At 41.7% G+C, this 72089-nt stretch overlaps 3 protein-coding genes across 3 annotated transcripts; 2 read left to right on the top strand and 1 right to left on the bottom strand.

Annotated features, from left to right (window-relative positions):
• The first annotated feature begins 31080 nt into the window (after window positions 1-31080).
• LOC122006556 (mannose-6-phosphate isomerase 2-like) lies at window positions 31081-36491 on the top strand. Its single transcript, XM_042562105.1, has 5 exons — window positions 31081-31474; window positions 31646-31813; window positions 34222-34434; window positions 35588-35854; window positions 35967-36491. The coding sequence occupies exons 1-5, from the start codon at window positions 31160-31162 to the stop codon at window positions 36285-36287; spliced, it is 1284 nt and encodes a 427-aa protein (XP_042418039.1). The 5' UTR covers window positions 31081-31159; the 3' UTR covers window positions 36288-36491.
• A 106-nt stretch (window positions 36492-36597) lies between these two features.
• LOC122006554 (zinc finger protein BRUTUS-like) lies at window positions 36598-58138 on the bottom strand. Its single transcript, XM_042562104.1, has 14 exons — window positions 57780-58138; window positions 56963-57172; window positions 56312-56506; window positions 55932-56236; window positions 54594-54819; window positions 54346-54514; window positions 52875-54125; window positions 52600-52771; window positions 52306-52527; window positions 39397-39534; window positions 37826-38060; window positions 37660-37719; window positions 37198-37269; window positions 36598-37103 (listed from the first exon to the last, which is right to left on the bottom strand). Exons 1-14 carry the CDS (start codon window positions 58095-58097, stop codon window positions 36966-36968), a joined length of 3711 nt encoding a protein of 1236 aa, XP_042418038.1. The 5' UTR covers window positions 58098-58138; the 3' UTR covers window positions 36598-36965.
• A 3180-nt stretch (window positions 58139-61318) lies between these two features.
• On the top strand, window positions 61319-63970 carry LOC122006553 (protein SAR DEFICIENT 1-like). The gene is made up of 8 exons (XM_042562103.1): window positions 61319-61803; window positions 61898-61973; window positions 62065-62117; window positions 62202-62704; window positions 62783-62943; window positions 63021-63215; window positions 63287-63380; window positions 63468-63970. Exons 1-8 carry the CDS (start codon window positions 61712-61714, stop codon window positions 63590-63592), a joined length of 1299 nt encoding a protein of 432 aa, XP_042418037.1. The 5' UTR covers window positions 61319-61711; the 3' UTR covers window positions 63593-63970.
• The last annotated feature ends 8119 nt before the right edge of the window (window positions 63971-72089 follow it).

Below are 72089 nucleotides of genomic sequence, written 5' to 3'. Positions count from 1 at the left end.
TGCAGGCTATTTACTCAACCAGAAAAGACCTAGTTGGAGGCTAGGTAGGAAAAACCTTAGTAGATCGTGGAACCCAGGTGGAAAGACCAAGTAGGTCGAGAGAACCCAACACTTGGCTGCGAGATCAAAAGCTTTGGAAGACCGAAGATCGAGAGAAAGTCCTAGCAAGCTGATCAAGGCTAAGTGAAAAGTCCAAACAGATCTGGAGGATCAATGTTTGGCAGGTAAGTTGAGGTAAACAACTAGAGGAGCGACAGTGAGGTTGGGTTCCTAAACGTAACAACCTAACGTCGCTGATCCAACTGAAGAAATCGAGAAGATTTCTAAGTTGAGATCAAGACAGTTAAACTGTCTATTTTTACTCATGCATTAGATGTATTATTACTATACTAACATCTGTTTTGCAGGATTATTGTCTAACATTGTTTTACAGGTTCAGCCTGATCAGTCGACCGAACCGGAGGATCGGTCGATCGAACAAGGCCAATTCAAAGAAGATACAAGTTCAGACTAAAACAGAGTCCGGTCAAAGATTGATCGATCGACCGAACCATATGATCGGTCGATAGAACCTTGATGACTCAGCATAGTTTAGATCGATCAGAAGCAGAAGGAAGCAATGCTGATCGGTCAACCGAATGGGTAGATTGGTCGACCAAACAAATCATCTCATCAATGCGACATTAAGTGCACATCTCAACAAATCTCAATGAACAAGGAAGGATACTATTCGGTCAACCGAAAAGAAGGATCGATCGACCGAACTCTTAATAATCAGTTAATGCCAAAGATTGAATCAACATCAGATCTCAGCGAAGATGTAAGGGAGCTAGTTCGGTCGACCGAACTCAGGGATCGGTCGACCGAACTCAGGGATCGGTCGACTGAACGTCGACGGTTCTTATAAGAGAGAGCTCGAGGTCCATGGCTGAGTGACGTTGTTTGGTTCTAAATTAATCACTATGCAAGCTTCTGTTGATCATGCTACTGCTCTACAACTCGCAAGCTGCTCCATCCAGAAGTGCCGACCAAACTTCGTCTTTTATTATTGTCGGTATATCTATTTTATCTTGCATTGTACTTAAACTCTTACAAGGTAGTAGAGTGTTACTATCTTGCATATTGTACGCACTACTTCTTTCTGAGGTTTTCTGTAACGCCCGAAAATTCTCCAATTTATTTTAGGAATATTCTATGATTTTCTGGAATTTTAAAATATTTTTATGGAATTTTTGGAATAGCAGAAGTAGCAAAATTAAGTAAAAATGTAAAATAGCCTAAGCGGGAATTGAACCCGAGACCTACCCGAACCCTACGACTTATAGATGACTTTAGTAACCAAGGGGTCCCAGCAGGGGTGTGCTAAAAGAAGAGAAGAATAATTATATTTAAGGTTTAGTAGGGTTGGATTGACCACTTAATATATATAGAGAATTAAGAGAGGAGTTATTATTTTTCTAAACGGCAACTCTCCTTTCCCTCAAACCCTCACCCGGCGCCTCCTTCTCTCCCGCACCCTCTCAGTACAACAAGCCCAAGGAAACCTAGGGTTCCATCCCTAGGGTCGTAGGAGCACCATCCGGCGACATCTCGGATATGAGGACGCTCCTCCCCGCGAGAAGAACGCACATACATGAGAGGATCACCGAAGAGATCATTTTTTCCGGAATCCAAGCGATCAGATTTGTAAGAAAAACTAGCGCAGAAAGTGAGTAACCCCTCACCTGCAGTATAAGTAGCTATTTGTATGCTTTTATGTTCTTAGTTCGCTTTTATATCCTTAGTACAACCATATGCAGAATTAGAGCACGCCAGGTGCTCGATAAAATGCCTAATACAGTTATATGCTACAGTGGGCGTTTTAATAGCTTAGTTAAATGTCATAGGTGCATTTTAAATAGCATACATAGCCTTGCTTCAGTATATGGGACTACGGTCCAATGGGTGGGCTCTCATAGTCGCCTCTAGGTTCAGATAACCTAGTAAGAGCAAAATAAGAAATATTAGCTATGAATCAGTATTTTACTTTATCAGTGGCACTGTACTGGACTTCAGTTGTCCATGGGTTGGACTCTCATAGTCGTCCCTAGGTTTAGATAACCTAGTAACTCTACTAGATTCGGGACTTGCTACCTCGGGCCTAGTTAGGGATGCGCGCACAGCAAGTACAGTTGTCGGGCCCATCAGCAGCATGTTTAGTATTTTTATCTATTATGAAAATAGTTTTCAAAACTTCACAAATCAGTTATGTGAATTCAGTACAGTTCAGAATTTACCTAATGTTAATCTTAGCCTGGCTTAGGTATCAGTTTAGTTCTTTTGTTGGTACAACAGATATTTATGTTTAGTAGTTGACTGCCATGACTTGTATGCCAACATGCCATGTTTTAGCATTTCTAGTTTGATTCTCAGCTTGCATATCAGCATAGCATCTTTTAAAAGCATGGTTTCTTCGAATGCATGTTTTGTGAGGTAGATGGTTTCTTATTAAGCTCTCAAGCTTATAGTTTCATTTTTCTTATACTGCAGATACAGGTAAAGGGAAGATGGATTAGCGGAGGCTGGAGGACAATGCAACGAGATGTGTGTGAGAAGGAACCTGGAATAAAGATTTTTGGGAGAGCTAGCAAACCTTAAAACTTAGCATTCCTTTATGTTGTTACTTTTCTACAGTTAGGATGTTAAGTGTCTTGAATCATGAAAGTTATACTTAGATTGCTTATTGTTTGGATGTTAGATAGCTAACCATAAGTAATGACATGCCTAGTAGTAGAGTGGTGAGTTTGTTGATTTCTGAAAGTTCTGTACGAGGTTGGGTCTGATTTCTACAGAAATCAGAAACCCAATCGATCAGCCGATCAATTGAGGAGTCCTCAATTGATCAGCTGATCGATTGGAAGGAGTCCCCGCGTACAGAAAGTCATTGAGTCGATCAACTGATCGATTGAGGAGCCCTCGATCGATCAGCCGATTGATCGAAACGCGTTCTCCCGCGAACAGAGAGCTTCTGAATCGATCTCTGGATCGATTGGCCAGGCTGGATCGATCAGCCGATCGATCCAGAATTGACCCCGTGCACAGTAGCCTGTTGAATCGATCAGTGGATCGATCAGACAACTCCAATCGATCAACCGATCGATTAGAATGTCTAATTTCAACTAGAAGTGTCTAATTTCAGTTTTCTGATCATGTAGGAAGGTTAGGTTCCTTTCTTTAGCGTATGTACAACTTCAGAAGTGTAATCGGAGTTAATTTCCAGATTTTATAGTAAATAGTAGAGAGTTTTAATTATATTAGCTTTTCCGCACCTGGACATTCAGTGATAGTCCCAAGAATAGTTAGCATAATGTACCCCGGCCTTACAACTTTGTTAGTAGAAGGCGGGTCGTTACTGAGTGGTATCAGAGTAAAGTTCCATACTTCCTCCACACACACATCAGCATTGATCCTGCAGCTTCCAAGTAAGAACATCTCTCACTTTATTTATGTTTTGCTTTCATGTTCATAGATAACTAAAGTTTGTTTATATATGATAACATCTAACATGATAATAATAGTTATGCACATATGATTATATTAGTTATGTATGTCCTCTATTCCTCTAGAAAATGGTACGAGGACGCCCAGCTAGAAAAGCACCAGCTACTGAGCCGCAGCATGAGGCAGGCAGCTCAGTGCCTCCCCCAGACCTTACAGAGGTAGTGGCTCAGTTACAGAAACAACTAGCTGAACAGCAACAGGAGATAGCCACCCTAAGGGCTAATCAGCAGAACACTCTCACTGTCACTCCAGAACCTAACTTAGCAACCCCAGTAGTAACAGAGGTTCCACCAATCCAGCCTACAGCACCAGCAGTCCCAGCAGCAGGGGCAAGAAGAGAAGCCTATCTGATCCAGTGGCAGAAGATTAAGCCAGAGAACTTCTCAGGCACCAGTGAACCATGGGATGCCCAAGCCTGGTTCAAAACACTGGAGAGTACGATGGAGCTTCTGGACTGGCCAGAGGTTGAAAAGGTGAAATGGCCTCATTCTGCCTGATAGGAGACACACGTATGTGGTGGGAGAGGATTAAAGCGAAGCGCCCAGTGAACCAGATGACATGGGCCGACTTCGAGAGAGAATTCTTTGAGGAGTTCTTTCACATGCGGGTCACAAACCGCCACTACGACAAGTTCACTGAATTTTGTCAGGGCAACCTTTCAGTTGAGGAAGCCGTGAAGAAATTCAACAGACTGGCTCGTCTATGCCCTGAACTAGTCAGCACTGAAAGAGAACGAGTCCGGTTAATGCTCAAGATGTTAAGGCCGGAAATAGCAATGAATGTGGCCAGCGGCGTCCATAGGCCGTAAACTACAAAAGAACTGGTAAGCAGTGCTCTGACCACCGAGCATTACCAGAACAGTATCAAGCAGCAGAAGCAAGCCTTCTCAAAGTCCAAAGGCCAAGGAGGCTCAAGTACCCAGAAACACCAGGGCCACAGCTCTAACTAGAAAGGGAACTCCAATCACAAACGTAAACCAGGGAGTTACCCAAAAGGAGGACCAGCTAGTAAATAGCCTAGCTATCCCAAGTGCTCTTGTGGGAAATTCCACCCCAGAGTTTGTCGCAAGGGCACACGAGGATGCTTCGAATGTGGCCAAGAAGGGCATATGGCTAAGCAATGCCCGAACAAGACCAGTTTCCCTCCACCACAGCCGATTCAGTACGGAGGTAACCCAGCACAGTTACATCAGATGCAGGCTGCTATAGATGGTCCACATGTCAGTCAGGGAAGACTAGAAGCCCCCTCAGCCACAACGAACGCGAGGATCTACTCACTCACCAGAGAGGACGTAGCGAATGCCTCGACAGTTGTTACAGGTCAGATTAGTATTTTACAACAAAGTGCAACTGTCTTATTCGATACTGGGGCAACTCATTCTTATATATCCAGGACATTCGTCGAAAAGCTAGCAATATCTCTAGAGGTACTCAGTGGTCAGTTTTTGACAACACTACCTTCAGGAGAAATTATGGCATCCACTCACTGGCTCCGAGCAATGCCAGTCATTATAGCAGACAAAGAGCTTTTTGGTGATCTGATAGTGCTAGAGATGACTGATTACAATGTCATCTTGGGAATGGACTTTCTTATTAAATACGGTGCTTCCATAGAGTGCCGTAAACAGAGAGTTGTATTCCAACCTGAAGCAGGAGTGCAGTTTGGGTACATCGGAGAACCAAAGAGAAAGGCCAAGAAGTTTCTCTCAGCTCTGAAAGCACAGAAACTACTTGATTCAGGATGTACGGGATTCTTATCACATGTAGTCAATACCAGTCAGGACAAGGACCAAAAGATAGAGGAGGTCCGAGTCGTATGTGACTACCCAGCAGTCTTCCCTGAGGAGTTACCAGGCCTAGCACCAGACAGGGAGATTGAATTTGAGATAGAACTTGTTCCCGGTACAAACCTCATCTCCAAAGCACCCTACCGCATGGCTCTAGCGGAACTGAAGGAACTTCAGGAGCAACTACAGGAGCTGCTCGACAAGGGCTTCATACGCTCTAGTCACTCACCATGGGGAGCACCTGTATTGTTCATGAAGAAGAAGGACGGGAGCATGCGCTTGTGTATAGACTACCGGGCACTAAACCAAGTCACGATTAAGAACAGGTATCCTCTTCCCAGGATCGATGACCTGTTCGATCAGCTAAAGGGAGCAGCAGTGTTCTCTAAAATAGATCTCAAATCGGGATATTACCAGGTTAGAGTTAAAGAAGGTGATATACCCAAGACAGCCTTCAGGACCAGATACGGACATTACGAGTTCGTAGCCATGCCCTTTGGTGTGATGAATGCTCCAGCTACTTTCATGGACCTCATGAACAGAGTATTCAGAGAATACTTAGATAAGTTTGTTATCGTGTTCATTGATGACATTCTTATCTATTCTAGAACTCAGGAAGAACACGCAGAGCACCTGAAGATAGTACTGCAGACCCTTCAGCAGAACCAGCTGTACGCCAAGTTCACGAAATGTGAATTCTGGCTCGATCAGGTGTCCTTTTTAGGTCACATCATCTCCAAGGATGGTATCATGGTAGACCCCAGTAAGATAGAGGCTGTGAGTAACTAGAAGAGACCTAAGAACGCCAGTGAAATCAGAAACTTTTTGGAACTAGCAGGCTATTACAGAAAATTTGTAGAGGATTTCTCCAGGATAGCCTCCCCACTGACAGCTCTCATCAGGAAGAACAGAAAATTTCAGTGGACAGAGGACTGTGAGAATAGTTTCATGGAGCTCAAAAGAAGATTAACAGTGCACCCATTCTGACTCTACTGAAAAATACAGATAGCTTTGATATTTACAGTGATGCCTCTAAATTGGGACTAGGAGCAGTACTGATGCAAAATGACAAGGTGATTGCCTATGCCTCCAGACAACTCAAGGATTATGAGAGGAACTACCATACTCATGACCTTGAGCTTGCAGCAATCGTCTTCGCTCTCAAAATTTGGAGACATTACCTGTATGGAGCTCAGTGCAGAGTGTATAAAGATCATCAGAGTCTGAAGTACTTCTTCACTCAGAAGGATCTGAATATGCAACAGCGCAAATGGCTCGAGCTGGTCAAGGACTATGACATAAACATTCTCTACCACCCAGGAAAAGCCAATAAGGTGACAGACGCACTTAGCAGAAAGTCCAGTGCCACCTTACTATCCCTAGCAGCTATGTCACCGCCCCTACAGAAGGAGATTATAGTTTTCGGTCTCAAACTAATAGTTGGGCAACTCTCTACTATGGCATTAGCATCTACCCTACTTGGTGACATCCAGACAGCTCAGGAGCAGGACCCTGAAATTCAGAAGATCAAGTAAGGGCTAGCAGAATCAGAAGGTGGAGAGTTCAGAGTATCTGATAGTGGGGTACTGTATTTTGGTGACAGACTATGCATTCCGGATCAGGAGGAACTATGGAGGAAGATCCTAGACGAGGCTCACAGGACTTCGTATGCGATGCATCCTGGTTTCACCAAAATGTATCAAGACCTAAAGAGACGTTTTTGGTGGCCTGGGATGAAAAGAGACATCGCTAGATATGTTAGTACCTGTCTGACCTGTCAGAGGGTTAAGGCAGAACACCAGAGACCAGGAGGAGTTATGCAGCCTATTCAGATCCCAGAATAGAAGTGGGAGGATATTTCTATGGATTTCATAGTGGGACTACCCATAACCACGAATGGTTTTGACGCCATCTGGGTAATAGTCGACAGATTGACTAAATCTGCCCACTTCTTAGCTATCAGGATATCCTACTCCATGGAGCAGCTAGCTCAGTTGTATCTCAAGGAGATTGTCAGACTGCATGGAGTTCCACGGACCATCATTTCAGACAGAGATAGTAGATTCACATCACACTTTTGGGAGTGTGTACAGTCAGCACTGGGTAAAGTTACAGCTTTCCATCCTCAGACGGATGGTCAGACGGAGCGAGTAAATCGGTACTCGAGGATATGCTCGAGCATGTACCCTAGACTTCTGAGGAAGTTGGTGCAAATATCGTGTTTAGAATTTGCATATAACAATAGCTATCAGGCCACTATCGGTATGACACCCTACCAGGCTCTGGACGGAGGTGTAGATCTCAATCTCTTGGTATGAAAGTGGTGAATATAAAGAACTAGAACTTGCAGATTTAGTAGCGATACCACAGCCTATATAGCGGATCCGAGGATAGAGACATCAGGCAAAAGCTATGGTGATACACGGCGCCGACCCTTAGAATTTTCAGTTGGGGATACAGTGTTCCTCCGAGTGGCTCCCATGAAGGGAGTAATGCATTTTGGGAAGAAGGGCAAATTAAGTCCCAGATATGTGGGACCATACCTTTATCACCAGAAGAGTTGGCAAGGTAGCATATGAGCTAGAGCTACCCCAGGAAATGTCAGCTATCCATAACGTATTTCATGTCTCTATGCTAAAGAAGCATATCCCAGATGCCACCCAGGTGATTATGCCCCAGTCGGTACAAGTCCGCGAAGACCTCAGCTACGACAGTCGGCCTATTCAGATAATTGACCGAGCAGTTAAGAAATTACGGAATAAGGAGGTACCATTAGTAAAAGTTATTTGGCAAAATCACACAACAGAAGAGGCAACGTGGGAGACAGAAGCTAATATGAGACGGAAGTACCCAGAGTTATTCTAAGTTCGAGGGCGAACTTTTTATAAGGTATGAGGGATTGTAACGCCCGAAAATTCTCCAATTTATTTTAGGAATATTCTATGATTTTCTGGAATTTTAGAATATTTTTATGAAAATTTTGGAATAGCAGAAGTAGCAAAATTAAGTACAAATGTAAAATAGCCTAAGCGGGAATTAAACCCGAGACCCACCGAACCCTACGACTTATAGATGACTTTAGTAACCAAGGGGCCCCAGCAGGGGGGTGCTAAAAGAAGAGGAGAATAATTATATTTAAGGTTTAGTAGTGTTGGATTGACCACTTAATATAAATAGAGAATTAAGAGAGGAGTTATTATTTTTCTAAACGGCAACTCTCCTTTCCCTCAAACCCTCACCCGGCGCCTCCTTCTCTCCCGCACCCTCTCGGCACAACAAGCCCAAGGAAACCTAGGGTTCTATCCCTAGGGTCGTAGGAGCACCATCCGGTGACATCTCGGATACGAGGACGCTCCTCCCCGCGAGAAGAACGCACAGACGTGAGAGGATCGCCGAAGAGATCATTTTCTCCGGAATCCTAGCGATCAGATTTGTAAGAAAACTAGCGCAGAAAGTGAGTAACCCCTCACCTGTAGTATAAGTAGCTATTTGTATGCTTTTATGTTCTTAGTTCGCTTTTATATCCTTAGTACAACCATATGCAGAATTAGAGCACGCCAGGTGCTCGATAAAATGCCTAATACAGTTATATGCTATAGTGAGCGTTTTAATAGCTTAGTTAAATGCCATAGGTGCATTTTAAATAGCATACATAGCCTTGCTTCAGTATATGGGACTACGGTCCAATGGGTGGGCTCCCATAGTCGCCTCTAAGTTCAGATAACCTATCTCTAGGTTCAGATAACCTAGTAAGAGCAAGATAAGAAATATTAGCTATGAATCAGTATTTTACTTTATCAGTGGCACTGTACTGGACTTCAGTTGTCCATGGGTTGGACTCCCATAGTCGTCCCTAGGTTTAGATAACCTAGTAACCCTACTAGATTCGGGACTTGCTACCTCGGGCCTAGTTAGGGATGCGCGCACATCAAGTACAGTTGCCGGGCCCATCAGCAGCATGTTTAGTATTTTTATCTATTATGAAAATAGTTTTCAAAACTTCACAAATCAGTTATGTGAATTCAGTACAGTTCAGAATTTACCTAATGTTAATCTTAGCCTGGCTTAGGTATCAGTTTAGTTCTTTTGTTGGTACAACAGATATTTATGTTTAGTAGTTGATTGCCATGACTTGTATGCCAACATGCCATGTTTTAGCATTTCTAGTTTGATTCTCATCTTGCATATCAGCATAGCATCTTTTAAAAGCATGGTTTCTTCGAATGCATGTTTTGTGAGGTAGATGGTTTCTTATTAAGCTCCCAAGCTTATAGTTTCATTTTCCTTATACTGTAGATACAGGTAAAGGGAAGATGGATTAGCGGAGGTTGGAGGACAATGCAACGAGATGTGTGTGAGAAGGAACCTGGAATAAAGATTTTTGGGAGAGCTAGCAAACCTTAAAACTTAGCATTCCTTTATGTTGTTACTTTTCTACAGTTAGGATGTTAAGTGTCTTGAATCATGAAAGTTATACTTAGATTGCTTATTGTTTGGATGTTAGATAGCTAACCATGAGTAATGACATGCCTAGTAGTAGAGTGGTGAGTTTGTTGATTTCTGAAAGTTTTGTACGAGGTTGGGTCTGATTTCTACAGAAATCAGAAACCCAATCGATCAGTCGATCGATTGAGGAGTCCCCAATCGATCAGCTGATCGATTGGAAAGAGTCCCCGTGTACAGAACGCCATTGAGTAGATCAACTGATCGATTGAGGAGCCCTCGATCGATCAGCCGATCGATCGAAACGCGTTCTCCCTCGAACAGAGAGCTTCTAAATCGATCTCTGGATTGATTAGCCAGGCTGGATCGATCAGCCGATCGATCCAGAATTGACCCCGTGCACAGTAGCCTATTGAATCGATCAGTGGATCGATCAAACAACTCCAATCGATCAACCGATCGATTAGAATGTCTAATTTCAGCTAGAAGTGTCTAATTTCAGTTTTCTGATCAGATAGGAAGGTTAGGTTCCTTTCTTTAGCGTATGTACAACTTCAGAAGTGTAATCGGAGTTAATTTCTAGATTTTATAGTAAATAGTAGAGAGTTTTAATTATATTAGCTTTTTCGCACCTGGACATTCAGTGATAGTCCCAAGAATAGTTAGCATAATGTAACCCCGGCCTTACAGCTTTGTTAGTAGAAGGCGGGTCGTTACATTTTCAGAAAGAAGGGTTTTAGTGGATTGCCATCGGTGCGGTCAAGGATCACGAGCCTTGGAGTAAGAGTCGACCTAGGCTTCGAACCAAGTAACCGAACTGAGTATTTTAATTTCCACTGCACATTCTGATTATTTTTAAAAGTACGAAAAGAAAAATTTTAAAAGAGCGATATTCACCCCCCCCCCTTCCATCGCACTCTTTCGATCCAACAATTAGTATCAGAGCCTCGTAGCTCTGAAAATACTTAACCTTTTTTCAAAGCACTTTAAAACTTTTTCTTTTTACTTATTTCTTTTCGTTTTAGAATTCTCTCTTTTATTCTTTTTTTCAGCACTACTAATCCCAAGACGAGAGTCTTGGAAATCTGTTTGTTATTTTCTTTGATTCAAGAATGTCAAATTCCTACCAAGAAGGATACAGCACGGTTCGACCTCCCCTTTTCAAAGGGGAAAACTTCAGCTATTAGAAAAATAGAATGAAGTGCTACCTTAAGTCCAATATCGAGTTTTGGTTCACAATATTGAAAGGCTACATACCTCCGATGAAAGATGTGTTGGTGCAATTTCCAGTAGGTCAAGGTTGACCTTGTTGACCAAGCGTAAACCTTGGTCATGGTTTCGATGTTTGACAATATAGAAAGACATGTTGACATGGACAATGCAGGTGCAGTTGTCCATGCAGAGAGATACTGATCAGGGTCTGATCAGGTTGGATGAAGAAGAGTCAAGTAGGTCAAGGTTGACCGGATACTTGACTGGGAAGTCCTAACTGGGACGTTAGGCAGTTCGGAAAGTCCTGGTGAGGGAAGCCAAACAGTTCGGAAAGTCCTGGTGAGTGAAGTCAGGCAGTCAGGAAATCCTGGTGAGTGAAGCCAGGTGAAAACCCTAGTGAGTGAAGCTAGGTGAAAGTGAAAGTCCTAGTGAGTGAAGCCAGGCAGTTGGAGAAAGACCTAGTGAGTGAAGCTAGGCAGTTTGGAAGTCCTGGTGAGTGAAGTCAGGCAAGGGAAATTCAGATGGGTCAAGGTTGACCAGACATCTGGTGAAAAGTCCAAGCAGGGAGCTTGACACGGGAGAAGTCCAAGTATGGAAGCTTGGCATGGGAAGTCAGAAAGGACTCGGTAGCTCGGTAGCTCGGTAGCTCGGTAGCTCGTTAGCTCGGTAGCTCGGTAGCTCGTAGCTCGGCAGCTCGCTCTCCGGACTAGGTCAGAGAGGGCTCGAGAGCTCCTGGATGGAGTCGAGAGGGCTCGGTGCTCGCTCTCCGGACGAGTGAGAGACCTCTGACAGCTCGGTGCTCGTTAGCTAGGTAGCCCGGTAGCTCGGTAGCTTGACTAGGTCCGAGAGGGCTCGGTGGCTCGTTCTCGGGACTGGATGGTCTGATCGGTCGTGGCAACCGATCAGGAGACGATTCGCGAGAAGGAAAAGGGTGGTGGATCGGTCCATGGACCGATCCATCCAACTCGATCGGCCGCCATGACCGATCGTATCATCCTCGAACCGATCAGCCGTTGTCGATCGGTCAAGGATCCGTGATCGCGACCGATCCTTAAGATCATTGCGCTTTCTCGATATTTTCGATTCGCACTTCTTTTGCCCATATCTTAACCTTCTGTGAGTCTTTTGAGATACAGTTGCGGTACCATATCGCTTAGTTTCAAATTAAGCCTCATCAAAGGAATGAGACAAAGGATCTTTCCATCGCTTTCTCTGCGTCAAATGCATTTGAAGCAGCAACGGCTACAGGTTACGATTGGCTATGTTTCTGGCAGTGATCAGGCGATGATTGGTTCGAGCTCAGAGGCACCATTGAAGACCGTGGTTCTATTGGCGACGCCGTAGCTTGCAGCAGGGATTCGGTGCAGGTTGGCAGCGATCCGATGCAGGCTGATCGAATGCAAAGACATAAGAAGCAGTGTATGCTGGAAAGAAGTAGAAAAACGAGAAGCAAGTAAAACGCTGTGTGTTTCGGTTGAGAGCTTGCTGTGTTCTTGGACTCTGTCTTCATCATCTTCGTGGCTATGAGCTTACTTCGATTTTCTTTGAGCCACTGTGATCTGTAAGTCTTGTGTGCTTCATTTTAAATATGTTCGAAGACTTTGTGGAGAGGTTTCTCCACCGAGAAGGAGAGCTTCATTAGCCGGAGTCATCCGGGGTGTGATCTACCGAAGATCAAGGGCTCGTCCACCTTACGGACACGCCGAGGAGTAGGGGCAAGTTATCCCCGAATCTCGTATATCCGTGTGTTAGTGTGCTTGTTTCCTCTTTGTTTTAGTTTCCTAATTCCACTGTGCTAACAAGTTTCTTTGTAGAAATTTGTGTTTAAATTTTTAAGAGGTTATTCCCCCCCCCCCCCCCCCCCCCTCCTCTAGCCATCTAAGATCCCAACAAGATGGAATGCCACTAGAACCAGAAGATTGGACTCCTCCAATGATCAAGAAGGCACAACTAAACTACAAGGCGATCGACACTATTTAGTGCGGGCTTACAATGGAGGAATTGAACCGAGTCGGCCCCTACGACAATGCTAAAGAACTATGGGGTTGCTTGGTTAAGATACATGAAGGGACTGATGAGTCCAAGGTAAGTAAAAGAGATCTTTTATTAAACAATTTATTTAGCATTAAAATTCTCCCCGGAGAGACAGTTTCACAACTACACGTTCGACTAAAAGACATCCTCAACAACCTCCATCTGATTGAACGCAACTTGGAGAACTGCGACATATAAGGTATGCACTAAATTCTTTCTCGCGGAATGCTTTGTGGGCAACAATAGTGGATGCTTACAAAGTTTCTAAGGATCTTTCAATTCTCAAACTAGATGAGTTATTTTGTGAATTAGAACTACACGAACAAGCTAACTTGAGTCAAGTCGAGAAAGGAGTTGCTTTGTATGCAGGTCCGAACAAAGAAACCAAATCAAGAACAAAGGTTGAATCAGAAAGTGAATCAGACTCTGACTCAGCAAATGAAGAAGAACTAATCAATATGGTCCGGAGATTACTGACAAAAAATAAACTCAAAAGAAGCACCAAGAAGATACCACTCAACTAGATGCAAAATAAATCAGAAATGATTTGTTACGGATGCAACAAGAAGGGGCATTTCAAAAAGGAATGTCCAAATCGAAAGGGAGAAAGGTCTAAGTCGACAAGAAGAAAGAAAGCCCTCCAAGCAACATGGGACGAGTCATCTTCCGAGGAATCCGATATGGAAGAAACGAAGCATTCCAGCCATCTTGCCTTTATGGCAAGAAACGAAGAATCCGATTCTGAGGAAGAGTATGAGCCCGAAAACCACACCGAATCCGAGGTTGACATCGAGTCCGAAAGAAGCCACGGATCCGCATCCGAAGGTCCAAATATGGTAACGATTTATTCAAAGTTAAATTTACTTAAAGGCGTTAAATGTTTATTTAAAAAATTATCAAAATTTGAAAAACAAAAAAACTTACTACTTAAGGAAATAGACCACCTTAAAAAACAAGTTAACTTGAGTGACTCAACTAAACAAGTTTAAGTTGGAACTTCAACTCAAGTTGCAAAACTTGAGGAGGAAAATTCCAACTTGAAAGGACAAGTCGAGCGACTCAAGAAAACGTTGGAAAAGTTCGAACTGGGGTCCAAGTGTCTAAATATTGTACTTGGATCGCAACGAGACGTGTACAACAAATCGGGACTTGGTTATAGACCAAATCAAACAAATAAACTATATTTGTCCTTAATTAGTCAAAATGTTAAAAGTCAAGTCCAAGCATGAGTTCCAATAAAATGTTTAATCAAACCAATCAAACCAAATTTATACTTGATTCCTAAGAGTCAAATCCATTACTTAGATAGATCATATCTAAGCTATGACTCAGTGACTCAGGGGGAGCAAGTAGAAAAATGGTTCAACCAACTTGATCAATCTACCTTCCATGATTAGGAGTAGGTTTAGTTTACTTAGCTTAGAATGGTTAGTTAAAAAGGTTTACCAAACTCTATAACTTAGCACCAGAATGGATTGGGATGATAGTACGTCAAAGAAGCTTTGTCGAAGGCATGTCTAGGCTGAATCTTGTGTATTCTACCTGGTGTACTAAACTTAGTGGATCTGACCGAAGCTACACCAGTCAAACATGGGCTAATTAGACCAAAACCTAGTATTAAGTTTTTTAGGTAGGACTATTTTGAAAAGTATTCACCAAGTGGTACACCATTGATATACAAGAAGGTCACATGTCTTGCCACTGAACTAAAACTTATCCTTAAGAAGCTTGTTTGATTAACCCAAAGTTAAGTTTGAATCTAACATGTGTTCAATAACCTTTTTTCAAATTCAAATTAAAAACTTAAATTAAAAATACAAATTTAAAATTTAAATAATAATAAAATTTAATATTAAAAATATTTAAAAAAAGGGGTAAATAAAAATTTAAAACTTAATTAAAATTATTTTAAAAAAAACGTAATTAAGATTACTTTAAAACTTAATTAAAAATTATTTTAAAAACAATAATTAAAATTTTATTTTAAACTTAATTAAAATTATTTTAAACTTAATTAAAAACTTAATTAGAATTATTTTAAACTTAATTAAAATTATCTTAAAAATTTAAAACTTAATTAAAATTATTAAAACTGAACTAAAACTTAATTAAAACTTAATTAAAATTATCTTAAAAATTTAAAACTTAATTAAAATTACCTTAAAAATTTAAAACTTAATTAAAATTATTTTTAAACTAAATTAAAATTATTTTAAACTTAATTAAAACTTAATTAAAATTATTTTTAAACTAAATTAACATTATTTTAAACTTAATAAAAATTATTTTTAAAACTTAATTAAAATTATTTTAAAACATAATTAAAATTATTTTAAATTATTTTAAAACATAATTTAAATTATTTTAAAACATAATTAAAATTATTTTAAAACATAATTTAAATTATTTTAAAACATAATTAAAATTATTTAAACTTAATTAAAATTATTTTAAAACTAAATTAACATTTAAACTTAATTAAAATTATTTTTAAAAAATAATTAAAATTATCTCAAAAAAAACTTAATTAAAATTACTTTAAAACTTATTTTAAAAACTTAATTATTTTAAAACTTAATTAAAACTTATTTTAAAAAAAACTTAACTATTTAAACTTAATTAAAATTAGTTAAAACTTAATTATTTTAAACTTAATTAAAACTATTTAAAAACTTAATTATTTTAAAATTATTTAAAAAACTTAATCATTTTAAAACTTAATTAAAACTTATTTAAAAAACTTAATTTTAAACTTATTTTTTTTAAAAAAGACTTAATTATTTTAACAACTTAATTAAAAATAAATAAAAATTTTTAATTTTTTTTATTTCGGTTGACTAATCAATAATATCTGGTAAATTGACCATGTTTATGTTTCGATCAATCGAACCCATTTATCGGTCGACCGAAACGATAAATTATCGCTGTAATTATTCGATCGACCGAACCTCCGTTCTGTCGACCAAAAACCTAATTTAAATCTCAATGAGAGTAAATTTATCGGTCGACCGAACCATAGATCGATTGACCGGACGCCGACTAACAAGTCGTAAAGGACGCTGAATTAAAGGTATCGGGCGACCAAACCCTTATTGGTCGACCGATCCAGCTCTATTTATACGTTGCCCGGGCAGAACCCAAGCCTCATCCCACTCTTCTCTTCTTTGCCTTCTTCTTGGTCTTCGACGCTTTCCTCGCCGGACCTAGCTTTCCTCGGTTCCTAATAATGCCTCGGTAAACACCTTTTGACCCTTTTCCTTTCCATATTTGTATACAAGTTATTTATTTTATTTCCTTAATACTAGTGAAAGAGTCGTACAACTGTACAAAGGGAGGCTAGTTCCTTAAATCCCAGCCAAGACCCTAGGTTTTCCTCTGAAGAATTACGACAATATTTTCCAAACAAAAAATTTAAGGTGATAGGTACTCGTTGTCTTGATCTTCAATTCTATCAAACATACTGTCCATAAGCCATAGATGTCGCTCAACATTTTCAACTCGATAACATTGTCTTTTGTCGGCATGCTTACAATCTCATTCTCTGTTCTGAATTGTATCACAACTTGTGTGAACTTGACCCCCATCACTATAGGACTAGAGTTGCAACCCGAGAAATGTTGTTTGAACTTGATATGTTTCTCAGGTTTTTACGAATCCGACCTTTAGTTAATCGTATCTTTTTTTAGTGCTTCCCTTCCCGACACATTACCTGCTCCTTTTGCCCATCTAACTCTAGATCTTATGTATGCCGATTTTTTTGAGAGGGCACGTCCTAAGAAGATGTCTACTGTACCACTGAGTCCAAATGGCAATGCCCTTTATAAGATGGTTGTATCATGTATTCATCCGTTATCATCTAGGGATCATGGGGTTCTGCATCCTGTTATTCTTTTTTTGATGTACGTACTATGGCACCATCTTGACTTTGACTTAGGGTACTAGGTCTTCCGATCTATTATCTACTATTCGGGGTACAACACCTCGAATAAAGTCCACATGATCCAGTGTCATGTCCTCACCTCATACATTGCTTCTTTAGGAGTAGGAGTTCACCGTGGTGAACTAATTGAGTTGTCTGACTTTGATTTTGTCAGGATTATGTAGTTGTCTTTGGCTGGGATTAGGACTAGTGTCAAGGGTCTTGTGTATAAACGGACCCATCCACATTACGTTCCACCGGCTGCCGAGGAAGTTGCTGCTGATGATGATCCGATTCCAGTGGAAGTACTCTTCCACTGATTATCGATCCAGGATATGCCTTAACGCCTTATTTTGATATGGCTCAGAGCAGTTCCCATGCACCTCCTCCATCGACTAGTGATTTCTTTAGTCGTCTTCGAGATGACATTTTTAGTCGGTTTGACTCCTTAGAAACTAAGATGAATGATCAGTACAACTCTCTCCAAGAACAAATTGCAGACTTTCGTCAGGAGATGACAGACCGTACTGATGCATTAAAGAGGGAGCAGCGGAGGATGTTTGATTATTTTAGAGCTGATGATGTGGATGAGGATGAGTGACCTCTGAAACTATTATTTGTGACTTGTACTTATGGGATACTTTGCATTATGACTATGTAGTCTTTTGGGTACTAATATTTCTTCAGCTATTTTTGATTATTCTTTACATGTCGTTTATAGAATAGGTTTCTTAACTGGATTTTGAATATATTACTTAGTAGTTTTCAAATTATTTTTGTAAAAATCCTTCTTTCAAATTTTGGTTTTCAAAATCTATTTCAAATCTTTTATCTTTCTGGAATAGCCTAGGTCTTTCTCATTGAATTACAAGATCCTATAGTTTTAGGAGCCAGCATCTCACAAGCACAGTAGGATCCCTTGCTTGTACAACCTAGAATAGGTGGGATGCTTAGGACTTAGCCTAAGATTTCAGATGCCTAAGTCAATGCATCGCTATAAACCTGGGCTTTAAATAATATACATTGATAAGTTTGAGTTTACTAGTTAGTAACAACTTAGTTAGTTCTAAATGCTCAAATTGATCAACCTGAGTCAATAGCTACTTGTTGGGGTTGCAAGGTTGTAAACATAGTCCCACATTAAAAATACATGGAAAAGATCATGGGTTTATAAGAGAAAGATATCTCCATTGGCATGAGGCCTTTTGGGTAGAGCCCAAGAGCAAAACCATGAGGGTTTAGGCCCAAAGTGGACAATATTATGTCATTGTGGAGATATCTAAATTCTTTTCGATCATATAATTGGTATCAGAGCTCGGACTGCCATAAGGTTTAACCGCCGACTGTGCATAAGAGCTATGGTATGATTGAACCATGTGGGTACAATATTGACCTCGAACAAAGAAAGTGGAGGCTCCTATATTCGGATCAAGAGGATCAGACACCAGGCAGGAAGTCCTAGTTGCGGCTAGGCAAGGAAGTCCTAGTTGCGGCTAGGCAAGGAAGTCCTAGTAGGGCGGGTGGACTGAGGGGCAGGAAGACCTGGTGGGTCGAGGATCGGACGTGGAAAGCCCGTGGTCCTTTGTTTGAGGGGGGATTGTTGGGGTTGCAAGATTGCAAACATAGTCCCACATTGAAAATACATGGAAAAGATCATGGGTTTATAAGAGAAAGATATCTCCATTGGCATGAGGCCTTTTGGGTAGAGCCCAAGAGCAAAACCATGAGGGTTTAGGCCCAAAGTGGACAATATCATGTCATTATGGAGATATCTAAATTCTTTTCGATCCTACACTATTATCTTGTGATAATTAGCATTGTACAAAGGTTAAACATTTCATCATAAGGACATTTTTTTTAGTTTTTAAACCATGCTTGAACTTTTAGGATGTTATCAATTTTTAGGGGAGCTTATACCTAAACTTTTTATCTTACAAATTTTTAACCTTTCATAAGATATTTTTGAAAATTTTTCAAACACCTTCTGATTATTCTTTTTTTTTGTAAATTTTCAAATTTTGTCCTTTCTTAAATTCTCTAAAATTCTATTTTTTGAAATTTTTTCAAAATATAACCTTTTTGAAAATTTTATTTTACAATCCTAACTTTGTTAAATTTTTTAATAATTACGACTTTACTCTCAGGTTTTGAAATTATTCCCTTTAAAAACTTTGCTATAATTTAAGTAACTTTCAAACTTTTACTTTTCCTCTTATTTTTCAAAATTTTAGCTTCTCTTTTCCAAATCATTACCTTAAAATTTTCAAATCTTGCAGAGTGTTCCAAATTCTTGTTTTTACTAATCTATAACTTTACAAATTTTTAAAGAGCCTTTCCCTTTTACATTTTAATAAAGCTTCTGCTTTAATTTTTTAAGCAATTTATTAGCTTCCCCTATTTTTGATGTGTGTCAAAGGGGGAGAGATAGTGAATTCAGGGGGAGTTGTTCAACTTAGGGGGAGAGTGTAAATTAAAAATGCTTGTTTATTTCTGTAGTTTTTAACTTAACTTTGAACCTTGGTTGTCAAACATCAAAAAGTGAGAGATTGTTGGTGCAAGTTCCACCAGAATCAAATCTAAGTTTTGATGTTGTCAAAGGTTTAAGTTAAATCTTGTTGTGATCTAACAAGTTAACCAAGTGTACAGACTATTTACTCAACCAGGAAAGACCTAGTTGGAGGCTAGGCAGGAAAAGCCTTAGCAGATCGTGGAACCCAGGTGGAAAGAGCAAATGGGTCGAGAGGACCCAACACTTGGCAGTGACATTGAGAGGTCTGGAGGACCGAAGATCGAAAGAAAGTCCTGGCGAGCCGATCAAGGCTAAGTGAAAAGTCCAAACAGATCTGGAGGATCAATGTTTAGCAGGTAAATTGAGGTAAACAACTAGAGGAGCGACCGTGAGGTCGGGTTTCTAAAGAGAATAACTTAAGGTCGCTGATCCAACTGAAGAAACCGGGAAGGTTTCTAAGTTGAGATTAAGACAGTCAAACTGTCTATTTTTACTCATGCATTAGATGTATTATTACTATACTAACATCTGTTTTGCAGGATTATTGGCTAACACTGTTTTGTAGGTTCGATATAATTAGTCGACCGAACCGGAGGATCGGTCGACCGAATCGGAGGATCGGTCGACCGAACAAGGCCAACTTAAAGCGGATACAAGTTCAGACTAAAACAAAGTCCGATCAAAGATTGATCAGTTGATCGAACCATATGATCGGTTGATCAAACCCTGATGACTCAGCACAGTTCAGATCGATCAAAAGCAGAAGGAAACAACGCTGATCGGTCGACCGGATGGGTAGATCGGTCGACCAAAAAAATCATCTCATCAATGCGGCATTAAGTGCACATCTCAGCAAATCTCGACGAACAAGGAAGGATACTATTCGGTCGACCGAAAAGAATGATCAGTTGACCAAACTCTTAATGATCAGTTAATGTCAAAGATCGAATCAACATCAGATCTCAGCGAAGAAGGAAGGGAGCTGGTTCGGTCGACCGAACCCAGGGATCGGTCAACCGAACATCGACGGTTCTTATAAGAGAGAGCTCGAGGTCCATGGCTGAGTAACATTGTTTGGTTCTAAATTAATCACTGTGCAAGCTTCTGCTGATCGTGCTACTGCTCTATAACTCGCAAGTTGCTCCATCCAGAAGTGCCGACCAAGCTTCATCTTTTATTATTATTGGTATATCTATTTTATCTTGCATTGTACTTAAACTCTTACAAGATAGTAGGGTGTTACTATCTTGCATATTGTACACACTACTTCTTTCCGAGGTTTTCGGAAAGAAGGATTTTAGTGGATTGCCCATTGGTGCGGTCAAGGATCGCGGGCATTGGAGTAGGAGTCGACCTAGGCTTCGAACCAAGTAATCGAACTGAGTATTTTAATTTACGCTGCATATTCTGATTATTTTTAAAAGTACGAAAAAAAAGTTTTAAAAGAGCGATGTCCCCCCCCCCCCTCCTACTATCGCACTCTTTCGATCTAACACAAAGAACTCATCATCGGACTCACGAATTTTGGAGAAAAGGTAACAAATCGAGATTCATTAAGATACGCTTTAAATACATTCCCTAGGACATCTGAGTGGACCTCTATAGTCGACTCATTTTATATTTCCAAAGACCTAGAAGTTAGTTCATTAGAAAATCTTTTTTCCACCTTTGAACTTCACGAATCTAGATGTATAGAAATGAAAAGGGAACCTAGTCATAACATTGCCCTGAATGCAAGAACGACAATCCAGATTCAGAAGCGTCAGTTGACGAAGATGAAGCGGCGCTTTTAGTAAGAAAATTTAATAAATTTATTAAAACTAATAAATTTAAATCGCATATGAGAAAGCATTATCGAAACAAAACGAACGTCGGATGCTATAACTACAATGAAGAAGGGCATGTAAAAGACAACTCCCCAAAATTGAGGAGCAAGGACAAGGAAAAGAACAAGAAGCCAGCTCAAACCGACAAGCATAAAAATTTCAAAGCAACGTGGGACGAAACGTCGTCCGAATCGGAGATAGAAGCCCTCATCGGACTTGCACTAGTGGCAAGTCACAAAGAAGATGAAGACGACGCAAGCTCGTCTGAAATGAGCATCGAGAGCATCAATGAAGGGGGAGCGATATCGGAAGAAAGCAGCACTTTAGGGGAAGCTTTAGATTGCAGGATCGACAAGATAAGTCAGGTACTGTCTGTTCCTCTTGACAAGTTTTTTCAGTTTGTTAAATTATTATCAAAAAATTACTGCATGTTGGAAAAAGAAACTAAAAAGTTAAAATCAAGTTTAGTTATTTCTTGTCGGCTAGAAGATTTCGATAAACTGAAATTAGAAAATGAAAAATTGAATAAGGAAATAGAAAATTTGAAACATCGTACATGCTCAAATAATCAACATATTAGAAAATACAATGGCTTAAATTGGTACTTTAAATACCATAAGGGACAAATTAGGAAAATTTTACAAAAATACATTCCAAGAATTTCTTGATTAATCTAGTAGGCAGGAACATGTTCTGGGTTCCTGGGTTCCAAAATCATATTTAGGTTAAATATATTTCTGGACTTATGGATTTCAGAAAGAACATTAAATGTTTAAATTCTTTAAGAGCCTTTGTCAAGAAGTGATTGATGCTCCAATAACCAAGAAGGCCTAGTCTCGCTACAGCCTGGAAGTCAATTTCTGAATTGAATATTTAATTGACTTATTGTGAAGCATTTAACTAATGCTTTAAATTTTTGTTAGAAAAAGTTACTTTTTCTAATTATTAAAATTTATTTAAGTTATTTTTTTACGTTAATCTAACCAGCCTTTTGAAAAAAAAATTTTGGTAGAAATTTTTTATGAACTAGTAATCAAAATGTATTTTTTTAAATTTTGCCAAAAATTCAACCTTTTGTGAATTTTTTTCTATTCAACCCTTGCTAAAGTTTTTATTATTAAAGGAATTTTTTATAAAATCAAAGTTTTTGAAACTTAACTTTTCTTATTTGTTTTGTTTTTCCCTTAGACTTTTTAGACTTTCCAAGTAATATGTTTAACGTACCCCACTTTTATTGTAATCAAAAGGTGGAATAGTAAAGATTAAGTCTAGGGGGAGGGTAGTACAATTTTAATTTATTTTATTTTTGTACTTATAATTTTGTTTTTTTGCAAAAATTATAACTGCTATTTGTTTATGGTTTACCCTAACTTAACTTAGATTTGATCACATCAAAAAGGAGGAGATTGTTAGTACCCCAAGGTAGTTTTGATGTGATCAACCAAGTCAGGTTAGGTCCTATTGGTTTTTAACCCTGTGTCTAAGTGTGCAAGAACTTAGGAGCACAGGAAGTCGAGCAAAAGAAGCAACTAGTGAGAAGCATGACGCAGGAGAGAGCCGACGGGCTCGGTGTATACAAGGGACAAGGTGCTGTGAAAGAGTACGCGGGTGGATGAGAAAGAGGCACGAGGCGTTTACGAGGGACGAGATCCGAGCGGAAGAATGCTCGAAGGCCGGAAGTTGGGTTCGAGTAAGTCCTATTCTGGACAGCCAAGATCACCCAAGCGAGCGGAGCTAGAGCAGAATATTCAGACCAATACGAGAGGGACTAGAGCAGAAGACCCAGACCAAAAAGGCACCCGGAACCCTTCCGTGCACCGGGAATCAAAATGTTATCGGATCGCGACGTGGCACGATCCGTTGCTACGGGAATAAAGTTTTATCCTACTCCAGTCACCTGGAACCCTTCTAGGTGCCCTGACCAGGGCTACAAATATAGTCCTAGTCTCAGAAGCTTAAAAACAACACTTGAGAACACTTGTTATCATTGGTTGTGCCTCTTCTTTTTAATTTCTTAATTTTTTATTTATGCAAGTGTTCCGTTTAATTAAGGTATAAAAGTACGAGGAAGGTTTGCTTTATTTTGCAAAGCTATTTACCCCTCTCTAGCCAGCTGCCAAGGGGTCCTACACTACCAACACAAGAACTAAACTGGATTGGCCAATACTATTGGTGTGGTTAGCACTAACGTTCTAACTCAAGTTTTGATGAATGACAAAGTAGGAAAAGATTTCTAGGAAAAGTTTTTGGAACTCCATGAAGGCACCTCAGAAGCAAAGTTAGCAAGACGAGATCTACTTAGAAATCAACTATGCAAGCTCTAGCTGGAAAATGGTGAAAAGGTTACGCAATTACATGTGAGTTGAAAGAAATCCTCACCAACCTCGGCAACCTCAGAGAAGCAATCACAAACCAAGGCACGCTTAGATCTGCACTCAATGCATTTCCAAGAACTCAAGAATGAGCTAGTATCGATAGTAAACTCCTATTATATTTTAAAAATTAAAATCTCGAGGTAAGTAGTTTAGAAAAAAATCTTTTCAACTATGGAATTGCACGAAGCTAGATGTGTAAGTATGAAAGAAACAGGAACAACAAACCACAGAATAGCTCTACAAGCCAAGAAGAGCAACTCTGATTCAGACACATCTTTGGATGGAGATGAAGAAGCTTACTTGGTAAGAAGAATGAAAAAAAAAATATTTAAATCTAACAATTTTGACAAGAGGCAAGTATCAAAACAGCTACGAGGAAAGAAGAAAAGAAGAGTAAGATACTTCAACTGTGGTGAAGAAGATCACATCAAGGACAACTGTCTCAAGCTCAAGAAAAAGAATAAAGAATATGGCAAGGAGAAAAAGACGACACAAGAGTACAAGAATCTAAAAACAACTTGGGATGGCTCTTTAGAAGATTCAGAGTTTGAACAAATAGTAGGACTTGCAATGATGGCGGTTGATTAGAAAGAAGATGACTACTCATTCGAAGAAAGCAACTCTGAAGGAGGGTCCTTGACCTACAAATCTAACACGGTAAGTGAGGTACGTAACCTTCCCTCTGATCAACTTTATAATGCAATTAAGATGTTCTCTAGTTCGTTATATAAACTAAGAAACAAGTATATTGAATTGAAAAATGTCAAAATTGACTTAGAAAATAAGCTAGAAAATTTATGCCCAAAAAGAAGAACTTGAAAATTTATCAAATGAGAATCTAAAGTTTAGGGCCAAGTAGATTCCTTGAAATTAAGACTAGAAAAATTCTCTATTAGTTCAAATATGAATTTATTACCAACAAGTTCTCTTCAACAAAGTTTCGAATATAGAAGATCACATTGGTATTTGAAAACTTATAAAGGTCAAATTAGAAAATATCAAGATTTTCAATCTCTACCAAATATATGATAAATTCAGTAGGTACAAGTTTATTTTGGATATCAAAATCAATTTTAAAATTTTAGAATTTTCAATTTAGAAATTTTTAAATACATTTTCTAAGCAAAATCACATTTAGAATAATAGAAAATTTTTGGAATTCATTTTTTCATAAAATTTATTTTTTTAAATATGTATCAAAAATTTCACATTCTAAAAAAAAATCAATTTTTTTTGGACAAACAGAAAATTATATATAATTTTTAAGTTAAAATTTATTGAAAATATAAAATTAGCTTAAATTAATTTTAAATGGAAATTAATTTATAAATTTGTGCTCTGCATCCAACAAAATTTTAGATTTTTTTTGCTATTTAAGTATTTCTTTACCAAATGTTTTTTAGTACCCTTAAGTTTTTTTATGAGTTGAAAGGGGGAGAAAATATTAAGTGAGAGTGAAAAATGAAATATTTTTTTATTATCTATTGCACTTGTATTTATTTTTTTCTCTAACTTAATCTGTGTTGATTCACATCGAAAAAGGAGAGATTGTAAGTATTCCAAGTGGTTAAGAGATAGTTCTAATGTGAGTTCAACATATTAAGTTAGACTTATAGATCTAATCTGTATGTCTAAGTGTGCAATGACTTAGGAGTGTTGGGACCTTAACATTCGCTAGAGGAGGAGAAGGGGCTGAATGACGTCTCACTTAAAACGTCGCTTCCTACAATTGTTAGTACACAGCGGAATACAAAACAAACTAACAAATAGAAAGACAAACACAATGACATGTTGATTTAATGTGGTTCGGAGATAGAGCTCCTACTCCATGACTGTCCGTAAGATGAACGATCTCTATCCGTCGGTGGATGACTCTCTGGAAAACCTCTGGCTAGCTCAAGTAGCTCATTATGGGTGGAAAAACTTCACCATAACTCTCACAAGCACGCTTGGGATGCTAGGGCACTTGGAAGACTACTAATAGGGGTTAACCATCCCTATTTTGTCAACTTTGCCCAAACACCCCGAGCTCTATTAAATAAAGCTCTGGAGGAAAACACTAAGCTATTTTTTCGCCACCAATCGACTGGTAAAAACACCAATCGAATGGTCCTAAGTGGAATTCGACCATTACATGCCAACGTCTCGATACCAGTCGATTGATGAAAGTATCAATCGACTACTCCACATGGGTTGAGCGAATATATGTATTCTGTTCGCTACAAGTCGATTGATAAAAATACCAGTTGACTGCTACAGTAACTGCTACAGTACTACTGCAGTAATTGCTACAGTGTTACTACAATAATTGCTACAGTGAAATCCTAAACCTAAGATTTTACCCTGAGTACAATCTCTCATGCACTCGTCCTTACCCGCATAATCTAGACCTAGCCTTCTAGCCTCCTCCATCAGCCTCGCGTCCCTCGGATGCCCCCTATCCTTCACGCCTTGCCTTCTGGAGCTTCCATCAACCTTGTCATTATTATTGGGTCTTCCTTTGCCAAGAGGTCGCACCTCCGGGACTTCATCCATTGTCAAGTCACACTTGGGCGTACGTTGCCAAGACTACATGCTTAGACTTACACCGCCAAGACTCACCCTTGGACTTTCTTTCTTTGCTAAGATCACACTTGGACTCTCCTTGTTATACCTGTATCCTGCACACTCACAATGAATATCAAATACAATGATAAACCTAACTTAAACCTTTTCCCAAACATCAAAACCTAGGACACCTAGATTGCTCCAACAAGGAGGACATATAAGGATCCAATGACTAAGGAGCATCGGAGACTGCAGAAGATACAAGTGAGCGAGAAGGATGGCACGGGAAGGAAATTGACCGACTCAGTGCATTCGAGGTACGAGGAGCTGTAGAATAGTACTCCGATGGAACAAGAAGGATGCAGTCTGAGGGACAAGAAGTTGGGAGGAAGTATGCTTGAGGAAGAATGTCGAAGTTGGGTCCAGGTGAACTCAACTTCGGATGGTCGAACCATCACCCAGTGAACAAGAGAATAAAATGGTCAACTTTGCAAGTTGATCATTCCAAGCGCCTGGATCATTTCTAGGCACTCGGACTCCAGACGCCTGGATCCATTCCAAGCGCCCGGATCGGGTGCTCATGTCAGAAGCCTGTTACCGAAATAGATTAAGTTGACATCCACGTCAATAGTATCTAGGCACCTGGATTGCTTTCAGGCGCCCAAGATGTCTAGAGCCGTTGCGCAAACCGTTGCCAAGTGGATTGACATCGATCCAATCCAGGTGCTTGGATTACTTCCAAGCACCCGAAAGATGTCACATTAATAAACAGTTAGATTGAAGATGAAGGCTATAAAAGGAGGACTAATGCTAGAAATTTAGAACAATACACTCATTTTAATCTCTGTATTCAATCTTTACTTTCGTCTAGTGCTCAACTTCTGTAAGGGTCTTCTCCGCCTCCGACTTGTGTTCGAAGAAGGTGATTTTTCGTAGTGTTCTTCATAATCTTGGACTAACAACCTGAGGGTTGTAACCAAGTAAATTCGTGTCTATTTTCTTTTATGTTAAGTTATTTTTTATATTAATGTGTGTGGCTTTGATAGTTCACTAGCAAGAGAAATAGAGTTTTCATAATTACAGTACGCTATTCACTCTTTCTCTTGAGCAATCAAACCACTTCCGTCACACCAACATATACATGCCGCCTTCTTCCATCTCTTTCTCTTTTATTTTTTTTCCTTTCCTTTTCTTTCCCATTTTCTTCTTCTTTAACGACAGTAAATTTGTAATTTTTTCCTCTCCTCTCCTCAAGCACAATAGCACTCTTTTTCTTCTTTCCCATTTTCAGCAAGCAAAAAATGCAACATTAGTCACTGCCCTCTTCTAGCAACAAGAGCAACGCTCAACCCTCACATTTTCTTCCTCTTCTCGTGTTTTTTAAGATTTTGTTGACACCGCGAGAATAGTCCTATTTTGCCTTATCTTACTCTTTTTGTGTCGAGCTCACTGAAGCTAGTTGAGGTTGCTAACGAAGAAGGTAAAGTTCTTCTCTTTTGTTTCTTCCTATCTTCTCTTCTTTATTTTTCTCAAAAGCAACGATTTTCTTTTTAATTTTTTCCAACGTGCATTTCTTCACAAGCAGTTTTCCCCCATTGTCCAACCACAACAATAACAACAAAAAAAAGTTATTTATTTCTTCTTTTATGTTTCATTAATTGAAATAAAATTATAAAATATAAATTTTATTTTATTATATTTTTAGTTAGGATGGATATTTAGATCGAGATGGAGGTCTATCTCATATATAAAAATACTAAATATTACAAGAAAATGAGATCATAAATAAATCTTAGACTTTGAGTCATAGATAAGTTCTAGGACTGATAGATCATTATTTCAACTAAAACAAAGGGTTAAATATTTTTGTTGCATTAATTTTTTTAATTTATTAAATTTACCCCCTTTGATCATAAATCCTAATTATATGACTGAAAGTATCATATTTATCTTCATTCTCATATCTACATAATCATTTATCTTCATTCTCATATCTACAAAATCAAATATTAATATTCTACCTAAATATCCTATTGCCATCTAAAATTGTATTTTTTTTTAACTGAACTCGATGGAGGATCCGATATTCAATTCGAATGAAAGAGGGTATAGAGGGACTATCGATAATTGATATCCGACCCAAATATCTGATTAAATAATATATATACATATATTAAAAATTTTTTTTTCCTAAATCCATTAACTCTTTTTGTTGATATTAGGAGGAGACTATATAGATGTTTAATCTATTTTTTAAATTATATATATATATATTTTAATAGGATGTTAATTTTAATATATTTTTATTGAACGATAATAATTGGATAGAAAGAAGAAAAATTATAAATATAGAAGATATCTAATCCTTTAATGAGTATGAGTGTGCCCATCGAATATCCAATATCTATGTGGACGGAGGATATAAAATCCGATTTTTTTTTTTTTTTAAGATTGGGATTTAGCTATATATATATATATAATATTTAATTTAATTAAGTTCAGTTGGGCATAAATAAAATTCTACTAGACCTGTCTTCCTACTCGAATTCTAAAACTTTGTATACCCAATTACTCCATTATTTAATCAGATTCAAAATAATTTCCTATACCATTCTCCGTTTGAGTTGGGTGTTAGGATCCACTATTGCATTAAGAGAAAATTGTCATGACAAAAGAAAGGTGCTATTTTTTTAGAAATATATTTGGTTTTAGGAAAAATAAATATTTTTCTCTACCGTAAAAACCTATCACGTATTTTGCATCCCAACAGATCTCACAGTTCTCCTCGCAACAATTTCCGCGAGGCGGAGAACGATTGACAAGGACTTCAACTTGTGGATGAGACTGGGCGTGCCATGCCGATGAGCATTCCCAGTGATCAAGGCATTGATTTTAGAGTGGTGGGGCAGGAAAGGACCACTGCTCGCTCTATTATATTCAAGAGTGGGGCTAGACAGCAAGCTCTGAGGCTTGTGATTAATAATTCATTGGAAAATCTTGATTATGTCGGGGAGTTTGGCAGCATTATCAAAATATTTTAAATTTTTTTTTTTTAACATTAGGTCATTTAGGCCAGCAAGGATTAAAGAGTTTTGAGGTGACAACCAATCATCTTGCATTAGTATTTCATCTAACGTGAAGCTTGTGCCTCGTATAAGTGTACTCACCCAAAGACAGAGAGTCAAACTGAAGCAATAATCCTAGAATCTCACCTTGAAGCGGATCTAATGGCAAGTGCCTCGTGGAAAGCAGTCGGATCGATCGACCTGGGGGGAAATCTCTTTTTTGAGCTGAGCATTCTGACAAACAGTTCGTCTGCATTACATCGATGGGTATGAGACTATGACCGTCTCGAGATTGGCATGGACTGTCGCCGGCCTTGATTCCTCACTGATGGTTCCAGGCCACTGGTTCTTGGATCTCTCCGATTTCAGTAAAATTTTGGCATCATCGAATCGACAAATTAATGACTCGGGCACCAGATGCAGCATCCCGTGTTCTAGCATAAGGCATGATCCTCCACGAACCGTTTTCCTTGGCAAGGCAAATTCGACAACTGGCGTGGCAAGTTATGCTTGTCGATGCATGGCCTAAAGCTTATCGCATCTAGTATTCATCTGCAGAAATCGATCTGAATGCCATATAGATAGATCTCTAAATTTCATTTTAGAAGCTGTGTTTTTTATGAACTCACTGCAGTCTTCAATTGGAAATGCTTGGGTCCAGGCCCAACCCAAGCAGTGTATTCCCTTTAACTTGCAGAACTTCATTCTTCACAGCCATAGATGATAGATACAGTGGCGGTCCTCTTTTGCATGCTTCTTCAGCATCACATGGTGTCGGTCTCTTTTAGCATGCAGAACTTATTCTTCACGACCATTTGGTGTTGATCCTCTCTTCAAGTCCTTTTGTTTAGTTATTATGCTTGGACACACAGCAAATGAAGGCCCACTGGCACCAACTAACTCGGCGCATCAGCATCATCATCTTCAAGCTTTCGATCGATGCATTAATAATGCATGATCCTCAACTTGATTTGTGGGCTGTAATTATATTTATTCTTGAGGAGAAATTTCAATAAATGTACTTAAGAATTCCTAGTGTGATAAGAATGGTGTTAAAAGCAAAACATAATGGAGTTTGTAATTATGGAAATAAAAAAAAGACTTGCATGGCAATTTGTTACGAGCTTTTCTTTTCTTTACAAAATTAGTACACTTCGAATTTCATACGGACAAGCATGCAACGGCAATGACGTGCATTCGGACTCAATTGTCTCCGGAGTATTTAAACTTATGTAATTTGATTTCCAATTATAATATATTTATAGATTTTTGTTTTCAAAATGGAACGCATAATTATGGAATCAATCGTAAATATTTTTTAATTTATTTGAAAACTTTAAAATCAAATAATGGTCGCAGATTGAATGTTACCTGTTTTATTTTTGTATTCGTACTCAATTGATAGCAAAAGTGTCGTCGCGTATTTATTAAAATTTATAAAATTAATATTTAAATCCTTTTATCTCTTTTTTTTTAAAAAAATATCTTTGTCATAAATATCCACACAAGACGAGACCAATTTCCATCGCCGACCGTTTCCTTGGTTATTTCGTAGTTTCTGAATAATCAGACGCCCGAGAAATCCCGTCGTTGCAGGAGAGAAGAGGCATCTATTCCCGACAAATCCGGTTCCGTTATGAGCCTTTTGCGCCGAGCCGACACTGAGATGAGATCATCAGACCCACGTATTCTGCTCTGTAGGGCTCGACTTGGCGGCTTCAGCCGCGCCGATCCGCTAGGTCTGTTTCGCTATCCCGTAACGTCGTCTGCTGACGTGGATACGAGCCGGCTTCTCCTCTCTTGGCTTTAAAAGAACCTATGCGGCGCTGGCTGATGCCGAGCTTCAGAATTGCTCGTTTTCGCACCTTTGCGAGGGGTTTCGATTCCTAGAGCTCGTCTGCGAATGGGGAAGGGGACGGAGGCGGCGTGGGTGCCACTGCGGTTGCGGTGCGCGGTCCAGAACTACGATTGGGGTCGCTTCGGCGAAGAATCCGCGGTCGCGCGGCTGTTCGAGCGCAACTCCGGGGCGGAAGTCGAGTTGGAACGGCCTTATGCGGAATTCTGGATCGGCACGCACGAGTCGGGGCCGTCCTTCGTGGAAGCGGGCGGATTGGGGACGGAGTCGGTGACGCTGAAGGAGTGGATTGGGATGAACCCTGGGGTTCTGGGAGAGAAGGTGGAGGCGAAGTGGGGGAGGGATCTTCCTTTCTTGTTCAAGGTTTCCTTTTAAAGCTAATCCCCTTTTCCTTCAGATCGCCCTATGATTATGACATCCTTTGCAGTAATATATTGCTAAAGCTATTATCTTTTTGTCTTTTCGCATCTCCACAATCTGTTCGAAGTTGGGTTTTTGATTTGATATTTCTTTTTGTTGCGTGATCGGTGGTAGGTCCTATCGGTGGCGAAAGCGTTGTCGATTCAGGCTCATCCCGATAAGGAGTTAGCGAGGATGCTGCATAAGATGCGGCCGAACGTGTACAAGGATCCTAACCACAAACCAGAAATGGCGATTGCTCTGACCGAGTTCAAAGCGTTGTGTGGTTTTATCGGCGTTGAGGTGCATAAGTTGTTCCCTTCTTGTCGTTCAACATGTCAATCAATATGCTTTTGATCGGAGGTTTTATTCCATTTCAATTGCATATTTTTTTCTAATTTCTTCCCTTTCTTTCTGAATCTTTTATCAACGATAATTCTTGGTAGTAGTAAAAGGTACAAAGTGATAGCAGCATATTCATTGTTTTTGGCCTTTTTCTTTCGTCCTTGATAAATTCAATTACATGGTTTGTTCAGGAAATTAGTTTTGCCAATTCTAGTTAATTAACGATGATGTATGACTGAATTGATTCAGTTAACATACTTATCAGTGCTGAGTGGATTCAGGATCATATTAACTACTTTATTCCCTCCTTTTTGTTAGTTTCAGACTCGTCAATCACCGCTGTTGTTTTTCTAGTAGTTTTATGAGCAGTGTCACCTTTTTGTGTTTGGCTACATGGACACCTGGACTTTATTGCCTTGTGTAGGTTTATTTCAACTTTTAATTAACATTTCCTCCATCGAAATTACTTGCATATACCTTTAGTGGGTTTCCTACTTTTTCTTTATGTCGCTTTAACTAACTTTAATGAGAGTGCTTGGACCACTTGGTTGCTCGTGCCAAAATTACCAAACTTATAAGTTATTGATGCAACATAGGATTGTGTCCTAGTCAGCAATATCACAACAAGAGTGGGGAGGACCATGCAAATTTTTATTATAATAAAATGTGCTTCCATGCATTATCTAGTGATTGAATGAAATACAACACATTTTTTTAAAATCTGATTGGTTTTCAAGCTTTATTGTTGACACCCTGTGCTAGTACTAGTGCCTCTTCAATCAGATGTTATAGTGTGTTACTCCATTTTTAGTCTTAGGAATGGTTCTTTGAGATAAGGTATGAGATGAGTTTTTCTTGTGAAAAGAAGTATCAAATGCTAAAATTTATAGCTAGGAAGATCAAAAAGAGAAATTCATTGAGAGGTTGTGATTATACCAAGTTTACTTGAGTGAGTCTTCTAGTGAAAATGTCAAGTGCACAATTCTCGACTCGACAAACTTTGCTCTTTGTAAGCCTTGTTTAAAGTTCTCTCTTGTGATCTTTTAATGGATTTGCATCAAATTCAACGTGCTAGATGCTGTAGGATAGAATATGGCCCACCTAGAGGGATGAATGGACGGTTAATTTTTTTTTTTTTTACTAATATGCACTTTAAAAAAACTATTAGTCTAAATGTGTGTGCATGTGAAAATTTATAGATTGTGATAGCCCAAGTATATAAAATGTGTGAAAACATGAAATGAATGAGACAACAATGTTAACACAATAATTTAATGAGTTTTGGGGAAACCACCTTACTTGCACACTCATAGTTAGGCTCATTAACTCACAAATTTCTAACTTAAATGTGTTGATTAAAACTAACACTTTGATCATTGCTAATCACAAGAGAGGAGCGGATAGATTTCCCTTCTTTTTCTATCTCTCTATTTTAGAATATTGCCACTTTTGTAAAAAGATGATTTGCATGACCCTAGTTCAGAACGCAGAACAACCCTTGACTCCCAGGACTAGTGACGCCAAACCACTCAATGGATATGGGTGGCTAGGCTGTGCAGTAGAAGAGAAAAAAAAAATACATCTTAGTAGTAGTTGGTACATATGATAAGTTTGTATTGGCAATGGATCCCACTTTTGAGAGGTAGGGAAGGAGTTTCAGATTGCACTTGTGTCAATTTGTTGGAGTTTGCACAGGTGCTGGGCAAAGGGTCACATAGTGTTATGGTAAAGGGTTAAGTGGTGATCTAAATCAAGAGATAGGTAACTTGTGGAATGCACACACATAGGATTGTTGGTCAGTGGGGGCTTGTGCATCTTAATGTTAATGGTAAAGGAAATGGAATTTCCTGATTGAGACATTGTGTGCATTTGTTGTGATAACAAAGACACAAGTTATTGCGTTTGTTTGCTAGTTGTAGATGCCTAGGAAATGGCAGAGGATGTTTGTTTTTGTTGGTGCCTCTTCTTTGTTTTTGGTTTTGACATCATGATATGATGTAATAGAAGGATGAGGTTTAGACGATGCACAAGGATTCAAGAATTAAAAAACTGGCTGGCCAACACTGTTGCAAGTAACTATTGAGATTTGTTTTACTTTGTTATCACTTGATGATACTAGATTGCTTTTCCATATTCGGCAACCTTATGGGCAGAGTAGAGATGAGAGCGAATCTTTATTAAGGATCAAAATTTCCTCAACAATAGTCATAACTCTCTTACATTTTTTTTAAGGATGGGCATAGGCCTAATTCTCTTACATATTTTTCTCTCCCAAATTTAATGGCTGCACTATGCTAGTTTATGCGCATAATTTAGATTCTCTATGCTCATTTAGTGAATTATTTTCACGATCAACTTGGTTGCAGGAACTCAAGAATGTTCTTACTTGTGTACCTGAAATCACAGAATTGGTTGGCAATGAAGAGGCGAGCAAAATAATTAGTGCTAAAAGCCTAGATGGAGATTTGAACACAAAGGTTCTTTTAAAGTCTATCTTCACTAAGCTTATGTCCACTAGTAAGGAGGCAGTTGCAGATCTGGTCTCTAAATTGAAAGGTCGTCTAGATGTTGAAAATAAGGTAACATTCTTTGCACTATCTTTCTCTAACTTCTGAGTTTTATAGTCAAGGAGTCTTTACTTTGGTAATTGCTTTGTTGATATAAATCTGCATCTGGACAAGCACTAGTCCTTGTTATCTTATACCAAGCTGCTTGATGAACTAGTGTCTGTTTTATTCGTCTCTTTTTGGTAACTCGTGTAAAATACTTTGAAACCGAAATGTCTCACATAGTACTTCATGGTCATTCTCTGGGCTTAACTGACTATCCTTTTGTCATATGGGCTGCTGTTGCCTATTGAAATTGAAAAATCTCGTAGTTAACACTTGGCACAGTCATTACTAGTTGATCCCCGACTACATTATAGTTTCAGCCATATTCACACAGTGGATTACTTGATAACAGAGACAAAATAAATAATGGTGTCAGGATAGTTACATGTCTGTTGTTTTAATCTGTTAGGCAGTTAGCTTGCATCTCATGTAACCGTCTTCTGACAGCGGTACCTGATTTTTCTACATTCCTTGCTAAACTTATTTTAGCTGTCTTGGAGAAAGAACACTCTCGAAAATGTTAGTGGAAATTTTGGCCCTTTACAATCTGAAACGCATTTCCGCTTTATAGAACTGAAGAATATGACGAGTAAATCAATCAATACACTACTTGTGATAGCATGGGTGAATAATTGTTGTTCCCTCGGGACGGTCTAGTGGCTAGCGCATGAGGTGTTGCCACCATGAGGTCTAGGGTTCGAATCTCGACAAAACCGATGTAAATGTCTCCCTTATGTATTAGTCATTATTCCAAAGTTTAGTAGCCGCATGTGATTTACCTCTTTCGTCTTGGTCTTGGGACGGGTGGTTAGTGCATGAGGTGTTGCCACCATGAGGTCTAGGGTTCGAATCTCGGCAAAACCGATGAAATGTCTCCCTTATGTATTAGTCATTATTCCAAAGCTTAGTAGCCGCCCGTGATTTATCTCTTCCGTGTTGGTCCTGGGACGGGTTGGGGGGGGGGGCGTTAGGGTCGAGCGTATTCGCCTTTTGTCATCAGGGATGAATAATTACTGGCAAAAGACATTTCTCATTGTTAAATTTTGATTGATCCAATTGGCATATTTACAATTTTTGTCCCGACATTGAAGATTTCCTGACAGTTTTTTGCTGCAATTAGATTAGGACGCTAACTGAGAAAGAACAGCTAGTATTACTGCTAGAAAAGCAGTATCAGGCTGATGTTGGAGTCATAGCAGCATTCTTCTTCAACTACTTGAGGCTCAACCCTGGTGAAGCACTGTATATTGGGCCAAATGAACCTCATGCTTATCTATCAGGAGAATGCATCGAGTGTATGGCTGCATCAGACAATGTTGTGCGCGCTGGACTGACACCCAAGTACATAGATGTGCAAACTCTCTGTTCAATGCTAACATACAGACAGGTAAGTGAACTTCTGACTTAGCATTTAACACATTTGCATGTTTAATAGACAATGAAAAATCCATTCACCTGTTTGATATACACCACTTCAGCACAATTTGACCCTTATGCAGGGCTTTCCTGAAATTATTCATGGGGTTCCATTAAACCCTCATGTAAAGCGGTACACAGCTCCTTTTGATGAGTTCGAAGTTGATCATTGTTTGCTACAGCCCGAGGAGTCTGTTTTTTTTCCTGCCATACCAGGGCCATCTATTTTCCTCGTTGTGGCTGGGGAAGGCAAAATGCATATGGCTTCTGAAGTTGAGGAACAAAAGATAGCAAAGGGAGATGTGTATTTCGTGCCGGCTCAAAATGAGATTAGGCTGAGTGCTGCTGCCGACGAACAAATTAGCATATATCGAGCTGGAGTAAACAGCAGCATATTTGATTAATTTGTGCGTCAAAGTTTCATATTGATATAGCTTACAGGGGTATCAACAGTGGGAAGAAATATTTATGTTACATATATAGAAGAATTACAGTAGTATTGTATGTGGCATTATTTCATGTTTGGATGCATACTTATCAAATCTGACAATCCAAGCATGTACTTCAGTCTTTGGAGAAGGAAAAAAGAATATATATTGGTTGATAAATTCATTGTCGATTTGATATGTCAACAAATTCATGAAGAAAAGTAAACTTATCATTTAGTTTTCGACAAAGAATGTGTAGGTGTGTAAAACCATAGCATATATAATATGCATGAAGAATGAGTTCAGGTCTGCTTAAATAGTGATAAACACATCTTTTAAATGGTTTTTTTTTTTCCAGAAATCAAAAAGAAAACAGAGCTTATCAAGAAACATTTACCCTACTTGACGATGAAAAAAAAATATCCAAGACGTGGGGAAAAAAATCTTCCTCAATATCACATGGGCAAACATTTCCTCTTTTCTGTCTTGTATCAATCAACATGTTTTTCCTTTTGCACTTTCTTCCCCTGTTTCTTGTGGTATTGTTTATGTCAATCAGTTGACCCTGTGGCATCTGTGCATGTCTCAAATATGTTCTCTTCACTCAAGAAGATTTAATCTTGAAAAAAGATGGAAGTGAAAGAAGAGAATTCATCACTGTCTTGATGTGGGACATGTGCTCGCTTCAGTGTTTATTACCCTCGTATTGTATGAACCGCATAGGCTGCATTTGTGGTACAGCCAATGGAAACGAGACGAGCCTTTGTTCCCGCAATCGTTGCATAGAATTTCCTTGTGGAAAACAGAAAGTCGAACGATCAGAATTTCAATTTATTTTAGTGTGCAACATATAGCAATAGGAAGGCCGAGCTGAGAGATGCAAAACCTGGCAACGATCTCTGTATTCTTCAGGGAGCCGTTCTGCAGCCAACAAAGCATCAAGCATGCCGAAGTAGACCTGATGAGAAAATATTAAAAATCTGTTGAAAATATTGAAAGACACTGAGCTCCAAACAGTTGTCGGGAAAAATTTGGAATTGGAATTGGAATTCCAGATTTGTTTTAGTCAATTCTTGTGCATGGAATTATGAACTTTCTAATAGCAAAAGAGAAGGATTTTTATGTCTCAAAAAGCTTGGCTTCCCCTTTCATGGTTAAGGTTATTTATCGTTGAAGTTCCCTAATTATCATTGAATTTTTACATCTTGGTTTAGAATACCAGAAAGAGAGCATAGTTCCTAAGGTTAGGATGATAAAAATTCTAAGCTTTCTCAACCGAAATAGTAATCTAGAGATAACATTCTAAAAGAGTTCATTTAACTTGATAAAACAAAATGACAAGCATTACCGTCATGTCTCCCAAAGACTTGCTGCAGATAGGGCAGGTATAGTGACTGCAAGCATATGCCTGTGAAATTCAGAATACAAATTAGCCTCTACCATCCTATAAGTTCTCCGACAGAAGAAACTGGAAATGTTGCTGAAATCACATCGATGTTTCAGGCAAAAGTTACCTGAAAGCAAGATGAATGCATGAAGTGGCCACAAGGTAACGCTCTAACAGGTGCGCTTGATGTAAACATGAAATCGTAACATATGGGGCAATTTGATTCTAGACCTTTCTCCAAACAGTTGTGTTCCACTAGCTTCATACCCAAACAACAATTGCATTTCATGCAGTGAAAGAAATCAATTCCAAGTCCTTGTCCAAGACGACATAAATTGCAAAAGGGGCAGTGATACACGGTCCTGAAGTAAACAAAAGCATTTCCATGGAAAATTTCAGAACAATCAAACATTATGTTAGTAGAATACTATTGTTGTTCCAAGGCAAAGCATTTTGGTGAGCTCTTCTAATAAAAACACATAAGTGGCATGGTCCACTTTTAAAAGACAGCCTGGTGCATGAAACTTCTGCCAATGCGGATTCTAGGGAAGGATCTATTATATACAGCCTTATCCTGCTTTGCAAGAGACTATTTCCGAAACTCGAACCCATGACCTAAAAATCATATGGCAACAACTTTACCAAGGCTCCAATTCTGGCTTGGTCTACTTCTAATGAACATAAATATAGACCCAATATCTTTCTCGAATCACATTGAATATCATTCTCTAATTGCCTGGTATAAGATTTGTAAAATAATCCTTTAGTCACATACGCAGAAGCAATACATACTAGGTTCCTGAGAAATTAGTCTCTCTTAAATCACAACTGTCTAATTAACTAGAAACAAAGGCTTACTGCATGTTGTTGCAACTGATAAAATATTAATTGACCATTTATTCTGAACAAGCAAAATTGGTAGAAAAGAACCCATCATCCCCTGATAGTAAAGTGGTCCTAAGCTTAAATATTGCATCAAATGATCAATTGAACAGGGTAATAGGAGCAAGCCTTAATTCAAACCCATAAAATATTTGATTTAGGGAGTGCAAGGGCCACGCTAGGGTTCACTCATTGCACCATGGGGTTGAAAATTGAAATTGTTCAGTATTCGATAGTCAAGAAAACTACAAGCTGCAAAATAGGATTGGCAGCAAGGGAATAAATCCTGAAAAAAAATTCAAGAAATTTAACAATAGAATGCACAAAAATACAAGCAAACAATCATATAAAAAAATCATTTATTCGAAGAAAATAAAACATTAATAATTTTTTAATAGCTTAGACCAGTTGTTTTCTTAAGGTATCTAACATTTTAAGTATACAAGTTAACATTTTGATAGAATGTCACGATCCTATTTCTGAAAAGTTTTTTTTTTAAAAAATGAACATTTTTTATTTATGGATATTTGTCATTCTTAGTTGCATAAATTCTTTTAGTAAGCTAGCTTGTCATTTGAAAAACATGTCCTAAAGAATACCTATCATTTCTAATCCTAGATAATAGCCAAATACCAATTTAAAAAGCTCACTATTGACTTATAAGATATGCAACCAATTTTGATTCCAAATGCAGAAGAAAGAACTAACATTTTTGTGTTAAGTTTAGATACAAGATTTATGTACCACTTCAATTTCAGGAAAAATGTTTGTGTTTAATAAATTGATAACAAATGTTAAAGGAACTAAGAGGAGTACCGTTCATCATCAAAAAATTTACAAAATTTGCAGAAGTATTTAGCCATTGAAAATTCATTGCAGGTAGTTGTCTTGCATGTTGGGCCAACAGGTTGGACTTTCAAACAGTTCATGCACATCATCTCTGTCACTGCTTTCCTGCAGATTCGTTAGGGAGAAGGTTAAACCTAGGAACATCCAAGCTGCATCAATTCCTGGATATATGCAAGTCCAATCTGCATTACTATAATGGCATGCAAACAAAGAATACACATTTTCGAATATGATCATCAAAAAATAAGTAATCTTTTTTATAGTACAAAACTACCAATATTCAGGATCATATTGACCAAGAACTAATGAAATTTTTAAGGTTGTAACCAGGGTTTCAGGTATAAAATGATAGCAAGACCAAAATGTATGCTCTAGCTGCCAGACGATACTGATGCAGTGATGAAGAAGGACCCCTACCAGTGGGTCAAAGTAGAAGAAGTAGACGTGGAGGACAAAATCAGAACAGTCAAAGCCCCAGGCCCATGAAGCAAACCAATTAAGCCGAGTAGTGGCCTCGTTTGTCCGGTCGGGCGTGACAACCTGGTTGGCCCTAGTCGTGCTCGAACGGTCGCTCTGGGAAAGCCCGCGATTAAGGTTGAGAGCCAAGCAACAACTCCCGACTGCTATCTTGAGCGGGAGGCATGTCCGATCGAACAAAGGAAAGCAGGGCAATAATTCTGTGCATTACGTCCAGACGGGGACTACCTAGCCAAGCAGTGGCCGGTTGGCCGCGTGTGGGCCTAATAACTATCTCATCATATCCTTTTAGGAGTTTATGTCGCTAACAGCAGAGCATGTCCTTTTGGAAGTTTGTGCCGCTAACAATAGAGCATGTCTAGCAGGTAATCGTATCAAAAAGTTGCATGACTGCTTAAGGAATGGTGTAAAGGACACTTTTTGACTTGTCTTTTCTTAGAACATCTAGGAAAATGTGTCTACGCTTTGAAATACGTGCACGAACACTACAGTGATACTATAAAAGGAGGTTCCCATCTACAGGCAGAGGTATTTGCAACCTTGTTTCTACACGCTCTTGCTACAATTCTCCATTTTCTACTCACCGAAAATTGACTTGAGCATCGGAGGCCATCGCCGGGAACCCCTTCCCGGCCCGGCACTAACGCCTCTTGTGTTGCAGATTTACACAGAGTCCTTATCTCGTTAACTTTCTAGCCACATCCCCAGTTTACCATCATCTCTATTTTTGGACAGGATCACATTTGGCGTCGTCTATGGGAATTTTTACCTGAATCTGAAGCGTGAAGATAGAGAACGTTGGACGACTTACTACGGTAACACTAACGCAAGAAGACTTGGAGTTGTTGATACAAGCCAAGCGGCGAAGATGATGGAGCAACAACAGATAGCAGCCGACCACCGAGCGGACGACCGCGCCGCGTCAAGAATAGGCCAACACGCTAAACCTGGAGCCCAAGAGGAAGATTCGGCCAACCAGAAGCAAAGCAATAGGCCGACTGGCGTATCCCGAGACGCACCGAATGCGTCCATCCCTTACCACCGTGCGTTGTTCTGCACACCATCAGAAGAGCAGGGCCGAGCAGAACGGACATCCAGCTCCTCATCAAATGACGCGCCCGTCCGGGATGAGCGAAAAGGTAAATCACCTCAGCTCAATACCTCTCCCTAGCAGATTAGCCGACAGTTCTCCTAGGAGATCCTCGACAACCAACTGCCACGCCATTATAGACCTTTGACGATCGGGGAATACATGGGAGCAACCGACCCCGAAGATCATCTGATCAAATTTGATAATGTGGCAACACTCCACCAATATACCGATGGAGTTAAGTGGTTCAAGAGGCTGCTGATCGGATCCATCCATAGCTTCAAAGATTTTCGATCGACGTTCCTACAACACTTGGCAAGCAGTCGCCGCCATCAGATGACAAATGTCAATCTATTTGCGGTCAAGCAAGGCCCAAGGAAACACTGCGGGCCTATATCAAAAGGTTTAATCAAGTGGCCATGGAAGTTCTATCAACCACATCGGAGATCTTGATAAGCTCTTTCTCGTAAGGACTTGTAGAGGGTCAGTTCTTTCGGTCACTCATCCAGAGGACTCCGAAAGACTTCGATTCGGGCGGGCTACTAAGTATATCAATGTCGAAGAAGCCCAAGTGACTCGAAGGAAGTAATTCCTGAGCCAACCGATGTCCCGGAGCGTCGATCGACGCATGCATATCAACCACCAAGGGGGCCCTGAGCGCGAGCAGCACAGCAAAACCAAGAGTCTCGGACCCGTGCAATCCAACATGTGGAGTTTGAGTGGGGGAGGCCCACCAAGTCCCGACCGTGGACCCTGCTTTTCTTCTCTTATCATCGGACAGCAACGCACAACACCAAAGATTGCTACAGTTTCAAACCGTAGCTCCGCTGAGCAACTTCATCAAGATTCCACCGCCAATCCCCCTCGCTTGATAGACACCATCACCAACGAGTGGGAGGGCGGCGTGAAGAAAGGAGGCCAGTGACTGAAGAGCACCGACAGCCATATCAACACGGAGACTATCAAAGGCATGCCCGAGCGTCTACCGAGCGGGAACGCCCGTCGGCTCGAGAGGAAGAAAATCGTAGTAAGCCGACATTGGGATGATTCCCGGAGGACCGACTAGTGGCGACTCTAACCGGACTTGGAAATCGCACGCCCGACGGTTAGAAATTCATGGCATCGGTTGCAGCCAAGTAACAGCAGAAGGACCAGAAATCAGTTTCGATCCTCAAGACTTAGAGGGGGTGGAGGTCCCTCACGATAACGCCCTGATCATCAAAGCGGTAATTATTAATTATAATATTCACCGCACCTTTATAGATACAGACAACTTAGTAAATATTATTTTCAAGAAAGCATTCGATCAACTGCAAATCGATCGGAACGAGCTGCAGTCCATGACGACTCCCTTATACGGGTTCACGGGCAATGAGGTATTGCCGATTGGCTAGACTCGGTTGGCCATATCCCTCGGAGAGGAGCTGCTGAAGAGGATGAGGACGATGAACTTCATCGTGGTGGACGCCCCGTCCATTTACAATGTCATTTTGGGTCGGCTGATCGGCGTTGAACAAGTTCCGAGCGGTCGTGTCCATGTTTTGCCAGAAGATCAAGTTCCCCGTAGACAACTTGGTTAGTGAAGTCAAAGGCGGCTAGCTGGTGCTACGTCGAAATGGTAAAAGCAGAGTCACGGGCCACGCGGAAGGCTCCATGGCTCGAAATAAACGCAATTCTGGAAGAGCCTCTCGCCCTGGTCTATGACGAGAAAGAAGAAGTCTAGGTGCATCCCAGCCGACCGAAAGCCACGACCTAGGTGTGGAACAGAAGGAGCTCGTTGACTGTCTAAGGCAAAACCATAATGTGTTCACATGGGCGACGCATGAGCTCCCGAGCATCTCACCGATCATCTCCTAGCATGAGTTGCATGTCCGTCGGACGCCAGTGAAATAAAAGAAAAGAGACTTCAACTCGGAGCAAAATCAGATAATCCGAGCGGAAGCAAAAAAGATGTTAGAGGTCGGCCACATACGCGAAATCAATTTCCGAGCTGGCTAGCTAATGTGGCACTAGTCTCCAAGCTAGGCAATAAATGACGGATTTGCATTGACTTTCGAGACTTGAACAAGGCCTGCCCGAAGGACCATTACCCGCTGCCGTACATTGATTAGATGGTGGACTTGACGATGGCCTGATTTGCATGTTGGATGCAGGTCCCGCTCACCAGAGAAGATCAGGAGAAGGTTAGTTTTATCACGGCCGACAGGGTCTTTTATTACAATGTAATGCCGTTCGGATTGAAGAACGCGGGAGTCACCTACCAGAGGCTGATGAATAAAGTATTCCGAGGGCAAATCAACTGGAACATGTAGGTATACGTCAACGACATTATGATAAAATCCCTTTGAGCGACTCATCTCTGTGCAAGTATCGAGGAGACCTACCGAACACTGAGGAGGTATGAAATCAAGCTCAATCCAAACAAGTGTTTGCTTGGGGTAAGGAGCAGACGCTTCCTCAGTTACATCGTGACTGAGCGGGGGATCGACACAAATCCAAGCAAAGTGAAGGCGCTCCAAGACCCGCAACCTCAAGGAGGCTCAGCGGCTGACCGGGTGGATCATAACATTATCAAGATTCATCTCCAAATCATTTGATCGGAGCCACCTATTCTTCAAGATTCTGCGCTGAGCTACAAAATTTCAATGGGATGCCGAGTGCGATAAAACGCTGGAGGAGCTCAAGAGTTATCTAACCTCCTTACTTGTATTGGCAAAGCCCATCATTGGCGAGCCGCTTTGGATGTACTGAGCGGGCGGTTGACTCAATGTTGGTGCGACAAAATGACGCTGAACAATAGCTGGTGTATTTTTTGAGTCATACATTGAAAGATGTCGAATGCCGCTACACCTATCTCGAGAAGCTGGCGTACGGACTGGTCCTCGCCACTCGTAGGTTAGCCCATACTTTTTGTCGCATCCTATAATTGTATTCACCAATAGCACTCTAGGGCAGGTTCTCAACCGTGAAGCGTCCAGCCGGCTCATCAAGTGGACCACGAAGCAAAGCAAATTTGACATACAGTACTAGCCCATATCTACGATCAAGGCGCAAGCCTTAGTTGATTTTGTGACAGAAGTACAGAATGCCGAGCCGGAGACAACTTGGAAAATCTATGTGGACGGATCATCCACCAAGCAGGGCAACGACGTGGGCATACTCCTGATATCACCATGTGAAGATCGAGTGCAGCACTCGTTTGATTGGACTATTAGGCCATGAATTATGAGGCAGAGTATGAAGCGTTGATCGTCGGGCTGTAAGTAGCTCGGCATGTAGGAGCCACCCGAGTCTTTATCCATTCGGACTCTCAATTGGCAGCACAACAGCTGTCGGGGACTTTTGAAATAAGTATTGCAAGGCTAAGGTTGTATGCTGAGACGTTCAAAAAATTGAATGCCGGATTTAAAGAAGTAATTATCCAAAAAATCCCATGAGCGGAAAATCAATATGTAGACGAACTGACAAAATTGGCAAGTTCCTTAACCCCTGTAGTGTTGGATGGGCCAATCGAGTAGGTATTGTTGGTGGCTCATATTGAGAGGTCGGCTGAAGGAGCGACCTTGAATGACGGGAGGATATCTTTGATTGAGTTCCTCCGGTCGAGCAATACACCAACCGACCGAGAGCAGGCTCGGGTAATCAAGAAGAAGACCGAGCAGTTCACACTAATTGGAGACCACCTATACAAGATAGCCATCACATCTTATAAGAAGTTCATCAAGACTCCTGTGGTAGTCATCCGGGCGGCCATTCGTTGGCAAAAAAAATCCTACTGGCGAGGTACTTCTGGCCTACCTTGTAGGCGAATGCTGCCCGAATAGTGTCCACCTGCCTCTCTTGCCAAAAAATACCAGAACATACTGCACCGACCGATGAAAGAACTGAAGGCATCCATAGTCTCATGCTCATTCGACCAATGGGGCATGGACATTGTAGGACCTTTCCCCAAGGCGATTGGTTAGAGAAGATTTCTGCTTGTGGCGGTGAACTATTTTTCCAAATCGGTAAAAGCTGAACCGCTTGCCAAGATAACCAAGCAAATGGTTATCAAATTTATGTGGCAAAATATCGTATGTTGGTTCAGGGCCCCTCATAAATTAGTCTCTGATAATGGAAGATAGTTTTAAGGACGGAGGCTCAAAGAGTGGTGTGTCGACTATGGTATTATACAGGCCTTCACTTCAGTGGCTTACCCCCAAAGCAATGGCTAAGTAGAAGTCACCAACAGAGAAATTCTTAGAGGACTCAGGTCCAGCTCGACCACATGGGAGGAAGTTGGGTGGATAAGCTGTCGAGAATACTATGGTCTTATCGCACCACTCCTCGGGAGGCCACTGGCATTACTCCATTTCACTTGGAGTACGGAGGAGAAGTAGTGGTCCCAATTAAGATTGGCATAGAATCCAATCGGCGATGGTTGTACGACAAGGATAATCCTAATCGGCGAATTATGGAGCTAGAACTGATAGACGAAATCAGAGATAAAGCTGTCGTCCGATTGATGGCATATCGGCAGAGGATGAAGCAAAGCTACAACAAACGAGTTATTCCCAGATCAGTCTAGGTCGGTGACTTAGTCTGGAAAGAGTGAAGTCGGTCGGCGACATGTCCAAGCTGGAGGCGCCATGGGGAGGGCCCTACAAAGTGATACAAAAGTTCAACTCGGGATCATACTATCTGCAAGACGAGACCGGAAGGAAGCTCGATCGGGCATGGAGCGCAAACCACCTACAACCCTACAGGGTGAGCTAGTAAAAGTGCAATAAAATTGATGTAAATTGTAAAGCCATTTATTCTATGAATGCAGGAAAGTTTAAACAAAGATTTGCTAAGTGTCAAATACTCTCAATCCAATCGGCGAGTTATAAGCGAGCACGCACTTGCGCTTCAAGATTATTAGCCACCGGGTTCAGACCAGGCGTGTCCCAGACTCACGAGCCGCTCGACCGTGTTATAAGCGAGCATGCCCTCTCGCATAAGTGTCAAAGACTCTCGATCCGATCGGGCGAGTTATAAGCGAGCACGCACTCGCACCTCAAGATTATTAGCCACCGGGTTCAGACCGGGCGTGTCCCAGACTCACGAGCCACTCGGTCGTGTTATAAGCGAGCATGCCCTCTCGCATAAGTGTCAAAGACTCTCGACCCAATCAGACGAGTTATAAGCGAGTATGCACTTGCGCCTCAAGATTATTAGCCACCGGGTTCAGACCGGGCGTGTCCCAGACTCACGAGTCGTTTGACCGTGTTATAAGCGAGCATGCCCTCACGCCTAAGTGTCAAAGACTCTGGATCCGATTGAGCGAGTTATAAGTGAGCACACAATCGCATCTCAAGATTATTAGCCACGAGGCTTAGATCCGGGATGTCCTAGACTCATGAGCCGCTCGACCGTGTTATAAACGAGCATGCCCTCGCACCTAAGTGTCAAAGATTCTCGACTCGATTGGGTCGAGTTATAATCGATCACGCACTCGTGCCTCAAGATTATTAGCCACGGGGTTCAAATCGGGCGTAACCCAGACTCACGAGCCGCTCGGTAGTATTATAAGCGAGTGAACTTCTCGCGCCCAAGTGTCAAAAACTCACAAGCCGCTCGACAATGTTACGAGTGCACTTAATTCCGACATCTGAAGACACTTGAGCCACTCGGGCTGATATATGCGGTAGAAGAGAGAATTCCAAATTGTCGAATGAGCATGCATTGATTGACACTTAGAAATTTTTACAAGTTGCTTGCGGAAAATACAAAAAGCTGATGAGAAATTTGAGAAGGAAACAAAGCAAGGTAATTGAGCACGTCGTCTAGAAGCGACTCGGAGATCTGCTCCCTCTTTATAATTTTTCTTGATAGGTCAGGGAGAGGTAGTCGTCGTCCTTCAGTTGTCGGAGGGTGCCGTCGATATCATAGTTGAAAAGACAGATAGTTCGGTTAATGAGCATATCGTTAAAAGAGTCAAAGCGAAGATAATTTACTCTGAAGGATTCCAACTGACTAGGTTCCTCCTCCTTCAACTTCTGGAAAGCCGTCTTGGACGCCTCCAACTCAGCCTTTAGGAATGCTAACTCGGCATCTTTTTCATCAAGCTGGAGCTTGCTTGCTGCCTGCAGGGCCTTTCGGCTAGCCTGCTTTGTCGTTAAAGCAGCTTTTGCCTCTTTAAGATTTTGGGCCAAGACTCAAGCCTCTTGTTTTTAATGCCAAGATCTTTGATGACTCCGAGTTTTGGACGGCGGCAGAATTTATCTTCGACTTAAAGTTATGAGCCTGCTTGGTTAGCCGATTGAGTTGGAGGGCTTACTCATGATTCTTGTCTTTCTCCACGTTGAGCGCCTGTTTGGAGCCCAACAGTTGCTCGGAGCTATACTCCAAGTCTTTTTTCAATTGGGCAACCTCTGCAATGAGCTACTCAACCTGAGCTCACGAGGTGTATGCTTGGACGAACGGGGCTCGCAACTGTTGGTTTTCATGCTCAAAAAATGCTAGTCGTTGGCAGATTGCCAAACTCTCCACCTAAAACTGCAAGACAGATGCGCTAATTAGTTCCGATTGGGGAATGTAGAGAAATGACTTAGTTAAAACTTACTCCAGTGGATTTCTGAGTGAAGTCGTTAGCTAGCTCCTCGGGCGAAAGGGTTGCCGCCCTGACCTTGGCATATGCCCATGTTTGGGCAAGGGGACCTTGGATGGTTATTTGGTGTCGAGTGAGCACGGATCAGCGCCATCCGGGTGATGCCACTCGTTAGTGGGCAAGCGAAGGATAGCCTTGATGCTTCGTCGGCCGCTCGGGGCTGATGGCTCTGAAGTGGCGGGGCTCTTGGACTTGGACATGGGGGAGGAGCGAATTATAGATACTTCGTCGGTTGGGCTAGTGGGTGGAAGCGGCAAGAAGGCGACCGGCGATGCACATATCGTCCTGGCTGGCAGCGCGGACAAAGAAGGTGTCCGATTGGAGGATGGAGGGGTAGGTAAGGCAGTCTCCCTCTCAGGGACTGCCGAAGATGAAGTTTCGCCCTGCTCAGAATGGATGATGGAGGCTGAAGGAGTAGAGGGTCGGATGGCTGAAGTTGCTGAGCGGGAAGAAGCCTCCGCCTGGTGCCTCTTGCGGCGTTGGATTAGCGGCTCACCGAAAGTGGCCGACTCCGAAGGCACCACAATCGGTGCCATAGATTGCCGCTCGGGGGATAGCTTGCCAGTTGTGGCCGCGACATCGCTAGCTGCCACCTAACTTCCGCCTGTTTCGTCGATCCGCTCTTCCAACTGCTCGACCAGCAACAAGCCTCGACTCTCCAGCTCGGCGATGCCTTTGGCATTGATTTCTGCGTCTGCAAACCTGCTCTTGTCGCTCAGTTGTGCCCTCAACATGATTTGGGTTGCAAGAAAGGACAAAAAGTCAGTTAGATTCAAGAACGGCGGGAAGAAAAAGGACATACCTAGGGGGAGGGGGAGGGGCAGCTGCGTTTGAATAAGGCTTAGCCCAAACACATATGGGACCCCCTCCAATAACAACCAGTGTATGTGATATTTCTAACTCGCCAGACTCGCAGCTGCTTGAAGGTAGTCTAACCGGCCTCGATACCAACCGACCGGAGGAGACTTCGCCAACTCTATCTGCCAGTTGGTCGGGAATTCGGGCCGGACGAGGAGACGGACGTAGAAGTAATGCTCCCTCCAATACTTATTTGAGGAAGGCATTTTATCGAAGTAAACGACGCCCACTCAGGCTTGAAATAGAAAGGTGCCCGACTTGGATAGTTTAGGGTAGTAGAAATAATGAAACACGCGGGGTACCAAAGGAATGCCGTGTAAGCAGAACAGTATCACTACCCCGCACAGCAGTCTAAAAGAGTTGGTTACTAATTGATACAAAGAAATATGAAAATATTTACAAACTTCGGAGAAAAAGGGGTGAATGGGAAAGCGTAGGCCGTCTAGAAATTGATCCTTAAAAAATGACAAAAAACCATCGGGAGGCGTATAAGGATGGTCGTAGGTAGACGGGATGACAATCTTATAACCCTCGGGGAAACAATATGTTAGCTGCATTTGGTCAACCTCGTTGCTGTTGAACTTAGATTCGATGGAGGTGTACAAGAGCCCGAGGACGGCCTGGGGAGGATGAGGAGATTCAACCATAAAGCAGAGAAAGGGAAGGAAAATAAGGATTCAATGAGAAGAAAGGGCTTACTGCAAAAGAAATCGCCGACAAAGGCTGTGGACAAAGAGGAGAAGGTAACAGTGAACGCGAGGGAAATGATAGGGTAAAAGAAAAAGATGGGGTTTAAAAACCTAGAGGGCGATTGTTCTGAGTCGTTCGATCGAGGGCTTTGGAAAACGGGGATTCATCGTGACCATTGAATTCAAAAAGGTTGCTGTCACATCAAACCCAAATAGTCGTCTGTCACATCACTACTGCGGCGACATTCAAAGGCGACACGTGGCATTGACATTAATGAGGAGGCGGGAAGCATGATTACAGGGTATAACCAAGCGTGCTTTGCATTAATGGGTGAAGATCTAAATGATTTTCGAGAAATTAGGGTGATGACGACAACAATTAAAGGGCATTACAGTCAGAGCAGAGATTAGCAAGGAGCCAGAAAATTGGCCAAGTGTTGTGCACAATTGAGCCCAATGGCAGCTATAAACCCTTAAGTCAAAGAATGTTGAGAGCCGAACTACGGCTATAAATCCTTGAGTCACAGAACATTGAGAGCCGAACGACGACTGTAAACCCTTGAATTAAAGAACATTGAGAATCGACCGACGACTATAAACCCTTGAGTCAAAGAACGTTAAGAGCTGAACGACGCCTATAAACCCTTAAGTCAAAGAACGTCGACAACTGAACGACAACTATCACCATTAGAGCAGTAGACATCATAGAACGGCAACCCTGAGCCCAAGCACGACCAGTTGGGAAGAAAGAATGATAGGGCACACTAAATGTCCAGTCAATCGGACTTGCAGCCTTCTTCGACTAGACTTGAGGGGAAGATTTGTGATGCAGTGATGAAGAGGGACCCCACCAGTGGGTCAAAGTAGAAGAAAAGCAGTAGACATGGAGGTCAAAGTCAAAACAATCAAAGGCTCAGGCCCATGAAGCAAACCAATTAAGCCAAGTGGCAGCCTCGTCTGTCCAGCCGGGCATGACAACCCGGTCGGCCCCACTCATGCCCGAACGACCGCTCTAGGAAAGCCCGTGATTAAGGCTGAGAGCCAAGCAACAACTCCCCCGGACCACTACCCCGAGCGGGAGGCATATCCAATCGGACAAAGGGCAGCCCTCCGACAACAATACAGCCGAACAGAAAGTAAGACAATAATTCTGTGCATTACGTGCAGACGGGGACTACCCGGCCGAGCAGCGGTCGGTTGGCCGTGTGTGGGCCTACTAATTATCTCATCATATCCTTTTGGGAATTTGTGCCACTGACAGCAGAGCATGTTCAGCAGACAAATCATACTTTAAAAGCTTCTTGTCACATCATAAAGTTGCATGGCTACTTAAGGAATGGTGTCAGAGACACTTTTTACTTATCTTTTCCTAGGATGCCTAGGAAAACGTGCCTACTTTTTGAGATGCGTGCATGAACACTACAGTGACACTACAAAAGGAGGTTCCCATCTACAAGCGGAGATATGCGCAACTTCGTTTTTTACACGTTCTTGCTACAGTTCGTTTTTCTATTTACCAGAAACTGACTTAAGCGTCGGAGGACCATTGTCGGGAACCCCTTCCCGGCCCAGCACTAACGTCTTCTATGTTGCAGGTTTACGCAGAGTCCTCATCTCGTCAACTTTCCATCCACATCCCCTGATTGGCATCATCTCCGTTTTCGAACAGGATCAAATACCAAATCATGGATAAATGTTATTATGTCCTTCAAATCAACAAAGTTTCAATTGTACTGACTGAAACAAGGCTTGCACAGGCCAATATCATCCAGAATTGACTGATATAAGAAGATTTTATTACCATGATTCACTCTTTGATGTCATTTGCCGATCATGAGTGGAAAACATACTTTAAAAGAGAGGGGAAGTGACAAAGCACAAACTAGAAGGCCACTATACCTTGTACTTGTGCCTGTTCTACTCCAATTGTGATAGTCCCCATTGATTAATCAAGATTTATTTATGGGCATGTGAAAAAATTAGTTCTGATATCAGAAATTCTAGAAGAATTACTCAATTTGGGCTTTAAAAGTTATGAGGTTATGCTAACTAGAATGCTATAAGAACCAATGCCCTCGAATAATGCACACTACTCATTTTGGTATGAATAAGCTATGCTTATTAGTCATTACACTACCTAATTTTGGTATTAATAAGTATAATCATTAGTTGAGATACTTTTTACATTGTTGTAACTTATTACTCCAAACTTTTAACTCAATTAACTCAAATAATTTTCTAATTGCTTTTGGACTTATATTTAGGAAGTAAATGAAGAAGACTATAAGAGACCTTGGTTATATTTAGAGATAAGCATGCTAGTTTCAGGTGAAGAGGACTAAACACTTGTATTGGGAGGCATTTGAAGCTTTGACATGACACTATACTGAAACCATGGACAATACTTTAAGCATAGATTAGAAATCAATAAGATACTATTTCTCCTATTCAAGCTTTAGTTGTCCCAAATGCATGAATGAAGTTGGTTGAATCGTCAGTGGTTCCACTGAAACCCACATGCTTTTCCCCCTCAACTTTAAGTGTTCTTACAGTGATCTTCATCCAAATATTTTTCTGAACACAAAAAGAGGTCCCAAATAAAGAATAGAATTAATTAACTTAAATTTGGTAGTTCAAATTTCTGATCCGTGTCCTCTTTCTGGTAGGTTTCAGTTCGATAATCTCTTTGGAAGAATTCCACTCACAAAACACTCTCCTGTTGGGTCTTACAAATATGCTCCATAACTTCGATGTACCAGTTCTAGACCAGCAGAAACTGTCTCCCACTGATATACTGCAAGAAGTCATGTGGTAATTTTTCAAAACCATAAAATTTCTAGAGAAAATTTATTTTCACCTTACATGGAACAATAGCTTATGTCCAAATTGATCATGCATATGAAATGAAATAAAAAAAATTGTTTCCTTGTTTGATTGCTGTCAAACAGCTAATGTGCATTGATGAAAAAGATGGGAAGTTAGCTTAGGCCTCAACAGCCAAAAGGTATCTATACATTTTGTCAAGGGAAAACATTAAAAAAATTTATAACCAACAAAGCACTAAGAAACCAACCAGAAAAGCAGTGAGTGGTGTTTCTGAGACATCACCTTTAAGATAGCAAATAATTTACCTATCCATTGTGTGGTCACTGACATTGTCATGGCAGAACCTGCATGTAAAGAGCTTCTTACAACAGACAGCAAGGACCTTGCAGTTTCTTTTATAGTGCTCGCAACCAAATATCTCTTGCTCTACATTGCGATATGCTGGTGAGCATCCAGGGATATCTTCATCTTTTCCATCTTGAGTGGCAGATGAGTCTGGCAGTTTCTGTTGAGCAGCTAACCAACGACTGCAGCAATCAATACAAGGGTCAAAATAGGTATATACAAGGTATCGAAATAATAGATTGTACAACAGAAACCTTGTCATTAGATTCTGAATAAGATATGCCTTTCCTCTTGGATCAAGTGTTGGGTCTCGAGAAACCTTTCGTATCTCTGCTTCCAATTCGTTTTGATTCATTCGAAAAATATCCTTCCAACCAGGCTTGAATTTCTGATCATTGTGGTCACAATGTTCTTGCAGTACGGATCCTAATAGAGTGTCACAAATACAAAGAAGAAAAAAATATCTCATTTTTATTTATATTTGTCAAAAAAATGGTCATAGTTCATATTCTTAATGTACAAGACAAACCTTTTGGAAGATTGGTTGCCTCTCCAGATGGTTGTGAAGAACATACAGGCCTCTCAATCCACCATTCACTTAACCACTCATTGAACATAGTGTTTTTGGTTGCTTCCCTCCATGTTTCCATCATCATGTCTTGCTCCTCTTCTGTCAAAGCAGAAGTTACCCAAGGTAACATTGACTGAAGAATTTCTGCTCCAGTCATCCCAATTATGCGACCAACTATTTTTTCCTGCTCTTCCACGGAAAAGTACTTGTCAAACAATGGCCAGAGTTCAAGTTCTTCCATATAAACATGTTGGTCCAAAGTAACTCTTATAGATCTGCACATGCTTCGAAGCTTGGTGGCCAGCTCATTGTGCTTCCTCGCCCAATCAATATCATTGACAGAATAAATGTAGTGCCTTCCAATATTCTCAGTTTTCTCATAGGTATTTGTATTTCTGTCATGTAGTAGTGAAAGCTCTGAAAGAACTGCAGATATCTCAGCAAATAATTTCTCCTCTTGTTTGTGGTCCAGAATATAGGAGTGGCTGACATTGTGAAGAGCTTCTCTTGACTCTAAAGCTGGAAAAACAATCCTATCTTCAGCATTACTGTGAGCATTGTACAGGCCCCACAACAAACAAAATTTACCACTAAATTTCCAGAGAAATGCCTTGTAGTCATCACAATTTATAAGCTTTTCAGACTCTGTATCCAGATATTCTAAATCCTTACGGATTGCTTTATGAAACTTAAATATGCTATCAATGGGCCTGAATGGATGGGGAACATCTGATAAGATGGTCTCTGTCTCCCTGGAAATGAGACTTAAGTTTATATAAGGAGTACAAGAGTTGGAAGACATGGAAAACTGAGATTTTCTAGCGAAGGAACCTACAGCTACAGTAGGGTTGGCGACTCCTAATTCAGGAGCAAAGCAAGTTTGTCCATTGCAAATTTCATTTTGTGCAACTGAAAAATCAGAAGATCTGAGGACACTATTGTTTCTATGAGACTCTAAGAAACTACATTGGCGAATGGGACCCTTGTCATTTTCTCTTTCTACAGATGGAAACTTGCCTGATGGAGGAGCAAGGGCAAAAACTGTTTGACTGCTGTCTTCCTCTATCTTATCCTTCTCTTCCTGACAGACACCCTTTGCTACCTTTGATGACAAACATATAAATCTTCCAGATCTGGATATACTGAGAAGATAGCCCTTGCATGCCCAACCAGAAAAAAGAGTAACCAGTGCAGTCTCAGATGATGATGCTGCAAAATAATAGTGAATATATATATATATATTGAAAGAAAAAGATGCATAAGAAACAGCTTCAACAAAACGTCTCAAGCATATAAGTTTTACAATATAATCTGGTTTTAAAATGTGCTAAATGGCAATAATCCTCACTTGAACAGACTGATAAGTCATCTGCCTAAAAGTATCATTTGTTTTACATGCATCAGAGTATTAGAAAGGATGAAATAAGACCTGCCAGTTTCATGTTCTGGAGAAATGAGTTTGCTTCCTCTTCGCAAAGGGTTGCAACTAACCAGGGTAAAACACGCTCAATTAGTTTCAGAGGCATTACACATATGCTCTGATAAACAATCTCCCGTTGCCTTTCTGTGGAAAAGGACACCCTTGCTAGTGGAAGCACCTATAAGAGCAAAAGTTTACACCACCATCATGTTAATGATATCTTACAAAAGTGGCCTTGTCAACATATTGGTATATACCTCAGCTTCCTCAGCATTGAAATGCTTTTGAATAGTGTCCATAATTTGATCAGCATGTGAACAAAGCTTCGAACAAAATTCCGTGGATAATGAATTAGTTCCACCTTGTTGAATATGCTTGATTAGAAATCTAAGATTGTTAAACTGCTCCTTTTCCACAGCATGAGCTTCCACAAATGAAACTGGCATATCCACTGCTGGAAATAAAATTTGATCTTCAGCTATACTGCAGACAGAATTCCACAATTATTAGTAAGGAAAAGGAAACACCATGAAGAAAGTCCCACCTATTTAGGCTACGTTTGGTGAGGGGTAATTAGCCTTGTAATGTAAACAATATTGATTACTTTATTTGGTTCAGTTTTCAAGTTGTAATGTAATATAATGTAATCTAAATTACCAAAGATAATAAAGTTTTGTAATATGGATTACAAAGCCAACAACATATAATCCAATTACATTCCAAGATCAATGTTTAATTAAAATTTAAATGTCAAATATACCCCTAGTCCATTTCCTGCACCAACTGATCGCTGCCACTGGCCACCGCCGGTCGCCGTCGGTCCCCGTTGGCAGCCGCTCGCTGGCGGCGGAAGTCGCAGGATATTTTTATCATTTTATAATAATATGAATTACATTCCTTATAAAAAAAAATAATGACCACTAAATAAAAGAATGTAATCACCCTTGTAATCAAAGATTACCTATATATATATATATATATATATATATATATATATAGTATATAACTCTTTCACCAAACGTAGTAATGTAATATTAACTACATTACATTGCATTACAAATTTTATTACATTACACGCTTGATTACATTACTCCTAATCAAACGTAGCCTTAGGGTTTAGTGGTTACATGGATCTTGCCTTTCCATTGAACTCTAGGCAAACTTATATCACTACTAATATTTTAATCTCTCAAATAACTTTTAATTACATTATTTAGAATTTTATTTGATGTCCCTTTTTCTTTCACCGTTTCAATTCAGTTTGGCCAGCTATCAGAACTTGTTGACTTTGGAAATGTTTATACCATTTTAACCTATTTTCTTACATTCTAATTACAGAATTACACCTAATTGCTCCCACAAATTAATCCGGTTTAAAAAGCAGTGCCCTAGTGATTATCAGAAGCATCTAGCATGCAGAAATATGAACAAATATATTTAAATAACAGGATATTGTAATGCAGTGGTTTAGAGTACATGTGGCCATGCGGGTCTTAACTCTTTGGGGTCGTCATCTTCTACAACTAGATGTCACTAGTGACTACGAATATTTTTCTTTAGAAGAAGGGTTATCATAACTAACTAGAAGGCGATACCTGTGATAAATACATACATCAGCAACAAATTCAAGCCTTGAATAGAAGGTTGATAGCTCAGTGAAATCTCGAGTTAACTGTATTTGCCTTGCTTCTTTTGCAATGTCATCGACCTCCTTTTTGATAGCATTATGCCAGTCTAATATTTCATTTATTGGATAAATTCTGGGTGAGTTGAGATTATAGTCTGATTCTGCATATTTTCTCTTCCTGGTATTAGAATAATTGACACAACTTGAGAGAAAACCATTTTGCCTCGTAATCTGTTTTTTCAAATGTTTCCCTTTCATCCAAGTAAATATGACCTGATTCATTTGGAGCCTCAGACTTCAATTTAGATAACTAATAAAAAATTTGTGATTATGGAATCACATTCTTACCTGCTGAAGAAGCTTGTCTTCAGGTACTACTTTGTATAAACATGTTATCATATCCTTATGTTCGTCTGGTGAAACAGAAGAACAAAGCCACGGAAGGAATTCAGCCATTATGTTCACAGGGATGCTACATAAAAAATGCCAAACCAAATCAGCCTGCTCTTTAAGTGAGAAACTCTCGACAAGCAGTGGAAAAACCTGAAACAAAAACAAGCAATTTGGAAGCATGCAAACTGACATCAAGTGACTGATATATTAAAAATGCACTAATGTAGAAATTGTTAGACAAAAAGTAAGATTTGCATGTCAAGACCAGTTGTAAAAGAACCAATTCAATATAATACACAATGGAGAAACTTTTGCAACTAAAACAATTATTGATTTGAGTGAAGAAAATCTGGACAAGACACCTAGATGACAAGATAATTCAATTTTTTCTAACATATGAAACTTCAACATACACTAGAGTGTAGCAAAACACGAAAAGTCATGTTGCACATATGACAACTGCTAGGTACTCCAGAACCTCAATGAAAGCAACTTTCTTAGAGCTTCAGTATACATGGTTCAGCCAAGAAATCAATAAGAACTACATACAGACTGAACAGAAAGATAAAAAAAATGCATCAGAATTATACAAGAAAATAAGCAAACCTGTTGCTCCTCCTTAGACATGTGCTGCGTCAGTGATGCTTGTATAGCACCAGTGTATGAGGCAATTTCTCTTCTAACACTAGCATCCTTATGAACATTCAAGTCCAGCAGTCTAAATAATTGTTCAAAAAGGCCATGCTCCCCCTTGTGTTCCAGGCAATATGTTTGTGCTACATTCTTCACACGTCTGTCAAGAGCTGGAAAAATGACCTGCAATTCAAGAAGTTTTAGATAGCTAACAGTGATAATAAATACAGCAATGTATTTATGCGCACACTTTTTCTTTAGCGGCAATGCCTGAATCAAAGGAGCCAGCTAGTGCAGTTATGGTATCATCTAAATTTAAAATTTTCAACTCCAACTTTGATACTAATGCAATCTACAGTGAATGCACAATACAAGCCAGAAAATGGCGAGGCAGCAGCTTATCTTAATACAGAAACAGCGAGCTAAAAGATACTTGTTAATAGAACACCAAAAGTAGCCACCGTTAATGGTCACACACATATCATTGCTCATCAAACCGGACAGTCCTGCCAACAATATCCTTTAACTCAGTCAAAAATATTTCCTCAGTTAATAGAGACCAAATTTATGGACAGATTCGATGCTCTATAAGGAAAATATAGCTGTCGAGCATAAAAACATGGCTGCAACCAAATCGAGATGATAGACTACAAGTTTCCTTAACTTACTCCAAGATTCTTGAATCCCGTTAGAACTATGATTGTAGGAATTATTGACTAAGATTCTAACCGCATTACCAAAAAAAAATCCACACATTAACCTGATTCATCAAAAAGGACCAAGCGAGTACCTCGTCCTCCGCATTGGAGTGGTGCTGGTACATGGCGAAAAGGAAGCGGCAGCGCCGTGATACGTCCTCAACGTCCGCAACGCCATCAGTGGCAAGATCTACGGCGGCACGGTGGAGACAATCAAGTTCGGATCGAATCGCCTTGTGGAAGCAGAGAAAGAAGATGAGCGGCGAGGACCCTCCTCCCGAGCTCCTCAGCCTCTCAAGCAAAGAACGGGAAGAAGATGAAGATGAAGACGACGACGACGAAGATGAAGATTCCATTATTTCGGACGGCCTTTCCTCCTCTGCCGCTGCCGTTGGCGTCCTCGTCGACATCCTCGCTACCTAACTGGGAAATGAAAAAGGCTCCTTTTTTCCGCATTAACGACGATAAAAACCGAACCAGCGACGCAAGCACGAGGTTTTTAGAGAGCGTGGCTTACGTCTGACCTCTACGAGACGAATTACGCAGTGCCGGACCCAGTTTGCTCATTCGCCACTCCTTCGGTTTCCCGCGGGTGCAAAAGCGGGTGGGTCAAGCGGGTTCGTTTCTCCCTGGACCATCCGTACGCCAAAACGGAGTCCTTCACTTTCTCAAATAATCTGAACCGTTCGATGGAGCACAGTACGAATCCTGGCCTTACAATTCAGGGAAGGTTGACAATTGACCGGAACTCGGTGTCGGTTGCTACGCGGGGACACGCAGAAAGCAGGCGCTACACTGGGTAATTAGACCTTCAGAGAGTTGACCTGCGCGCCTATTGGTTATCAGGGAGATAGTCGAGGGGCCCGCATTCTGGTACCAGGCTCTGCATTAAGGTAATATTTAGGTAGATAAGGCTTGTGTTTACTGTTGGAGATAGAGCGAGGCGAGCACGTGTCCCTTGAGGAAAAAAAAATCATTGGCACGTGGGCAGCACGAGATTGGTATTAAATAAATGATTTTTTATTATTATTAGCCAAATATTAATATTTGCTCCCAAAATACAAATGCTATTACAAGTATAATATATTTGTACCCTTTTTATTAGATTAATAATTTGTTATAAATTAATTTATTGAATAAATAAAAAAATGATGTTTGAGATTGTTCAAGTTATGAAGAATTAGTCCCGCGAAGATTTATTTAACTTGTGAATGCATAATAATTCTTATGTGATAGTTAAAATGATTATTAAAATTAAAAAAAAATAAACTACTCGTTTATTGGACTTCATTTGGTTATTCTTATTCTAATAGCCCCAAATAAGGCCCAATTTTGGAGGTGGGCTTCGGCCAATTCCGTCCATGATATGATAATTTTATATGCACATACATTAAAATACATTATCTAAACATTTTATTGGTAAGGTCATTTAAGTTGAAAAGTATTATTTTTATTTTAAAATTATAAAAAATAGTATAAAATTTAGCTTATACGTATTTCTCAATTCGCGGGTCAACTCAAGCTCATCTCAGGTCGAACCATACGGGTCGAGGGCCTAGACGGGTCGGCCCGAAATAGGTTTGGGTTAATAAAATTCCAACCCAACTCGTTTAACTTGTTTGATAGGACGGATCAACCAGACAGGTTCAATTCAAATTTACGATTCTAGTCATCATTGAGCCTGCCATTAGTGTCTTTAACCATGATTTACAAAGATAAATCAAGTAATATATTAAACTGTCTTCATTAGATAGAGGAATGCCATTATCTACTAATTGCTCTTTAGTAAAATGATTTGTCATTAGTGAAATGATCTGTCCTTCATATTTGTCTTCTGTATGTGCTTTCCAAGGCTGACCATTCTCTTTAAAAATATAGTGATTCATAGTGCGCATTTAGGCATTTAGTTCATTGGAACTATTCTACTCCCCGTTATAAATATTTTATGAGCTATTTTATTACTTTATTTTAAAAACAATATAAAAAATTAAAATCTGTTGCTGCTGTGCTAGCTATATATATATAAAAGATTTCCATGTCTGATCCTTATACATCATCTCCAGTTCATAGCTACGTGTCTAGATAATGGAATGATTCAGTTGGATACTCCTAACTGCTCAACATGTGAATTAATAAAGAAGAAAGACAAGATGCCGAAATCAACCCATGGCAGGAGTATCAAGGTAACTCCATATGAGCCCCGGGCACGGTGCAGCGATATAATCCCAATTAATCACTCATGGTAAAAAATGTATATGTACATCCCAGCGCTCCCATAATTCATCTCAGAATTAACACGAAGAAAATAAATCAGGGGAGACTATTATGCTATGTTTACTCTAGAGTATGGATGAGGAAAGGAAAGGAATCAACGATAGAAAGTTATCTTTGGAGGAAGAGAAAATAAAAGGTGAAGAAATCTTTTCCTTTACACACTTGTTTACCTTGATAGAGGAAGGTGAATACTTATGATGTAATTTTGTAAATAAAAAAGGGTGCATGCGTCATTTTTTTGGTATATAGTGCAATTTTGTGAGTTAAAAAGACTACATGCGTCATTTTTTTTATATATGGTGTAATTTTGTGAATACAAAAGGGATACATGCGGTATTTTTTTCCCATCGGCTGCTTTCCGTTCGATTTTGACTCCAAAATTATCCGCTGATAGATTGCGTTACTTTTCCTTCGAAAAATTTTAATGAAGTAAACGGCGAAAACTTTTCCACTGTGAAAACTTTTCCTTAATTTTACTTTTCACTCTCCCAAGTAAACAGAGCCTTAGTCTTTAGAATAGTGACTAGCAGATAAGGGAGACATTTATCTCAATTTTATCGAAATTCGAATCTCAAACTTTATGATGATAACATTTTATACATTAACCATTAGATCCATCCGAAAAATATCCCAATTGATAACTCATGTACTTAGTATTTGAAACTCATTGTCATCGTATTCGAAAATTAAGGCATGTGGACTATTGGGACTTCTGTACTTCCGGATTTATTGGATGGATGAACAGGGAAAGATCTCACCTCTGGATTAATAATCGGACCGTAACACATGAATACTTAAGTAAACAAAAATACATAGGAATCAATTTATACATAATTTGAACTTTATATAACCGTCAAACACTTTTAACAACTACTAACCAACTGAAATCATATTTAATAAAGTGTTAGCCACAACACTTTTGTATATTGTGTTGACTAAGAAGTAAATTAGGTGAAAGAATATTCTAAAAAATAGACAAGCACTTTTAGTTATTTAACAAAGTTAATTACTGGGAAAAGGATGAATGGCATTGAAAACCAATACAATTTTCTTTATTTAGTTAATAAAAGATTTAAAAAATACATATTTAATAATCTAGAACATTTTTTTCAAAAAAAATTCTCTAAACGCGTAAAAAAAGTCGGTTTTCTATTTTCGGGTCGGTGACCCAGATCCGCAAGCAAAGGATCTCCCCAAGTCAGTCTTCTTTGCCTACGTGTCCACGCGCTGCCTCTCGACTTCACGCGGGAACCATGCGTCACCAACCGTGTCAGTTGAAGAATATCCACTTCGTCCCTCTCACACAGCCACTTCAACTGCTGCGCAATTTGCATTAAACAAAGACCTAGAGCTTTCCCAAGTCTTGAGCGAGTTCGACTTGAATCTTCAACGCCGAAACGGGGCACCTCCTCCTCTTCCTCGAGTTGCATAGAAATTGCCAACACTGGCGAGCCACGGAGCACGGATACTGGGGCCACTCGTTGATGATTAGGATTTCAAGAGGAGATGCAGTAGTTGGTGGTTTGGAAAGCGGGCGGACGACAAAGCCCCACACATCGACCTCTGGTGGCCCTCACCTTCCAAGCTTTTTCCTCGCAGCTTCCCCATCGCGCTATTTAACCATCCTCGTTCTCGTTAGGGGGCTGCTCGCTCATTCTCCCTTAAATGCTCCGTGCTAGCTCCAGATTCTGAATCACGTACGGCTATACTCTGCTTCTCTTTTTCCTAGAACTGTCTGAAGACGGAGGAGATGGCAGCAAAGAGGCTTCGCCAGGACGCCGACCAAGACCCGGAATCTTCCTCTGACGGCAAGCGAGTCCGTCGGCTCCCTTCGTTTTCCACGTTCGTAGTCCTAACCACACTTCTCCTGCAGTCGATTGGCTTGTTTTCATGTTAATGGCTGTTTAATTAACACGTTCCTGCGGCGTGGTGACAGAGTGATCAGAGAGGCGATGATGGCTAAGTCTCTGCAGAACATTTTCTTCGCTTTGGAGCCACTGCTTCGCAAAGTGGTATGCTCGATGGCCGCCCCAATTTTAATAAGCTTTTTTGCTTATTAAGAAGATAAATTAATGGTCCATTCTTTTTTCTGATGGGATTTAGGTGCAAGAAGAGGTGGAGAAAGGAGTTATCCATGGCCTGCGCTTGTTCCAAAGGTATAAGAATGTGCTAATCCTGTTTCTTCGTTTCTACGATCACCAAGATGCGAGCTTGTCCAACCTCGACAGTTTCCCTCTCAGGTCTAACTCGATGCACCTCGAAGCGGCGCCGGAGGCATCAAGCTTGAAGCTGGTATTCAAGACCCAACTCTCGCTGCCCATATTTACAGGCAGCAAGATAGAGTGCCTGGAGAACAACCCGCTGGAGCTCGTCATCGTTGACTCCGACACCGGAGAGCCTCTGGCCTCGCCGCTGCCGTGGCCGGTCAGAGTGGAAGTGGTGGTGTTGGATGGAGACTTCCCGGGCGGGGACCAGTCGGAGTGGAGCAGCGCCGACTTCCAGAGGAATATCGTGAAGGAGAGGACGGGAAAGAGGCCACTGCTCACTGGGGAAGTTAATGTCACCATGAGAGACGCCTCGGCAGTCATCTCCGATCTTTCTTTCACTGACAACTCGAGCTGGATTCGCAGCAGGCAGTTCAGGATCGGCGCGAGAGTCGTCGCCGCCGCCGGGAGCCAAAACGAGCAGAGGATTAAGGAAGCCATGACGGTGCCCTTCGTGGTGAAGGATCACAGAGGAGAATGTAACCACCAAATTCCCTAATTCCATACCAATCCAAATAAACTCCAAATCAATCAACTAATCACGATCTATCGAACAGTGTACAGGAAGCACTATCCACCAGCTCTCGGCGACGAAGTGTGGCGACTGGAAAGGATCGGAAAAGACGGAGCTTTCCACAGGAAACTCTCTGCTGCAAACATCCACACCGTTCAAGAGTTCTTGAAGCTGTTGATCGTCCAACCTCACTCACTCCGTGATGTATGGCTTATCAACTATCTACTCCATTGCTGGTTCCAAAAATTATGATCTATGAACTTATGGAGATTTTGCATCAGATTCTGGGAGTTGGGATGTCAGACAGGGTGTGGGAGGCCACAGTTGCCCATGCCAAGACCTGCCCTGTGGGGGGAAAGCTTTATGTGTACCAAGGATCACAGTGCAGCCTTTTGTTGAACTGTATATGTGAACCAGTGGGGATTGTCCATGGCCATACCACTCTAACATTGCAGGAACTTAGCCAGGGTCAAAGGGTAAGTACCACTAGAATTCTTCTCATAAACTCGAGAGTTACGAGGATCACTGATGCTCTAATATCTTGCAGACCTACGTGCGTCATCTGGCTAAAGAGGCATATCAAAACTGGGACAGATTGGAAGAGGCCAATGATCTGTTTAACCAGAGGGTTCTTCCCCAATGTCAGTGAACCGAATTTGCTTGATTGAAAACAAACAGGTTGAAGTTTGAATCAGGGTTAACTAACATTGTAGTTTGATCATTCACAGATGTGGAAATGCAGCAGAGTGGAGTGGAATCACTGGCTTGGTACTCAGTTGATCAGGGGATCGCAGTAGATTACCCATTTGAGGACTACGAAATCGTTGACTCTGCACTCAGTGGCTTCGGCTGAAACAAAACAAAGAAATCAAACATTGGGCTCGGTTAAGATCGATGCTCCTGTTAATGTACATTATTCATGATCAAGATCATGTAATATGTTAAATTAGGTACGAATTAGTCGCCCTGGTTGCTTAGTCTATGAACTGCTAGAAGACTTAGCAAGGTGACAGGAGGCGCATGCGTGTGTATTCTTTTATTTCTAACCTGTTTCTGCACTCTTAGTGTACTGTAAAAAGGTTCAGGTAGATTGATGTGCTTTGTAAAGACTTGGGCACATGGTCTGTCTCCATCTACACCCTCATTTGTGTATCCGTGTTGATTATCTCGATAATGTTCTCTTTCTGTCTGATTCATGGTTTCGTATAAACTGTTGGATTATATTTCACAATCTAATTGGTGCAGATAATAGAGATGTTTTGAAATGAAATTATAGAAAATAACTTAGACTTATATGTATGAAAAAGATGTTTTGGATTGATAATCTCAAGCTGTCAGGGTTTGTTTTAGGCCGATCTGCGAGATTGTTCAAGCAATATTACGAGTAGGAAAACTACTACTCGAGCCCCTAGTGCAACGAGGTCGAAGTGGCCGAGATGCCGACTGAGCTTCTAACTAGACTTCCAGAGTCCAAATGGGATGTCGCTAGCCAATGCTCCCGAGTGTCACAAGGTTCAAGCGGGCCCAAGTTTCCAACTAGACTTTCAGAGTCCAAATGGGAGGTCGTTAGCCAATGCTCCCGAGTGTCGCAAGGTTCAAGCGGCCCGAGTGCTTCTGAGTCCGAGTGGGAAGCCAAGTGTTGTTCAAATGGGTTGTTGTGCATTGTGTCGGGATACCTAGTGTCCGAGTTACTGAGCAAGGAAGTCGAGTGTCCGAGCTACCGAGTGCTAAGTAGGGAAGCCAAGTGTTTGAATTGTCGAGTGCTCGTGTTGTTGTGTCGTCCGGCTACCGAGTTGGCCAAGTGGATCACCCAATTGGAAAGAGAGAAATCGAGGTATGTGTTTGGTACAGTTTTTAAAAAATAGATTCATCTTTTCTGACGGTGCTTTGAGGTTACGATAAACATCTGTTTCATAGAATATAACAACAAATCACAATCGCCACGAAACACAGATCAATTGTTGCAAACTGAGTTTGTATCAGAATGTTATCACAAATAGAACTGTCAAGCGGAGCACACACCAACAAGAAGGAAGCGAGGGGGTATAAAATTTCATTGTTTTCCCGTCTACTCTTCTACTCAAGATCACAACTTTCTTATATATATGAGCATCAACCCTTGGCCGAGCAAGTAGTAAAAAATTGATTTATTTACTGATCCGGCGGTAAGAATGGGGGGCCCACCTTCTGAAGGGTCCCAACCTAAGGACGGATGGAAGGCTGGCCAAGCGGGTAATGGTCCGAGCGGAGCTAGAAATAACCCATCCATGGGCTTGGGTTTCCGACGCCAAGGCAAGAAGATCGAAGGGCCGAGCGGAAGTCCGCTCGGCTGGGACCGAAGGGCCGATCGGGTGGTCCGTTCGGCCAGGATAGGGGCGAGGGTACAAAGGTGGCCGAGCGGCCTATGCGCTCGGCCCGGGTTATGGGATATCAGCAGAAGCATGTCTGATGATTAGGCCGTACACAAGATCACACGATGGAGGATCTTGCCGTCACATCATGGGAAGGTTGATACAGTAGCAGTATGACCTCATAGACGTCTTCCTGATAGATCCATATCTGGGCATGGCCCTTCTGACAGACCCATACCTGGGCATGGTCAAAGGCGGGTGGTTGCTTTGACTGGCGCGCCCAGGCTTCTTCGAGAGGTCTATATAAGGTCTCCATTTCTTCACCGGAGGTATGCAAATCTTCATCTTGAGGCCACCTATTCGTTATTCCTCGCCTGACTTGAGCGTCGGAGGGCCGTCACCGGGACACCCCTCCCGGCTCGGTTTTGCTGCAGGTTCGCCGGAGCGCTCGAGGATCCAGCAGAGAGCGCCACGTGCCCAGTGTCCGTTGACTCCTGGTTTGGACAGGATCAAATTGGCGCCGTCTGTGGGAACGCACCTGCATCCGAACAAGAACGATGGACGAGGCTGGACGACAACACACGGTGGCGCTTTCGACGGAAGAACTCGAAGCTCTAGTCGAGATAAGGGCCGCCAAACTTGTGGAACAAAAACAGAAAGCAGCGGCCGAACGGCCGGAGCAACAAGCAACATCTGCGTCGGGCGGCCGAGCGGAAGCACCTCCAGCCACCGTCACATTCCACCGGGCCTTATTTCGCACCCCTGAAGCCGCGCCAGCTCGGAGAGATAGAGGCTCTTCTTCGCAAAATGCCAAGGCGGGATGACGAAAAGGAAAGCTCCGGGTGGACACATCTCCCGGCGGATCAATCGCCAATTCTCGGAGGCTATTCTCGAGACCCCTACCCAAGCATTACGTACATCTCACGCGGCGAGTATAATGGAACAATGTACCCGGATGATCATCCGGGTAAGTTTGATAACTGCCTACACTCCATCAATATACGAGATGGAGTAAAGTGTCGCGTCTTCCTTACAACCCTCTCGGGATCGGTCAACGGTGGTTTCGGAGGTTGCTTGACGGATCCATCACTAGCTTCAAGGACTTCAACGGCCTTCCTCCACCATTTCGCTAGCAATCAGAAGACAAGTGTTAGCTTGTTCGCCATCAAACAAGAGCCAGAGAATCGCTGAGCTTACATTCACGGTTCAACCAAGTGGCGATGGATATCCCAACAGCCACGGAGACGATGATGAATGCCTTCATGCAAGGCCTTGTAGATGGAGACTTCTTCCGTCGCTCATCCGAAAGCTGCCCGAGATTATGATCACATCGCCAACGAATACATAAATGTGGAAGAAGCAAGCCGCTCGAAAAAGGAAACTCCAACCGAGCGGGCACTGCTCAGCCGAGCGAACAAGATGCCGCCGCCAGCCACCACGGACCGAGGGCGGCAATCCGATCCCCACGCCAGGTCGCACGACAGAAGTGGTCGCTCGCCCAAGCAAGAAGAGGTGGACCCTATGTTCTCGCTCCTTCCACCGCATTTGACACGCACAACACGAGGGATTGTCAGTCTTCCCTTCGTGGCTAATCCCGAGAAAGTCGAACGACGGTCTCCTCCCATCGTGTGAGACAAAGGACCCATGAAGCCGACCGGACCCGCACCGAGAGGTAACATCACCAGACGCCCGATCGCACCGATCCCAAGGCAGAGAATCGCCGGTCAGAGAGCGATCCGGCCGTCCGCGGAAGAGGAAAATAAACAATACTTCCCAAGGTGAGATCAACGTTATTCTTTGGTGGGCACCGAGGAGACTCAACCGAGCGAAAGGCGGGCGTCCGGCATTGCGATCCACGCAATTGTAGCCAAGAACGGCAAGTGGACCAAATCACTTCGGGCCCGGAGACTTAGAGGAGTTGAAGTGCCCGACGGCCTCATTAAAGCGGTAATAGCAAATTATACGTTTCATCGCCTATTTGTTGACACAGAGCCTCGGTCAACATCATATTCAAGAAGGCGCTCGATCACTGCAAATTGATCGCCGAGCGCCCATGACGACCCCGCTATCACGGGTTTCTTGGCAAGTTCAGGTCGGACAAATTAGCTACCTCCCGGGAGAGGAGCCGCCAGAGGACCAGGACCATAAATTGTGGTGGTCGACCCTCATCCTAACGTCATTTTGGGACGACCGGCCTCGGCGAATTCCGGCGATCGTCTCAACCTTCCATCAAGATCAAGTTCCCGTGGAGGACAAAGTGGGAGAAGTACGAGGAGATCAGCTAGCTCGGCGATGTTACATCGAAATGGTCGAGCAGAATAAGGCGCCCAGATCGAGGTACATGCCATAACCGAGAAACCTCCTGCTTAATTTATGATGAAAAGGAGGAGGTCCAGATCCATCCGACCGATCGGAGGCCACGACTTTTATCGCCTCGATCCGGAGGAGGAGCGGAAGGACTGATCCAATGCCTCCAACGAAATCATGATGTCTTCGTCGGGTCGACACGTCGAGCCTGGCACAGCATGAATTGCATGTCCGACCGGACGCCGGCGAAAGCAGGAAAAGGGATTTGATGAAACGCACATCATCGGGCGGAGTAGAAAAACTTCAGGCCACATACGCCAAGTGCGCTTCCCGAGTGGGGCTAACGTAGTATTAGTCTCAAGCCGGGCGGCAAGTGAGTCTGCATCGACTTTCGGGACTTAAACAAAGCATGCCCCAAAGATTTTATCCCCCGTGATAGATCAGGACTCTACGGCCGATCGCGAATTAATTGCATGCTTGACGCCTATCAAGGATATCATCAAGTCCCGCTAGTCAAGACAGACGGAACATATTGCTATAATGTGATGTCGTTCGATTGAAGAATGCCGGGCCACCTATCAACGCTTGATGAACAAAGTGTTCAAGGAGCGGATCGGGCGTAATCTGGAAGTCTATGTGGACGATATTCTCATTAAGTCCGTCCGAGCGGCCGATCTTCTCAAGGATATGGAAGAAACCTTCCAACACCGCGCAAATATGGAGTCAAGCTAAATCCCCAAGTGCCTGTTCGGAGCAAAAGGAGGGCTTGGGGTACATAGTGACCGAGCGGGAATCAAGCAAATCCCAACAAGGTGAAAGCTCGCAAGACATGCCGCCCCAAGAAATACAAGGAAGTACAACTACCGACGGATAATCGCTTGTCGATTCATCTCCAAACCAACGAGCTTACCATTCTTCAAGATCTGCGCAAGGCTACTAAATTCTAGGGATGAAGAATGTGACCGAGCATTTGAAGAGTTGAAAACATATTTAAATTCTTTGCCTGTCCAAGCCGATCGGGGTGAGTCACTTTATATATATCTGTCGTCAACTGAGCATGTTGTAGGCTCGGCATTGAGCAGCCGGTGTACTTTTTAAGCCACATTTTGAAAGATGCTGAAGCTCGAGAAGTTGGCCCTTGCTTTGGTTCTAGCCGCTCGGCCCTTCGACCGTATTTCTTGGCTCACACCATCATTGTCCGGACGAGCGTCCACTGGAAGAGTAATGTTGAATCCGAAGCGTCCGAACGGCTCATCAAGTGGACGACAATAAGTGAATTTGACATCCAATATCAGCCCGCTCGGCGATCAAAGCCCAATCCTTGGCTGATTTTGTGACCGAGCCGGAAGCTATGTGGAGAATATATGTGGATGGGTCTCGGCTCGTAAGTGGGATTGGAATATTGCTGCTCTCACCTCAAGAAGAGAAGATGCACCTATCCGTCCGATTACACCAACAACGAAGCGCAGTATGAGGCCCTCATAGCGGATTGCAGGCAGCCGGTCGGGTGATTCTCTATTCGGATTCGCAGTTGGCCTCTCGCACCTTCGAAATCAACAATGTTCGGCTTAAACTCTACGTTGAGGCCTTTGAAAACTCAAAGCTATTTTCCGAGAGGTCCTTATACGGAAGATCCCCCCGGGCAGCAGACGAGTTAGCCAAACTCGTGAGTTCAATAACACCAGTTGCCATTCACCAATTGAAAAAGTACTGCTGGTGGCGCACGTCGATCGGATGTAAGGCCTCACGTTTCCAAGCGACTGGAGGACACCTATTATAGAATTTCTCCGGGCACCACACCCTCCGATGAATATGCAGCCCGGCTCCTCGTAAGAAGAGCGGTCGGTTTACACTCATCGGAGATCGACTTTACAAGAAAGCATTCTCGCGCCCGCTGAAATGTGTAAGCTTGGAGGACTCGACTACATCCTCCAAGAAGTACATCAAGGATCATGCGGGGTCATCCGGGCGGCGCTCATTGGCAGAAGATCCTCTTGGCCGGATACTTTTGGCCAACTTTACAAACAGATGCCGCTCAGACAGTATCCATGAAGTATCACAACTTCTCCCACCGAACGGCATCAAGCGTTTCATGCCCATTCGACCAATGGGGAATGGATATTATCGGTCCATTTCCGATGGCGGCGGGGGAAATTCTTACTAGTGGCGGTAGACTATTTCTCCAAGTGGGTGGAGGCCGAGCCGCTAGCAAAGATCGAACAAATGGTTAAAAATTCATCCGCAACACATCATTTGTCGGTTCAGCATCCCGCGCTGATAACGGGCGGCAGTTCACAGGGAAGATGTTAGAGGATTGGTGCAAGAGCTACGACATTGAGCAACACTTCACATCCGTGGCCTATCCTTAGAGCAACGGTCAAGCTGAAGTTCGAAATTCTACGCATTCGGCTCGACCATTTGGGAGGAAGTTGGCGGATGAAGTGCCGAACGTCTTGTGGGCCATCCGAACAACGCCAAAAGAAGGGACAGGAGTCACACCGTTCCATTTGGTATATGGCGAGGCAGTCATTCCGGTTGAAGTCGGTGGAGTCCCGGATCCGAGCTACGATGAGGACAACGCCGAACGGAGAAACATGGAGTGGATTTGGTAGAAGAGGAGAGGGCAAAGGCGTCCGGTCGGCTGATGGCGTATCGACAACGAATGAAGCAAAACTATAACCGATCGCATCATTCGGCGACCTTGTCTGGAAGAAAGTAAAGCCGGTCGGCGACGGCGGCAAGCTTGAAGCTCCATGGGCGGGTCCCTTGGAATCATCGAAAGCTCCGCGGCGTATTATCCGGAGGATGAGGAAGGTCGACTAGATAGGCCGTGGAGTGCGAACCACCTCCACTGGGCGGGGTGAAAGGTGTGCCTATGTAAATCATCTTATGTACTTTTTTCGATGAATACTTGAAATGCGAAACGAAAATCAAGAGAACAAATAAGACATCGCCAACAAAAGAACGAAGGCCGGAGGTAAATGGGTCGGGCCAAGCGCTCTAAAATTGAAGGCCCCGTACCATTTGGACGGAGGTATATTATCCTAGCCCGGATGCTCGAAAGACCCTGAGCCATTCGCCAAGAGTACGTTATCCGAGTGGGTGAAAGGAACCAAAAGTGATAAAAGGAGGGCAAAGCTCACCAAGCGTCAAAATTAGCAGTCGTCTAGCCCAGACGTTAAGCACCGACCGCTATAAAACCGAAGGCAAACCGACGAGCACCGTTAAAATCGAGCCGCGATCGCTATAAACATCCGCTACCGACGAGCACCGCTCGTTAAAATCGAGAGCCGCTGATCGGCTATAAACATCCGTGCCGACGAGTCGTTAAAATCGAGAGCCGCGCCGATCGGCTATAAACATCCGCGCGACGAGCGTTCGCAAATACTAAATGGCTAAACATCCGCGCTGACGAGCACCGTCGTTAAAAATCGAGAGCCGCGCCGATCGGCTATAAACATCCGCGCCGACGAGCACCGTCGTTAAAAATCGAGAGCCGCGCCGATCGGCTATAAACATCCGCGCCGACGAGCACCGTCGTTAAAAATCGAGAGCCGCACCGACCGGCTATAAACCGAAGGCAAACCGACGAACCGCTGTTAAAATCGAGAATAAACATCCGCTACCGAAGATCCGCGCCGACGAGCACCGTCGTTAAAAATCGAGAGCCGCGCCGATCGGCTATAAATATACCGAGCGGAAGAACGAATATCAGAGTAAAAAACCGCGGAAACTACAAATATTAAAACATTCAGGCCCGATTGGGGGTTGGTCCTTCGATGCTCGGCATTTGTTGACTTCACGCAGGCAGGATACGTGCAGAGCGAGTAGGCCTCCTCGCTCGGACTTTATGCAATGAGCCAAGCCGATCGGACGCGTGAGGGAGAATGCTTAAGAACATGACTGACGCTAAGCATCAACGTTAAGCAAACAGAAGAATATTGTGGACAATGAGTAGGAAGACAAGCAAAGGGACATCGTTTCATTATAAGAAAAATTATGCCGAACGGCACATACAAAAATTTTACATCCGCCGAGCGGATGAAACACAGAAAGCACTCAAAAAACTCGCCTCACTCGGGGTCTTCAAAGTTAAAGAAGGTGTCCGGGATGTCGTCAATCATGGCCGCCAGTTCGGGAGGGGGAATGCTCAGGTCAGCAGGAAGATGCCCCCCCTTCTTGAAGTACGCCGTGGTGACCTTGACCGCCTCGAGGAAGGTTGAGGAGACGTTGCCACCAAACTTTTCGCCAAAGCGCTCCGAGCGGAGGTATTCCTGGCGCGCTGCTGCTAGCCGACTTGGCTCGCCCTCCTTATATTTTTTGAGTGCCGCTCGGGAAGCGGTTAAGGTATCTCGGACAGCCTTCAAGTCCATCTCAGCTTTTGTGCGTTCGGCCGAACGGATCTCTCGCTCGGCATCCAGCTCGGCCCCTAGCTTCTTAGACTGCTGATCTAGGGCCTGGACTTCGACTTTCATTTTATCTAGATCAGCAATTGCCCGCCTCTTCCGACCATTGGCGCGCTTCACGTCCCCATCCCGCTTCTTCACCAAGTCATCGAGTCGGACCAGGTCGGCGGACTTCTTCTGTTCGGCCTCGAGGGCTTGTTTCTCCCGCTCGGCCGTTGGACCTCCCGACACTTGGAGTTTTTCCAAGAGATCCTCCAACTCGGCTAGCCGATGGCTAGTGGCGATT

This window comes from Zingiber officinale, chromosome 7B (genome assembly GCF_018446385.1).
Source record: "Zingiber officinale cultivar Zhangliang chromosome 7B, Zo_v1.1, whole genome shotgun sequence".
NCBI lineage: Eukaryota > Viridiplantae > Streptophyta > Magnoliopsida > Zingiberales > Zingiberaceae > Zingiber > Zingiber officinale.
The sequence above is the reverse complement of the archived record's forward strand: the minus strand, read 5'-3'. Positions and strand labels throughout refer to the sequence as shown.

Excerpts from the sequence above, each read along its gene's own strand:
- LOC122006553 (XM_042562103.1), top strand. The coding sequence starts at position 61,712 with ATGGCAGCAAAGAGGCTTCGCCAGGACGCCGACCAAGACCCGGAATCT. Across the intron at positions 62,705-62,782 it reads GAAGGATCACAGAGGAGAAT|TGTACAGGAAGCACTATCCA; the intron begins GTAACCACCAAA and ends TCTATCGAACAG. Across the intron at positions 62,944-63,020 it reads AACCTCACTCACTCCGTGAT|ATTCTGGGAGTTGGGATGTC; the intron begins GTATGGCTTATC and ends ATTTTGCATCAG.
- LOC122006554 (XM_042562104.1), bottom strand. The coding sequence starts at position 58,097 with ATGTCGACGAGGACGCCAACGGCAGCGGCAGAGGAGGAAAGGCCGTCC. Across the intron at positions 54,515-54,593 it reads TCAATGCTGAGGAAGCTGAG|GTGCTTCCACTAGCAAGGGT; the intron begins GTATATACCAAT and ends TTGCTCTTATAG. Across the intron at positions 37,720-37,825 it reads TGCATTCATCTTGCTTTCAG|GCATATGCTTGCAGTCACTA; the intron begins GTAACTTTTGCC and ends TGAATTTCACAG.
- LOC122006556 (XM_042562105.1), top strand. The coding sequence starts at position 31,160 with ATGGGGAAGGGGACGGAGGCGGCGTGGGTGCCACTGCGGTTGCGGTGC. Across the intron at positions 31,475-31,645 it reads ATCTTCCTTTCTTGTTCAAG|GTCCTATCGGTGGCGAAAGC; the intron begins GTTTCCTTTTAA and ends GATCGGTGGTAG. Across the intron at positions 34,435-35,587 it reads GTCTAGATGTTGAAAATAAG|ATTAGGACGCTAACTGAGAA; the intron begins GTAACATTCTTT and ends TGCTGCAATTAG.